Genomic DNA, 72,089 nt, shown 5'->3' on the forward strand with positions numbered 1-72,089 from the left:
AGGGGCAGAGAGAGACTGGGGACAGAGGATCTGAAGCAGGCTCTGTGCTGACAGCAGAGAGTCTGATGTGGGGCTTGAACTCATGAATCGTGAGATCATGACCTGAGCTGAAGTCAGATGATCAACCAACTGAGCCCCCAAGAGCCGTTAGCTTCACAGCAAAATTGAGTGCAAGATATCGAGACTTCACATACTCCTCGGTTCTGTATATGAATAGTCTCCCCCATTATCAGCATTGCCACACCAGGTGGAATAGTTGTTACAATTGCTTCCAAGGGTATAACAGTAAGTTCCTAGGGTTGTGAACCAGCCTGAAATATTGCAGTGGTCTGTGGCACTCCAAAGCTCAACATTGGGCCAGTCTAACAAAACATTATTCCTTAATATTTATTTTCTCTCATTGGATTTTCTTGGGTATCATACGAGAAGCACGGACATTGGATTTGTGGAATATACACAAAACATCTGCAAGATCAGTGTGACAAACCTGGGGCTAACCCGTCTCTGTGATTGGAGGAGTTTCTCTCCATTGTTTTTTGGATCTCAAAGTCATTCTGGGAGAGGTGGCCTTTGCTCACTTGTGAGCTGCTATTGGCTGTCTTGTGCATGTTGCTTTTGTCTGAACCTCGGTGTGATGTGGGCTTTGGGAATTAAATACAAATATATTATATTTTATGATTTAATTCTACAAAACTCATTCAACACATCAGCAATTATCTAGTGGGAAACAGAAAAATATTGTGACAATATCTTCAAGAGTATGTAGCAGCAGGTTAAGTTAAAAATTATTTTGTTAGGGCGCCTGGGTGGCTCAGTCGGTTAAGCGTCTGACTCTTCATCTCGGCTTAGGTCATGATCTCATGGTTTATGAGTTTGAGTCCCATGTCGGGCTCTGTGCTGATGGCATGGAGCCTGCTTTGGATTCTGCCTCTCTTTCTCTCTTCTCCTCTTCTGCTTGTGCTCTCTCCCAAATAAATAAATAAACTGAAAAAAATTATTTTTTCATGATCAACATTAAAATTCAGTACACTGAAAATAAATCAGTGAATAATTTAAGTGAATAATTAAAATTTTTGCTTGCTTTTAGCAATTTGGAATGATTTTAAATATTTAAGGACATTGAAATCTGTATGCCTTTATAGAAATTTTAATTTACTTATGTACTTTATATAAAATCTATATAAGTAAATAAGTTATAAGTCACAAATTAAATTTAGGTCTGGAATAGAATAGAGACTCCAGAATTGGACCCACAAATGTATGGCCAGCTAATCTTTGACAAAGCAGGAAAGAATATCCAATGGAAAAAAGACAGTCTCTTTAACAAATGGTGCTGGGAGAACTGGACAGCAACATGCAGAAGGTTGAAACTAGACCACTTTCTTATACCATTCACAAAAATAAACTCAAAATGGATGAACGACCTGACTGTGAGACAGGAAACTATCAAAACCCTAGAGGAGAAAGCAGGAAAAAACCTCTCTGACCTCAGCCGCAGCAACTTCTTACTTGACACATCTCCAAAGGCAAGGGAATTAAAAGCAAAAATGAACTATTGGGACCTCATCAAGATAAAAAGCTTCTGCACTGCAAAGGAAACAATCAACCAAACTAAAAGGCAACCAATGGAATGGGAAAAGATATTTGCAAATGACATATCGGACAAAGGGCTAGTATCCAAAATCTATAACGAACTCACCAAACTCCACACCCAAACTCCACACCAAACTCCACTCCAAAAACAAATAATTCAGCGAAGAAAGGGGCAGAAAACATGAATAGACACTTCTGTAAGTAAGACAACCAGATGGCCAACAGGCACATGAAAAGATGATCAACGTTGCTCCTCATCAGGGAAATACAAATCAAAACCACAGATATCACCTCACGCCGGTCAGAGTGGCCAAAATGAACAAACCAGGAGCCTATAGATGTTGGAGAGGATGTGGTGAAATGGGAACCTTCTTGCACTGTTGGTGGGAATGCAAACTGGTTCAGCCACTCTGGAAAACAGTGTGGAGGTTCCTCAAAAAATTAAAAATAGACCTACCCTATGACCCAGCAGTAGCAGTGCTAGGAATTTACCCAAGGGATACAGGAGTACTGATGCATAAGGGCACTTGTACCCCAATGTTTATAGCAGCACTTTCAATAATATCCAAATTATGGAAAGAGCTTAACTGCCATCCACTGATGAATGGATAAAGAAGTTTTGGTTTATATACACAATGGAATACTACTTGGTAATGAGAAAGAATGAAATATGGCCTTTTGTGGCAACGTGGATTTAACTGGAAAGTGTTATGCTAAGTGAAATAAGTCATACAGAGAAACACAGATATCATGTGTTTTCACTCTTATGGGATCATGAGAAACTTAACAGAAGACCATGGGGGAGGGGAAGGGGAAAAAAAAAGTTAGAGAGGGAGGGAGGCAAATCATAAGAGACTGTTAAAAACTGAGAATAAACTGTGGGTTGATGGGGGGTGGGAGGGAGGGAAGGGTGGGTGATGGGTATCGAGGAGGGCACCAATTGGGATGAGCACTGGGTGTTGTATGGAAACCAATTTGACAATAAATTTCATATTAAAAATGTAAATAGATAAATAAGGAAACATTAAAAAAAATCAAATTTAGGTCCATACTTAAGCATCAATGGCTTTAAATTTTAACTTTTAAAAATTTTTAGTAATTCTTAACCCTGCATTGGATAAATAGAGTAAACTTTATATTTCCTTTTTTATGATATTTTATGGATAAAGTACAGTTAAATATACAGTACATAATTACACATAATGTGTATCTGTGTTATTAAATTTTCTTAGAAGGTTCAGTTAGATAAATAGGTACAAAACTCTGGAGGCAAGAAAGAGGTAATGATGAAAAAAAAAAGGTTGTGGAACCCATGCTCTAAACCCAAGTAGAAGGTGCATAAAGGAAAGCAAAAACAGAAGTAGAAAGTAAGGACAACGTTCAGAAAGTGAAAACTGCTATGTTCCCTACTTAAGCCACACGCACAAGGGAAGATGTTCAGAGGACCTAGAGCCACGGGTCACAGAGTCGCCCACCCCAGCCAGGCCAACAGCATCTGCAAGATCCCCAATGGCGCTGCCCTCTTCCTTCTTGGTGGCCCTGGTGGCGCTGGGCTGCCACTCCGTCTGCTCTCTGGGCTGTGACCTGCCTCAGACCCACGGCCTGCTGAACAGGAGGGCCTTGGCGCTCCTGGGACAAATGAGGAGACTCTCTGCCAGCTCCTGCCAGAAGGACAGAAATGACTTCGCCTTCCCCCAGGACGTGTTTGGTGGAGACCGGTCCCACAAGGCCCAAGCCCTCTCTGTGGTGCACGTGACGAACCAGAAGATCTTCCACTTCTTCTGCACAGAGGCGTCCTCGTCTGCTGCTTGGAACACCACCCTCCTGGAGGAATTCTGCACGGGACTTGATCGGCAGCTGACCCGCCTGGAAGCCTGTGTCGTGCAGGAGGCGGGGGAGGGAGAGGCTCCCCTCACGAACGAGGACGTTCATCCCGAGGACTCCATCCTGAGGAACTACTTCCAAAGACTCTCCCTCTATCTGCAAGAGAAGAAATACAGCCCTTGTGCCTGGGAGATCGTCAGAGCAGAAATCATGAGATCCTTGTATTATTCATCAATAGCCTTGCAGAAAAGATTAAGGAGCGAGAAATGAGACCTGTTCAACATGGAAATGATTCTCACTGACTCATCACACCACACTTTCCACCTGTCCTGCCATGTCAAAGACTGTCATTTCTCCATTCTGCTGTGACATGAATGGAATCAATTTGTCCAATGTTTTCAGGAGTATTAAATGACATCATGTCAACTCTACAAGCACTAGCCACTTATCAATGACCATGCTGATGTCTATTTATCTATTTATCTATTTATCTATTTAACTATTTGTAAGATCAAATTTTTTCATATAATATGTGCACATTTACATTGTGATAATATAATAAAATGTATTGTTTATATTTTGTCAATTTAGTGTTTGTTTTTTGTTTATTCAATTTTACTATAGGAAGTGTGTTTAAAAAGAAATCCAGGCCTAATTTTGTAACTTGATTTAAAAATGGATGGCAAAGGGTGCCTGGGTGGCTCAGTCAGTTGAGCGTCCAACTTTGGCTCAGGTCATGATCTCGCGGTTTGTGAGTTTGAGTCCTGTGTCGGGCTCTGTGCTGATAGCTGGGAGCCTGGAGCCTGCTTCAGAATCTGTGTCTCTCTCTCTCTCTCCCCTCCTCCACTCACACGCTGTCTCTCTCTCCTTCAAAAAAATAAATAAATAAATAAACATTAAAAAAAACAGATGGCAAAATGCATTTACCTATTATATTATGTTAACATCAGAAGTAGCAACTGACTTCCTATAAGACAAGTTGTACTTTGCCCCGAGGATATAGGACCTAACAAATACAGTTTCTTTTTTTTGTTTTAATTTTTTTTAACATTTATTTATTTTGGAGAGTCAGAGACAGAGCACAAGTCTGGGAGGGGCAGAGAGAGGAGATACGGAATCCGTAGCAGGCTCCAGGCTCCGAGCTGTCAGCACAGAGCCCGACGTGGGGCTCAAATTCGCAAACTGTGAGATCATGACCTGAGCCAAAGTCGGACGCTTAAGGGACTGAGCCACCGAGGCGTCCCACAGATACAGTTTCTAATGTCTTTATCTTTCATTTTTCTAGGGATAGATCTAAAAACAATAACCAGGAGCACCTGGGTCGCTCAGTCAGTTAAACATCTGACTCTTGATTTGGGCTCAGGTCATGATCTCACGGTTTGTGAGATGAAACCCCGTGTCGGGCTCTGGGCCGGAAGCATGGAGCCTGCTTGGGATCCTTTGTCTCCCTCTCTCTGTGCCCCTCCCCTGCTCATGCTTTCTCTCTCTCTCTCAGAATAAATAAATAAACATTAAAAATAATAAAAACAATAATCATACTTAATGTTATAATGAAGAAGGCAAATAAGTGAATTCTCTCACCTGGTGCTAGAACGAAGTATGTCAAGAAATAAAAATAAAAGCTGCCCATCTCTACAGTTGACTGGGAGACATCGGAGTGCAAATTACCATTGTTAGAGGACAAGTGAGCTTGCATTTTACAAGTAACGCCATGCCTAGCGGTCCATATGTGACAATGGGAAGCCAGAAACAGAGGTGGACATGGGGGGAGACAGTGTAGTGTGAGAAAAAGACATAAACTGGATTCTAAGGATCCTCAAGCAGTCAAGGGAGGAGAGAGAAGAGACACAAAGGATACACAAGTATACTGACCATTCAGTAGAAGGATAACAAGAGAGGATGGTGAGGAGCGTATTTGAGGAAATACATTGTGCTTAGAAGAGTGTCAGTGGATTCATGGACGATGTGGATTTAATTGCCTGCTACATCAGAAAAATAGATACCATCGGTGACCTCCATGAGAGCTGGCTTGGTGGAATTAATAAGCAGAAACCACACCGGAGTGGATGGAAGCCTTAATAAGAGAAGTTAGTGCCTCTGAAGTGGAGAAGACAGCGTGGGATCTGGAAAATGTTGTGGGGTAGTTTTTCTGTGCGTCGTTCTGCCTTTTATGCCATATGGTTTCCTCTGGGTGATTTCATGAAATTGATGCACTGGCATGTTAATGTGTTTAATATTGCATTTATTTTGATTCATGATTTACTTAATTACTTTCAATGGTTTATCCTTAGTTATTACTACCTTGTATATCAGCAAGGCTCTTATGTTACTCACCGGTAATTTTCCCTAATTTTGTAACTACCACAATCATTGGTGGATCCCAAAATAGCAAAATTATTATGGACATAAAGACAGACAGATTTTCTTAAAATGAAAGTGGGAAGCTGGGTCAGGCATTCTCTTTGTTAATGCTTAAGGCAAAGAAAAATTTAGTTAAAATCAGCTGAAAATACAACACGAAGAAGGAAAATCCATAGAGCACAAGAGCGTCGTATATAATTCAGGAGTAGTTATAGTGGAATATTATGGGGGCGCCTGGGTGGCTCAGTTGGTTAAGAGTCTGACTTCAGCTCAGGTCATGATCTCGCGGTGTGTGAGTTCGAGCCTCACGTTGGGCTCTGTGCTGACAGCTCAGAGCCTGGAACCTGCTTCGGATTCTGTGTCTCCCTCCCTCTCTCTTCCCCTCCCCCGTTCACACTCTGTCTCTCTTTCTCTCTCAAAAACAAATAAACATTAAAAAAAACCTTATGATAGTAGAATATTATGCATGAAGTCATGCACATGAAAGGCACCGAGCATTGCATCTTCCTGAGAGTAATGACTAAAAACATGGCCTGTATTTTCCTAGTTTTCTTCAGACAGCTATATATGAGAATAGTGTTTGTCTCTTTCTACACAATTCTTAGCAAGCTTTCCTGTCCTTCCTTGCACTAACTGACCATCAAAGGAGGCAGCCTAAAAAACCAGAATTCTATCGTGAATTCTAGAGATGGCTGACTGATTCATTCCTCATTTCGAAAAAGTGTCGTATTTATATTCAGTGATGAAACGGTGGCTTGTGTTAATATCTGAGCGTCGAGAATAAACATCTAGGTGGAAGTTCAGAAGAACATGATGTTTCTTTAATATTCTGGCACCTGCCCCTCCCCCAGCATTCCAGGACACTTTCCCCTGCCCTATGGGTTTCCTCCCTGTCCCAGACGGAAGTTCCCACACACCGTGGTCGCTCACTCCCTTGACCTGTCAGCCTATTTCTGTTCCCGTTGCGGTCTCAGCTTAAAGTTTCCCTTAAGAGCAGCACATCACAAGTAGAAAGCAAAAACCAAATGAAACGTCTAGGTTTTGCAGAAACACCTGCAAGAGAGACTTTCTTTGAATTTCTATTGAATGTGATGTAATAGCAACTGAGGCTAAAAGGAAACAGAAAGCGGGATCCCTTTGAAGGGTGGGCGAATGAAGCTCCTTTCAGGGAAGACCGCCCCCTGGTGGCCATGTGCTACTGGGGCAGCGACCAAAACTGGGGGAAGGGTTTGGGATGCATGCAGAAATTCGACTTCTTCCTGAAATTGTCCCTTGAAGCTACGACTTAAAGGACTCAAATATTCAAAATATTAAATATTCAAAAGTTTTGGAGAACTTAGCTGCAGGGCCAGAGGCGCTGGCCAGGGGATTGAGCCCCACCCGCCAACTTTCCATCCCCAGGCACTTCTGGCCAACCTGACAGGGGACACGGAGGAGGCAGGGCCTGTTGCCAGGTGCCCACTGATGGGCTTGGCAAGATCACTTGCAGCAGCAGCGGAAGCAGCCAACGTTCTCCAGCTTCAGAAGTCAGAGTGTGCATCGGGCCATAGCTTCACCCTCTGCCGGCTGATTGCTGGGCTGCGGAGGTCAAGGCCCCCAGATGTCCAGTCCAGCACAGAAACACAAAACTCGGGGAACCCTGCCCACACATCTACACCCAGGTGCTCATCCGTGCCTGTGTTTGGGCATGACTACGTTCTGATTACAGGTGCAGGAGGCTCGTTTCTTCAAAAAACCACAGCTGCACATCTGAAAACGTAAAGGTGTCGAAAGTCCGCAGCCACTGGGGAACATGGAAGGAGAAGAGAAATGTAAAAGGGTCCGTGGGATCAGTGACATGTCCTCAGGGGGTGGAACAACACCAAAGGGCAGCATTGAGGCCAGGCTCTCCAGATTCTTCAGTTCCGGACCCTGAGAAGATTCAAGTGGACCTTGGGAGCACAGACTTCTCCTGTGTGGACGTGGCCAATAGCAGTGTCCCCAGCAGGGGTGGCGATGACATCACAGCAGCCTGCAGGGTATTGGAAGGGAGGGGGGGCTACTCCAGTGCCAGATGCAAACTTCTGTCTCAACTGGCAGAAAAATCTACTGCCTTATGACTATTTAAAAGGGATTTTGTCAACTTGTCCTTAGAATGTCAAGTCAGTCCATTTAGGTGTCTCATACCACAGCCCCTGTTGCCGTCCAAAACATAGACAACAACCCTTTGGCATCTGAAGTGGAATTTGGAATCCTTGATCACCTCACCCTCCCTGCCATACTGATTTCATGCCCTAGCCTTTCCTGGTTCTGAATTCCAGTGTCCATTTCTATCCTTCATTCCCTTAAGAGGTGCTTCCAGACAAGTCATTATCTCAATTCTCCTTACGGTTTTGACCTTGGATCTTTCGTCCCATCAGGATAATTTATTCCTCCAGATGTATATTCTCTCTAAACCGTTGTATAAACGACTGTGATCCCAATGGGTCCATTGAGAAGACTGAATTCATAATTTCAAAGATCTTAGAATAGTTAGCATCCAGTCAACCCCGGTGTTGTCATCATAAAACATCATCATCATTATTATGCAGATGAAGAGCAGAATCTTTTAGGACCATCCAATTCCCTTCCTCAGGGCAATACTGCCATTGAGTGAGTGGCTTTCTTAACGAGGTAGCGTGCTCGGGCAAGGCAAATATCTGCGATCCTGATCCTTCCACACGGGGTTAGCAGGTGGGGTCTGCTTGCCAGTCTCTTGCGAGCCGGTTGATGCGACCCCTGTCGTCTCTCCTCAGAGCTGATCATATGTGGATTAAGTGAAAGTAAAATCAGGTGGCTGGTCTTGCAGAGCTGAGGGCCGTCCATGGATCCAGGAGTTGGTCTTCTCTGAGCCTCTGGCTGACACAGCTCTTTTGCTGATTTGGGGGAACTCAGGGTGGCCTTCGTTCTCTCTGCCAGAACTCCCAGTCCCCGGTTCTGCTGCACCGAATCGTGCTCACTTACATTTTGTCAGCAGAAAGGTCACTTCTTTCACTTTCGTGACATTTGGACTTAACCTTTGTGAGGTTTTTGTTTGTTTGTTTGTTTTTTGCCCATGCAGAACTGTCATGTTTTGCTTTCTAGGAAAGTTGAAATGGGAAACAACACAACAGATGTTCTGAAAATGATAGAGAAAAATGGGGCAGCCCCTTGGCCTTTCTTTAACTTCCCTTTGTATTAACCTCAGGATGATGTAGAACACGACGCAGGAGGAGGAAGACAGACTATGTCACCACTGTGTAAAAACTAAGTTATTAGAATTCTTTTTGTTGTTATCTTCATTTATTTTAAAATGAAAGATCATGAATAAATAAAGGAAAAAAGACACTTCTCTCTGACATAACAGCCTCGGCCTCACCCCCTTCATTCTGAGCATGAGAGGGAGGAACAGACTAAGAAACTAAACAGAAATACCTAGACTGAATGAACACCCGAGAATCGCTAGTTTCTGTGCTGAAAGATTCCACTGAGAGACATCATCAGTGAGTCCCCTGAGCCCAGCTCAGAAGTTTTGAGTCTAACTAGTGTTCAATGATTGAAGTAAAAGATTGAACAATAAAAGCGATGGTGGCAAAATAAAAGTATTTGCTTACTAAAGGTGAAATGATTACAGTTGGGTCACTCCCCTCCTTAGAGGAAACAAACTTTTGCCCTTGGCATCTGAGAGCTGTTGACACTTTGATACCCGCTCTGGAGAGGAGGAGGTCAACACTGAGAGCTAGGGTCCCTCACACAAACACTCCAGGGGTGGAGGGAAGGAATAAGGGGCATTAACTCTTTTGCTAACAAAGAAACCAGTGCCTCCACAGCAGGGGAATTCTAATGTCCTCAGGACAAGGTGAGCCTGCCCTCAGGGAGTGAGTCCAGGAGAGGCTGGGTTGAGGACACTCAGTCACTCCAGTAGAGGTGATAACAACCTTGCGAGTGAGGGGTTTCTGAGAAAATAAAATGATCTGGGATTAGAATCTTCACAGCTACATGTCCCAGACCAGAACCGGGCTTCCTGCTGGGGACACTGGCACAGCCTGAGGAGCACTGTAGACGGGTTACAAAATGGCAGAAGGATAGTGTCTGTATTATTAGTCTTGACCCTGAGGCTCCAGTGAAGCATAACTGCATGGACCTGCATCAGTTATTTCTAGAATGAAGAGAAACATCCAAGAAACTCATTCACTTATCACCACAAGCCTCTAATGTGAATACAACAGTAATTAAAACCCAGTCCTGGTTCTAAAGAGCTTATTTACTGTACGTGGTCTGGTCAGAACCTAGCAAGATACAAAAACCCATAGGATTGAAGGATCCTGTCTCTGTATGAAGTAAAGAGGGTAAAAACCTAGTCCACGATCAAGGCCAAAGTTTCTTTCTAACACAAAGAGCAATGTTCATATATGAAAACATATATGTGAGCAGGTGTGTGTATGAGTACCTACATGCCTACATCACTCCAGTCTTTAGGACAAAGACGTTTCTCGTTTGGTTGATAAGTGTCCATTGGAATGGACATATCGGAAGTTTATCGGGAAATAAAGCTTCCATTGCCAACGTAGTATTTTAGATTGATGACATCTTCTTACACAATAAGGAGAATGCATAAATGAAAACAAAAAAAAGGAAGTAGAAGTGGAGAAGATGTTCAGAAAATGAAATTGTCCGCGTTGCCTATTTAAGAGCCATGCTTCGAGTTGGTCCTCAGAGAACCTCGGCCCGAGGTCCCCCAGCCGCCCAGCTCAGCCCGGCCAGCAGCCCCCTCGGCTTCCCCATGGCTCTCCTGCGCCCTCTGCTGACCGCCCTGGCGCTGCTCACCTGCCGCCCTGGAGGCTCTCTGGGCTGTGCCCTGCCTGGGAGCCACGCGCAGGTTAGCAGGGACAACTTGGTGCTCCTGGGCCAGATGCGGAGACTGTCCCCTTTCTTGTGCCTGCGGGCCAGAAAAGACTTCCGCTTCCCCCGGGAGATGCTGGAGGGCGGCCAGCTCCGGGAGGCCCAGGCCGCCGCCGCCGTCCTGCGGGAGCTGCTCCAGCAGACCTTCAACCTGTTGCACACGGAGCGCTCCTCGGCGGCCTGGAGCCCCGCGCCGCTGCACGGACTCCGCTCTGGCCTCCACCGGCAGCTGGAAGCCCTGGACGCCTGCTTGCTGCAGGCCACGGGCGAGGGAGAGCGCGCCCCGGAGATGCACGGCCCTGCCCTGGCCATCAAGAGGTACTTCCAGGACATCCGCGTCTACCTGGAGGACGAGGGATACAGTGACTGCGCCTGGGAAATTGTCAGACTGGAAATCATGAGAGCCTTGTCCTCCTCGGCGACCTTGCAAGACAGCTTGGCCATCAAGGATGGAGACCTGGGGTCACCTTGAAGTGATTCTCACTGCCTGACGTGCCACATCACCCCTGCACTATGCCTGCTCACTTCAAGAGACTCATTCCTGCTTTAGTAGAGAATTCATTGAATTTAACTCAACAAATACTTTGTGAATAGTATGAAGAAGATGTTTTAAAAAATTCAGCTTCAGGATTGTTAGTCTCTAAGAGATGACTTCTCTGATGCTTGGTTTCCCTTTTTTAAAAAAGTTATTTATTTATTTATTTATTTATTTGTATTCCTTCTTGCATCTATCGTATTTATAGAATTCAGAGGTTATATACAGTGAAATGTTCATCTTTAAATTGCATTAAAATTTACAAAACATATTTACCTTTCCGTGTTATTAAATTTGCATTTTGCTTTATATGTTACATACTTATCAAAGAGAACTTCTCGAATGTTTGTTTTAAAATCAAAATCCACATCATTGTAAATGATATTGAGGAACAGATGGTAAAATTTATTTACTCATTCATTCCATTCAGAGTATATGTCAAAACGGGAGTATCTAAATGACAAATGTGCAATTGTGGTCAAGGAACTAGAGGTCACCTGGGGTGCCTGGATGGCTCAGTCAGTAGAACTGCAACTCTTGATCTCAGGGTTGTGAGCTCAAGCTCCACGTTGGGCATGGACCTCACTTTTTAAAAAATGAAAGGGGCGCCTGGCTGGCTTAGTCTGTAAGGCGTGCAACTCTTGATTTCCGGTTTATAAATTGGAGGTGTAGATATTACTTAAAAAGCCAAATTATGGGAAAAGCCTAAATGTCCATCAGCAGATGAATGGATAAAGAAAATGCGGTATATATATATATATATATATATATATATGTATATGATGGAATACTACTTGACAATGAGAAAGAATGAAGTCATGCCATTTGCAGCAACATGGATGGAACTGGAAGGTATTATGCTGAGTGAAATAAGTCAGTCAGAGAAGGATAGATATCATGTTTTCACTCATATGTCGATCTTGAGAAACTTAACAGAAGACCATGGGGGAAGGAAAGGGGGAAAAATAGTTACAAACAGAAAGGGAGGCAGGCAAACCAAAAGGGACCCTAAATGCAGAGAACATTCTGAGGGTTGATGGGGGTGGGGGTGGGGAAGAGGGGGAAATGGGTGATGGGCATTGAGGAGGGCACTTGTTGGGATGAGCACTGGGTGTTGTATGTAAGTGATGAACCACGGGAATCTACCCCGGAGACCAAGAGCACACTTTACACGCTGTATGTTAGCCAATTTGACAATAAATTATATTTGAAAGAAGTAAAATCTTTTTAAAAAATGAAAAACAAAATCTAGAGGTCAATAAAGCACATACAGTTTCTGCTGTGTTGAAACTCAGCCTTATAGGGAAGGAGACATAAAAAACAGTACTAATGTTTATTTTATTTCAATTATGTTAAAAATTACAAAGGGAAGCAAAGGAAAATGATGTTCTTACACAAGAAGCTTTAGGTACAAAGGATGTTGGCAAGGAAGAGTGATATTAGATATCCTTTCTAAGGCGCCTGGGAGACACGTGAGTGCTGAAGTCTTACCTGCAGTTGGGAATGTGGGTCTGGAATTTACAAAAATGCCATGAGGGAGGTGTCGGTTTGGGATTCCTTACTGAGTATCTGGGAACGAGGCATGGGAATGAATGTGGTCACGTATAAGTAGAATGGACAATGAGATGTAGTCCTGCAGACCTTCAATGTTTAAAGGTCAGGCAGAGGAGAGTCTGGGAAGGGCATTGAGGCAGAGTGGCCAGTGCAGTTGGAAGGACACATGGGGACAAGACTTGACCATGAAGGGAATACGGGTCAGGGTGGTGCTTTGTAGGGCAGGTGTGGATGAACTGTCCCCATGGACCTGCAAACAGATGGGGCTGGTGGCCTTAGCATGGTTTTGGTTTAGTGGAATTAATGGGGCAGAGGCCAGATAGGAGTAGGTGGAAGAGAAAACACAAGAACGAGAATTAGGGATACCATGTATAGAAATTATCTTTATACGCTTGTTTGTGAAGTGGGGGGAGAGAAATAAGGTATTACTTCGAGGGAAACGTGGGTTACCATCTCTGTGTGTAAGAAATTGTCACAGTGGAAATCAGCAGGTGCTTCCTCTTCATTAACAAACTGGTAAAAAAAAAACAAACTAAGGGAAAAAGGAAGAGAAGTAAGCTCTCGTAAAACAACAACAAATGATTCGTACAAGTCCAGGTGGTCATGCATTTTAGAAGTTGCTCAAAAAACTGAAAACGGAAGCTTGGAATCAACAATAGTGGCCTTAATCAGAGAAATATGAATTCTGTTCAGCGATCAGTCTGACAGGTTTAAATTTATTTTTATGGATTTTAGCTTGCGCATGGTATTTATATTTTATAGAACAATATTCTCATTATAATGTATAACAACTTTGTTCTGTAAAAACACATGGAATTTCTCAAAAGTGATCAAAAGCGATGTGCTCAATTTCTATATCTAAGCCGATGCAAACACACACTGAAGAGAGGAGATGTTTTTTCTAGGAGAGATCTACACTAGAAACAGGAAATACCTGTATTTCCCAGACTGATTCTGGGGTCAAATCTCAGTGAGTCATTTTTGTTCAGGACCCATAGACACATTAAGTTCCTGGGAGGAGGGAGAGTCTCCGGGCACCTGACAGAAACTCTAGATCAAAATATTCTAGCTCTAAGAAAGCTTTAAGTCTATTATTGTCTCTATTTGAAGATGAGGATTGAACTCACTTAAAGGCAAAAATAGATTGGGGCTCTTGGGTGGCTCAGTCAGTTGAGCATCTGACTCTTGATTTCTGCTCAGGTCATAATCCCAGGGTCTTGGGATCAAGCCCTGTGTCGGGCTCCGTGCTGAGTGTGGAGCCAGCTTGAGGTTCTCTTTCTCTCTCTCTCTCTCACTCCCTCCCTCCCTCTCTCTCTCTCTTCCCCCCACCCCTCTCCCCTTCTCTCTCTCTCTCTCTAAAATAAATAAAATAAATAGATATTTTGACAACTCCAAGAATGTCATCACCACTTGAGAAGCTCCAAAGATGTAGCACCAAAGACATAGCACACAGACCGGCCTCCCTTCATGCTTTGAAAACTCAGAGAACATGTGCCGACTACTAGAAAAATCTCCCAGAGTATCTTCAGCATCTACAAGTAGTGGCCTTCAAAGGCATGTCAGTTCATCTACAGTGCCTAATCACCGCCACTCTTGCCAAGATCCGGATACTCTTGATTTGTTTGTAGTAAGTAATTAATTAGTTATAATAACATGCACAGGGGTGCCTGAGTGGCTCAGTTGGTTAAGTGTCCGACTTCTGCTCACGTAATGGTCTCATGGTTTGTGGCTTTGAGCCCCGTGTCGGGCTCGGGGCTGACAGCTCAGAGCCTGGAACCTGCTTCAGATTCTGTGTCTCCCTCTCTCTCTGCCCCTCCCCCACTTGCACTCTGTCTCTGTCTCTCTCTCTCTCTTTTTTTTTTTTAGAACACAATGAATCGCTTTTATTTCGGTATGCATCCACATCTCAGCATTTAGTGGTCCTGAACAGAAAAGTGGAAAAACGCAGCAATTTGCCAGGAAGCCAAGCCCGCCAATTTCGGGGATCCGCTGTGCACACCGAGTTCTTTTTCAGTCCCTGCTGAGGACCGTGAGAAACAGCAGCACCAAAACCAAAGTGTGCACCGAATTCAAGGTTCTTTTTGTTCCAGTTGCCACATTCCAAACTAGACCCAAATGGATTGCAAGATGACCACATGAGAACCCTGTGTAAAACTTTTTCAATTTTTAAAAGCAAAAGCGATTACAGGAAAAGAAAATTCATTCAGAGGGATTGTGTGTGCTTACAAGTGTCTTCTGTGGCCTTCTCCAAGTTTAACCACCAAGAACTTTGAGAGCTGGCAGGTGTGAGTACCCCCTGGTGACTGTTCTTTTCACTTTATCGAACCTGAGCTAAAAAACCGCATCAGCTGACGATGACAGCAGAGGGTGGCAGGGCTGGGGACCCAATATTCATTCCCAGGCTGGTGGAGAGTGAGTAAATGTGGTTCCAAAACTAAACGAGGGAAGTCAGAGACTCTTTCCAACCTTACCTGATGGCTTCTGGCCAAAGCAAGGAAGTACGGTGGAAAGTGTTGGGTGGTGATGGTACAAAGAGGGAGTTGAGGAGGAGGAAGGAAAAAAGCAGCAGCCCTCAATCAAGGTGGGGGAGAAGATACGGGGAGAGCCCTGAATTCCTCACCAAAGGCCAATTTCAGAGGGGAGCAGAGGGGGTTACAATCTATGCTTCGGCCAAGGGTGGTGGTGGAAAGTTAAGAAGGGACAATGGCCTGGGGGGGGTGTGGTGGGGGGCATCATTTAAGACTTAAAAAAAGCAGGGGTGCAGCTGGAGCACCCACACACACCCAGCAGTAGTCCCACAGGCTGTGACCTGAAACCCTCACACCTACTCTAGCAAGCCAACCCAAGCTGGAGGGCTGTTGCAGGGAGGGAAGGGGGGAGGGAGGGAGGCAGGGGGAGGAGAAAGGTAGAAGGCAGAGACCCCAGGCCATGTTATCAGCAGCGAGGTGATTGTGTGATGTGTCTTTTCACAGTTGAGTTAGATGTGCCCCACCAGTTATGATGGGAATCAATTTAAATATACCTTCTTGATCCCCGAAGTTCAACTATGTGGACAGTGGTTACACTTGACAGGATGATTTGTTATAGCACAACTTATGTATTTTAGATGGACAAAAAAATTAGTATCGTTTCCAGTATCTTAAGATAAATTGCCTTTGAATGGGAGCTTCCTTTCCAGTACTTTGAGGTCTACAAGACGTATCTAGAAAACTTACTACTGTGGAAAATGAAGAGTGCTTAAATCGAATGGGAGGGGGGTAGGGGGAGGGCCTGTGGTTTTTCTTTTTGATTAATTGCTGTAACACTGTCCTTCGGGCGGCTGAGGGAGTTTCTTTTCTTTTTTTTTTTTTTTTTTAATTTTTTTTTCAACGTTTTTATTTATTTTTGGGACAGAGAGAGACAGAGCATGAACGGGGGAGGGGCAGAGAGAGAAGGAGACACAGAACCGGAAACAGGCTCCAGGCTCCGAGCCATCAGCCCAGAGCCCGACGCGGGGCTCGAACTCACGGACCGCGAGATCGTGACCTGGCTGAAGTCGGACGCTTAACCGACTGCGCCACCCAGGCGCCCCCGGCTGAGGGAGTTTCATGTTTTCTTTAGACATCATTAGGTGCCGGAGCTCTTGCAGGACGACTTTGATGCTATATGAATTCTGCCATTTTGCTAGCACTGATATGGCTCTTGGGTCCACCACTCCATTAATATTAATTTTTGTTACAAATCTTACAAAGGGGGGTGCTTCTGGGTATTTAGGTCCACATTCTATTTTAAGGCTGTATATTTGGTTTTCATAAATTGTTCTCGGAGGCCCAATTATCATCCCTGTCCATCTTGTAAGTGTCATGTCTTCGTCATCTTCTAGACCCCAGCTAACTGTGCCATCTCCTACTCCTTTCTGGCCTTCTTCCAGTTCTTCCAACAGTCGAAAGTCACGAGGGACTTTTACTCCCGAGCCCGTGGTGGCTGCCATCTTGCGTCGCTGTCGCTCCTGTCTCTGTCTCTCTCAAAAAAAAAAAAACATTAAAAATTATAAAATGAAATGTGTCAACATTTGGATGGACGATATAATTCAGTGAACCAATAATTTCCAAATGACCAAAATCATGCAGAGGTAAGAGACTTATTGAAAGAGGGGGCACCTCGCTGGGTCTGTTGGTTAAGCATCTGACTTTGGCTCAGGTCATGATCTCACAGCTCATGAGTTCAAGCCCCGCGTCAGGTTCTATGCTGACAGCTCAGAGCCTGGAGCCTGCTTGGGATTCTGTGTCTTCCTCTCTCTTTGCCCCTTCCCCGCTTGTGCACGTGCGCTCTCTCTCTCTAAAAAAAAAACAAAAACAAAAACAAAAACAAAATACAAAAAACAAAACACATGCACATAAAAAAATACAAAGGGGAGAAAAGCTTATTAGACAGCAACAGAAACAAATTACTAACAGGGGGAAATTCATTCACTGTATTTCTTATCTCAGGGACTCTCTCTAAAGAAAATCCTGCATTTGTGTGATTGATTGTTTTTCCTGTGTGCTAAGGATGATATATTGTATAGAAAGGGAAGCAGAACTGGAACGGGGCTAAAGCAAACCACTGGGCTTTTATACTGGACAGGAGGGAACATTTTGGGCGAAGAGGTAGGAAGAATGGATCCAGGAGACCAAGGGCATGCTGGGCGTGCTCACCTGTGCCCTGGGCAGGAGATCCAGCACCCAAGGGTGAAGAACCCTATGTTTATCTTTTTCCTTGAACTAAAATAAGGTGACCTTCCAAGGTTGGTGTTGATACATACAGAATGTAAGATATTTCTTGAGGTACATTTGTAATTATTAGCTCAAAGAAGGTGTATGCATGTAGGCAGAGGGGATGACAGAAAAAAATGGGGTAAACTTTAAGCCTGGTGGAAGAAGTAAAATTTGCAAGGATTGTAAATTATGAGTTAATGCTGACTTATTTATTTATTTATTTATTTATTTATTTTTAATGTTTATTTATTTTGGGGACAGAGAGAGACAGAGCATGAATGGGGGAGGGGCAGAGAGAGAGGGAGACACAGAATCGGAAGCAGGCTCCAGGCTCTGAGCCCTCAGCCCAGAGCCTGACGCGGGGCTCGAACTCACGGACCGCGAGATCGTGACCTGAGCTGAAGTCGGACGCTTAACCGACTGAGCCACCCAGGCGCCCCAATACTGACTTTTTTAAATTAAAATTCACACAGAGCACATTTCTGGTTGATGACTGAATTTTGATTTAAAGAATATTTTGATTTCTGAGTCTTACACTTTCCCCATGTAATAAGATAAAGTAGATGAGTCAATAGTGATTATACTTTCCTTCTCCCCAGCCTCCTTGTCCATACTCCCCAAGCTGTTGACTGGATTTTGGCTGAAATAAGTCAAAGAATGATAAGACCCCATTTTTATTGTAACAGTTTTGGGAACATGGCCCAGTAAACAGTTGCATATGCTTTTAGAGACAAGAGCTAGAAAAGGAGACTATGCATAATAAAACAGCACAGCCTGAGTCACAGACCTGGGGAGCTCTCATCTGATGTACATCGATCTTATTCTGATATTGCTTCTTATTTAAACTATTCCTTTGGTCATATCCACAAAAGAAAGATGGGAATATGTTCAGACAAGCTGAGATTTTAGGAAGCACTACAAAATAGCACACGTGTTTATAGTCACATCCATCCTAAGTGGGAAAATGCTTCATATAGGAGAACAACCTGCAGAAAGAAGGTGCTGGAGAATAGGGGATGTAGTCATGGCCATCTGACTGTGCAGATGGTCAACAAATAACCTTGGCTGAAACGTGTGGAGCACTGGGAGAATCTGGGTTCACTGATCCAGAAGCTATTCTGTGTCATTCACACATGTGTGCTTGTGTGTGTGTGTGTGTGTGTGTGTGTGTGAACTAGATGAAACCTACTGAGCTAAAGTGGCAAAGATCCTAGAGTCTTCAAGGAAATAGTGTACAAAAAGTACTTAGAAAACTAAGACTTTGTCAGCTTTATTTGTGTTTGGGTATGTTACATGGTTCCTTTTTCCTGCCTTTGAAAAATGTTACTTTCTTAAGGCTTGAAGATATGGTACTCTTTAGAAAATGGCATGGAGAAGACTCTATTGAATTCCACCGTTGGTTGTGAATGCTTAAAATCGAGTTGAAATGTCGTAGTTCTGAAAACTTTTGAATGACGTAATGGGCAAAACAATGGAAATCTGAATTACAGTGAGATCAAGTTATTTCCGCTCTGATTATTTGATGATGTATATACATCAAGTTTTCCAGGCTGTTTTTCATTTTTGGTTTGTTTTCCTTTTAAGGGGAGAATTTCACAAAGTTTCCACCTGATAGCAATTTTCCCGGAATGTATGTAGGCAGGGATTTTCAATTCGAACCACTAGAGGACAGAATAGTATCAGTCACTAGAGAGGCTGCTCAGTGTGTCAATAAAAAACAAAGTAATTCTAGGTATTCATACGTCTTACTGCATCTGGTTAATTAACGTAGCACCAGGCTATGTTCATCCTTAACGACCACAGCTAGTGCTTTGTTGTTGTTGTCATTGTTGTTGTCTTTTGTTTTTACCAGCATTCAGCCATTCAAATATGCTTCTTACTTCTTAGCAAGTGATACCAGGTGATAAAGTTATTAAAATCAGGATGGGAAAAATTACCCCCAATTCCCTTAAAAGCCAATTATATTGGATGGTGTGATGCAGTCAGATTAGACAGTAAATAACAACACAGAACTGGTGTTAGGCTGACATCATCATTTTAAAGCCTGCCTTTCCCCTTTGTTTTGCATTATTTATTTATTCTAGATTCCCATAAATATATTTGCTATTTAAATAAAATGACAGTTGGAACATTTTTGTACACATTGTTTATAAGCTAGTTATCACAATCAATAATGTGATCAGTAACATGGGTTTTCAAACCAACTTGTGAAAATTAATAAAAAGAAACCTCAATAAAATGGAGTCAGGAGGTTGGGCAGGGGGAACACTCCTGCCTTGCCAGCCCTACCAATCAAAGTCAGTTGCGAATCCAACCGGAAGACATGGGCCTTGCGAGCCAATATTACTTTACTATTGGCAATAGTCCAGCCAGTGAGAGACAGTCACAATTCAGCCAATGGGAAGCCACTATACTTTGACCTCCTAGTTTACTCCAATGGACTTTTTGTTTACAACAGCTACCCTCCCCAGCAACCCCACTCTCCCACTTTTCTCTATAAAAGAACATTTCCTCTTTTTTTTCCCAAACTTGTCTACTGTTTTGCTATACCTTACTGTGCCTGATTGCAATTCTGTGCTATTCCCAAACAAACCCATCGATTGCTGGCAAAAATTTAGCAGTTTTATTTAAAAAAAAATTTTTTTTAACATTTTATTTATTTTTGAGACAGAGAGAGACAGAGCATGAACGGGGGAGGGGCAGAGAGAGAGGGAGACACAGAATCGGAAGCAGGCTCCAGGCTCCGAGCCATCAGCCCAGAGTCTGATGCGGGGCTCGAACTCATGAACCGCGAGATCGTGACCTGAGCTGAAGTGGGACGCCCAACCGACTGAGCCACCCAGGTGCCCCTAACAGTTTTATTTTTTAAGGCTAACAAACTACTGGCAAAAATTCAGAACAATCTATTCCTATTTAACATGAGTCTGGATGCAGGTGAATATTCTTTACCCAAGTGAATTTAATGGCTATTACAGTATTCTATAAAATGGAGGGCCCATTGTTTATTTATCTAATCCTTTATAATAGCACATTATTATGGCTATTCTTTCTGCAGGTTGTTCTCCTATACGAAGCATTTTCTCACTTAGGATGGATGTGGCTATAAACACATGTGCTATTTCGTAGTGTTTCCTAAAATCTCAGCTTGTCTGAACATATTCCCATCTTTCTTTTGTGGCTATGACCAAAGGAATAGTTTAAATAAGAAGCAATATCAGAATAAGATCGATGTACATCAGATGAGAGCAATCATCTTTTATATAAATAATGCTGCAATAAAAAATTGGGCACATATTTGGACAGGTGTAGTTCTGTAATATAAATATCTAGAACTGCATTTTCTGGGTTCAGTGGTTCAAAAATTTTGGTAGATTTTACCAAATTAATCGCCCATGTTTGAGAATTATACACCTCTACTGTGTATAGGTATGTGCTCTTACCCCAATCATCACCAAACCATCTTGTTTATCGGATTTTTTATTTATATAAATGATCGCCAGGGAGGCTGGTTTTTTGATATATGTATATTATCTACTTGTAGCTCTATCTGTTTTTGTAATTGGCACTGAGTTGTTAAACTTTTCTGAGTCCTTTTTATATTGAAAATGTTAGCATCAATCATATGTTTCAAGATTTTTTTTCGTACATCTTTAAATTTCTTGATAGTTCTTTATCGGGCCGACTTAAAAAAAAATCACATATTAAAATGTGTTGTTCTTTTCTTTTCTGGCCTTGGGTTTTCATATCACTCAGAAGAACTTTCCCATCTGAAAATTAAAAAATATTTTCAAATTTTATTTTGATTTCATTATTTTTTTAATTTGAGCCAAGGAGGGGCAGAGGGAGAGAGAGAATCTTAAGGGGGCTCCACACCCAGCACGGACCCCAATGTGGGGCTTGATCTCACAACTGTGAGATCATGACGTGAGCCGAAATCAAGAGTCAGACGCCTAACTGACTGAGCCACCAGGGCACCCCTAACGCTTTTTACATACATGGTTTTTTCCCTCGTATTTAACAGGGTTTTTTTCCTTTCATATATTTATACCCATAACCGTTCAGTGACTTAGCAACTTTTATTGTACTCACGTAACAGCTGGGTGGTCTTATAGAGGCAGTGACATGCTCCTGGCCACAGAGCCCTGTATGTCAAAGCTGCCATCGAAACCCAGATGATTTCCCTTTACAGCCAACCTGCTCATTTCCTTTTATCCCTTAAACATCAAATTTCATTTTGCGTATTATGGGAGATTTGAAATCTCATTTTTTTTTTGTCCCAAAGAGACTATTTTCCCAACAACGTTAATTGAATCAGTCAACCTTTCCTTATTTATTTCGAAAACAACCATTATTCTATTATCAGTCCTCATTTATACGTATCTGCCAGGGATCCTAAAGCAATTGTATTTGTTTTTGTTCCAGTATCAACTTTAAAAATTCCAATTTCTAAAATTGTTTTTAAGTAGAGGTTACATATGTGTCAACAAAAAAAAATACCCTTTTTTGCCAAGATATATGAAAATCCAATTCAAATTATTATCGGAAAGCGTAACTCCTTCCCAGGCTTTTCCATCTGGATTCTGCTCACCCATCCTGCACCCTATTCCCCCAGCCTCTGCACCGTGGAACCTCTTAGGATTCTCCTTTTACCTCTCTTTCTAAATCTAAATTTGAAGAGGGGATCTCTCCTCAAATCATCTCTAACTACATGGAATGTTTGCCTTTTTTCTGATCCCTGCCCCTGCTCTGCTGGATCCATTCTTCTATCCATCTCACAATTATTTTCTTCCTATATATTATAAAAATTGCTTTCTATTGTTTTCTGGAGATCATTCCACTTCTGCATCACTTTCTACACTTTTATATATGCATATAATGGACCATGACAAAAGACCCCCAGACCAAGCAGACAGAGGCACAATCTTCCTTACAGGGTACCTGAGAGGAAGAAGCTGTGAATACACATGCATTTGCTTTTTGTTTTGCTCCTATGAATATTTCAATGCGTGTGACGATCGCTTGTATAATATATTTAAATACAAAACCAAATCAGGACTTAAGAGTTGATGAGGGAGGAGGGTGTAGGGGGTCTCCTGATGATTCTGACCCACAGGCACCATGGAATGGCACTGCTCAGGATGCTTGAGGAAAGATAGCAACATCTTGGTTCCCTTGTGTTCAGAGGACGTGGCATGGGCCCCAGTTTCTGTGGCTCGATCTCTGCTCTTGAGAACAGATCCTCTGAGTGTTAGATCCTCTGAGTTAGCATTAATAAGTATCACTTTTCAACCCAGGGGCTACCAAACCATATCGCTTGTGTGGGCACCGGATATGTTCAACACTTCCACATGGAGAGACGCTGCATCGCCTTCTTCCTTTCCTCAATTTTCCTTATTCTCTTAACTTTTCAGCAGGTTTTTTCATGGAAAGATAGCACCTGCTGATTTCACCCTGACATCCTCCCAGGCCAGGGGCTGTATTCTTTTGCTTTCAACAGAGAGGCTTATTCCTTGGGAAATTCTCTTAATTCCCACTGTTAGTGCCTCACTGCTCAGGAGGGGAACTTCTTTTTTCTCCTCCCTCGCCCCTACTACGGCCACCTGCTGATGAAGGGTCACCTGCTGATGAACCCCGGGGAGGAGTTGCTCCATCCGGGTCTCGTCCCAAATAACAGGAGATCCTCTGTGCCGCGAGGCTGAAAACCTGCTGGCACCTCACGTGAAGGATACGATGGCTTGGTCTTTTGTCAGTGCCTGGCTCTCTTCCATCAGCTACTGAGGGACTCGGAAGGTCCCTCCTATTCTCTGGGAGTGACAGAAGCAAAATTCTCATTTGGTACAGAAGTGTTAAGACCCCCTTCCTGTTCAAATTCTACCCTCAAGTCTGAACCCCGCCCAGGAAGCAAGTGGGGCTGGAGCAGAGTTAGGACCCAGGTAGGGGTGTATCTATCTCTCGAAAAACATGTTTTTATTGGGTCTGAGTTTCACAGTTTATTGGATGTATATCCAGCATTTGTTTCATCATCTGAATTGCCTCAACATATGTACATACTGTATTATATTTTACATTTTTTCTTAAGTAGGGAAGATACCTAATTTGAGCCTAAAATAGCACTGCCTTTGGATTCACACCAGCAGGCATTTACATCAGGGGTCTTAGAGTGGGCTCACATTTACATTAGATGACAAGGAACATCCTAAGAAGAACCCATTCTGAGGAAGAAGAAAGTTAATTCACAACCTGGTCCAATTCTCATTACCCAGCTTGGGAATAGAAAGTCAATTCTGATAAAGCCATGATGATGACACCAGGATCACCCTTGGCCTCTCCCGAAAATGCTGTATCTAAATGATGTGAAAGAGAAGGACAGTTGGTGTTTTATTGTTCTTGTTGTATTCGTTTACTTTTAATATGTCAGGCATTTGTTGCACACAGCAACCTGAGAGAGATGCTTTAGGGAAAGAAATCTTTCCTCCAGAACTGAGCCCTCTACCCATGTGTGTATAACGCGCATGTAGTTTTTGATGTCTAAGGCCTCAGATATGGGCCCAAGTGGTCCAAGGAACTTTGCGTCTAGAACTTAGAGATGAATCTGCTGGGGAGATCTCTAACATCCTTTCTGCACAGGACCCTTGATTGTGTATCTTCTGAGACAATCTCCCTGTAGAAGGCTACGGCTGAAACCCTAAAATATCCGAACACCTCTCTTTGCCCTTCTAATTTCAACTCATGGTAGAAATCTGCCCAGCCAGGGGCGCCTGGATGGCTCGGTCGGTGAGCGTCCGACTTGGGCTCAGGTCATGATCTCACGGTCGGTGAGTTCGAGCCCCATGTCGAGCTCTGTGCTGACAGCTCAGAGCCTGGAGCCTGTTTCGGATTCTGTGTCTCCCTCTCTCTGCCCCCTCCCCTGTTCATGCCCTGTCTCTCTCTGTCTCAAAAATAAATAGACGTTAAAAAAAAAAAAAAAAAAAAAAAGAAATCCACCCAGCCAGAGGGATTTTGAGGACAATTTTGTTGGTTTATTTATTTCAGTTCCTGAAACCCACCCACCCACAGAGAATGCATCCTCTTTCTCCCCCAACCCTCAGTAGGCACAAATGGGTCCTTCAAGGTATTTCTCGTGTAATCCCATAATTTGCTCTGGAAGTATGCTTATTTTCGTCCCAGTTCCATTGAGCATCTTTCCTTCCTCCCAAGGAATGAGAATAAATGAGGAGCTGTTACTACACAAATTCCACTATACTGAATAATATACCAGCTAAGAATCCAATTTTTAGCGCTCTCAAACTAACTCCCTTTTGATCATAAATATTTTTATCCACATTGATAACCGCTTTGTTCATCTGGCGTGAGCCCAAATGAATTTCTGTTATTTGGAATAATTAAAGTCTCTCCCAGGGAAATATTTTATTTATTACAAGGCGAATACGGAAACTTGGAATAAATTTCACTACAACAAGGCACACTTAGATCTCTTATGTAGAAAAAGTCACATGATTTATGGGTCAAGGGTAACCTTGTTCTTTGTTCTCCTCAAACCTTGCTCCACCCTTCCCAACAGGTACACATCTCCACCTTCAGTGACTAAAACGTGTCTGACCAGGTTTCAATACTTCCAAGAAGATGGATTCTTCTCGCATTGAAGGTAAAACCATGGAACCATTTTTGTGTTATGATCATTTCCCTGCATCACTGTAATGTGACTCTGGCTACTTGTCTCTAGATACTACATGCTGGCTATCTTCTGCTTACCCATAATATTTCAAGTGTACAAGCCAAAGAAATAAGGACATTTTCCATCAAATCTCTACTAATAGTGGGTGGAAAACTAATTCACCCACTTTGGACAGTAACAAGACAAGTGCTTTTTTTTTTTTTTTTTTAAATTTTTTTTTTCAACGTTTGTTTATTTTTGGGACAGAGAGAGACAGAGCATGAATGGGGGAGGGGCAGAGAGAGAGGGAGACACAGAATCGGAAACAGGCTCCAGGCTCTGAGCCATCAGCCCAGAGCCCGACACGGGGCTCGAACTCACGGACCGCGAGATTGTGACCTGGCTGAAGTCGGACGCTTAACCGACTGCGCCACCCAGGCGCCCCGACAAGTGCTTTTTGAATACAACAATGGGAGGAGTGCTACACTCCATACAACTATAAAAGTGAGCCATTTACACTATTCTCATGTATTGTTTTATGTATATCTGCTATATTCAGTGTTTCTTAAACTGCACCAAAAATAGGAAACACTCAAGTTGGTGTCAGTGGTTTCTATATTACTCGGCGGTTGAAAGTGTGACTAATGGTCACCGGCAGACAGCGACTGAAGGGCCATGAAGAGCGGGTTCAGGAAAGGATTTTTCTCAGGTGAGCAGAACAATTAGTTGGGAGAGGGGCTCCCACCGGCACTTCTGTCCTACATGTCATGTCTTATTGTGCTCTTACCATACAAAGATGAAAACCACCCTGTCATTAGAGAAAGAAAGATACTTCATTTTTTAGTGCACGAAGTCGCTTACCCAAGTTGTCCATCCCGGAAGAGTAGAGAAACTGAAAAACAAAAGTAAGAATATGACCTCTTAGCAGACACATAAACAAGACTTCCTCATCTGTAGGTAGAGTGTCTCCTTACGTGTATAACTGGCCATGACGATATGGTACTTATCTCTCTGTTTCTCTCTCTTTGTTAATGCTGCATTTAAAAAAATTTATTTATTTATTTTTATTTGAGAGAGAGAGAGCACACACAAGCAGGGGAGAGGGGCAGAGGGAGAGACAGAGATAATCCCAAGCAGGCCCTGCACTGAGCGCAGAGCCTGATGAAGGGCTCCATCCCGTGACCCTGGGGTCATGACCTGAGCCAAAATCAAGAGTCAGACGCTCAACCAACTGAGACATCCTGGTGCCCCCCCCCCCCCCCCCCCCCGTTAATGCTGCACTTTAAATTGCCTTACTCATTCAGTATTTACATTGTCCTTTATGTGTTCAGGAGTGTGCTAGGCAAAGAGTTCAGAAGCCATTTCCCCACCATGAAGTAGGTCATACCTTAGTTGAGAGAGTACTAACCCATCATTGTACAGTGTGGTCTGGGACGTGATAAAAGTTGTGCTCTGGAGGGGCAGATAGATTTAGACAGATTGGACTCTGAGGGCTTTCTGTGAAAAATTTTAAGGAGTCATAAAGAGCAAGAATGAGATATTAGCACATATTAGGAAGCGAATCTGTACACGGCCAAGGCAATAGAATGTGAGTTTGGGTTTTCTGTGGCCCCAGATAGAAGGTCTGTGTGTTATGCTTTTGGAGGTCAGGTGCTGAGAAAGCAGACTCTGAGACAAAAAGTGCCATGTGAGGAGTTTAGTAGGGAGTGCTATGGGCTCCACGCATGTGAGAAGAGCAGGCAGGACGAGGAACGGAGGAAAACCCGAGCTACTGTGCAGTCACAGTGTGGCTTTGGTCAAAACCCGGTGGACGAAGGGGCTCTGAGACTGCAATGACCCTTCAGGGGTGGAGTGAGGGGTCTGAGCCTTTATCCCTCCACATCCAGTCCTTGCATAGAGGGGAGAAAACTGGGGCTAAATGACTCATTTCAGCCAAAGGCAATTCCAAGAATGACTCCCAAGTCTCTGTATTTACCAAACATCTACATTTCCCAACAGAAGAGATTACTGAACCATCTGCCATCTTCCACCTTGGAATCCTCTGTCTTTCACAAGTTTGATTTCCCTGTGTTCACACCATAATCTTCATCCAATCGGATATTGTTATGGTTGCAGTTTTGATGTCACACGATCATAGGCATGAGGAACACACACGGTTACAGAAACAAAACTTGGGTTGGATCATCTTCCTGAAGAGACAGTTACTGTCACCTGGCGTATTAGAGTCTTTACATCCAGCTTCTTTAAGAAGGAGAAAGACCATTGAATCTGTTGCTGTGAAAAGGCAGTGATAGAAAAAAGAAAAAAAAAACTATCCTTACCAACTATCTCCCACCTGAGAGGCTCACTTCTCTCTAGGTATTATGGGAAAATATGAGATCAGTAACCTCAAAGAGACCATGTCTTCAGCTGTTAACAGTCTACCAAGGCTATCAAGAAACAGAGGCATGGGCTGTAATGTGGAGTCCGAGGACCAAAAGCATCAAAATCATCTAGAAATTGTTAGAAATGCAAATACTCAGTCCCCACTGTAAGACTTAGTGGATCAGAAACACTGGGGTGAAGCCATGCCCCCTGTATTTTAACAAGCCCTCCAGATGACTCTGATACACACTGGAGATGGGGCTTCATTTAGTGCAGGTGATAAGTATCTTGAGCCAAATCTCTACAAGAAGCCATATTTAGGGGAGCCTGGGTGGTGCAGTCAGTGGGGCATCCGACCTCAGCTCAGGTCATGATCTCACGGTTTGTGAGTTCAAGTCCCACGTTGGGCTCTGGGCTGACTGTGTGGAGCCTGCTTGGGATTCTCTCTCTCCCCCTCCCTCTGCCCCTCTCCTGCTCATATGTGCTCCCTCTCTCAAAATAAATAAAGTTTAATAAAAGAAAATAATATTCAAAAATATGAGAATGGAAATTCTATTACCCAGATAGTACTGCTGTGAACATTTTAGCGCAATTCTTTTCAGACATTTTACAAGCATTTTTATTTATAGAAATTATGATGGTACTAGTTATTTTGTAACCTGCTTTTTGATTTAATAATCTATTTAGCTCATACATGTATATGTGACAAGGATAACTCAGATGACCCAGCCTATGAGTACAAATGAGCTTATCTTTACTCTGAGCCCCCAACCTTGTCTCTTCAAAATTAATGTATAGAAATCAGTTGCATTCTTATACACTAATAATGAAGCAACAGAAAGACAAATAAAGAAACGGATCCCATTCACAATTGCACCAAGAAGCATAAAATACCTAGGAATAAACCTAACCAAAGATGTAAAAGATCTGTATGCTGAAAACTATAGAAAGCTTATGAAGGAAATTGAAGAAGATATAAAGAAATGGAAAAACATTCCATGCTCATGGATTGGAAGAATAAATACTGTTAAAATGTCAATACTACCCAAAGCTATCTACACATTCAATCCCAATCAAAATTGCACCAGCATTCTTCTCGAAGCTAGAACAAGCAATCCTAAAATTTGTATGGAACCACAAAAGGCCCCAAATAGCCAAAGTAATTTTGAAGAAGAAGACCAAAGCAGGAGGCATCACAATCCCAGACTTTAGCCTCTACTACAAAGCTGTCATCATCAAGACAGCATGGTATTGGCACAAAAACAGACACATAAACCAATGGAATAGAATAGAAACCCCAGAACTAGACCCACAAACGTATGGCCAACTCATCTTTGACAAAGCAGGAAAGAGCATCCAATGGAAAAAAGACAGTCTCTTTAACAAATGGTGCTGGGAGAACTGGACAGCAACATGCAGAAGGTTGAAACTAGACCACTTTCTCACACCATTCACAAAAACAAACTCAAAATGGATAAAGGACCTGAATGTGAGACAGGAAACCATCAAAACCCTAGAGGAGAAAGCAGGAAAAGACCTCTCTGACCTCAGCCGCAGAAATTTCTTACTTGACACGTCCCCAAAGGCAAGGGAATTAAGAGCAAAAATGAACTATTGGGACCTCATGAAGAGAAAAAGCTTCTGCACTGCAAAGGAAACAATCAACCAAACTAAAAGGCAACTGACGGAATGGGAAAAGATATTTGCAAATGACATATCAGACAAAGGGCTAGTATCCAAAATCTATAAAGAGCTCACCAAACTCCACACCCGAAAAACAAATAATCCAGTGAAGAAATGGGCAGAAAACATGAATAGACACTTCTCTAAAGACGACATCCAGATGGCCAACAGGCACATGAAAAGATGCTCAACGTCGCTCCTCATCAGGGAAATACAAATCAAAACCACACTGAGATACCACCTTGTGCCAGAAAGAGTGGCTAAAATGAACAAACCAGAAGCCTATAGATGCTGGCGAGGATGTGGAGAAACGGGAACCCTCTTGCACTGTTGGTGGGAATGCAAACTGGTGCAGCCGCTCTGGAAAACAGTGCGGAGGTTCCTCAAAAAATTAAAAATAGATCTACCCTATGACCCAGCAATAGCACTGCTAAGAATTTACCCAAGGGATACACGAGTGCTGATGCATAGGGGCACTTGTACCCCAATGTTTATAGCAGCACTCTCAACAATAGCCAGATTATGGAAAGAGCCTAAAGGTCCATCAACTGATGAATGGATAAAGAAATTGTGGTTTATATACACAATGGAGTACTACGTGGCAATGAGAAAGAATGAAATATGGCCCTTTGTAGCAACATGGATGGAACTGGAGAGTGTGATGCTAAGTGAAATAAGCCATAAAGAGAAAGACAGATACCATATGGTTTCACTCTTATGTGGATCTTGAGAAACTTAACAGAAACCCATGGGGGAGGGGAAGGAAAAAAAAAAAAAAAGAGGTTAGAGTGGAAGAGATCCAAAGCATAAGAGACTCCTAAAAACTGAGAACAAGCTGAGGGTTGATGGAGGGTGGGAGGGAAGGGAGGGTGGATGATGGGTATTGAGGAGGGCACCTTTTGGTGCACTGGGTGTCGTATGGAAACCAATTTGACAATAAATTTCATATATTGAAAAAAAAGAAAAAAAACTGAGAACAAACTGAGGGTTGATGGGGGGGTGGGAGAGAGGGGAGGGTGGGTGATGGGTATTGAGGAGGGCACCTTTTGGGATGAGCACTGGGTGTTGTATGGGAACCAATTTGACAATAAATTTCATATTTAAAAAATAAAAATAAAAAATAAATAAAAGCTCACACAGAAAAATAAAATATGTATCTTCCTCAATATCTCCAAGTTTAGAACTCTGGTTTTAAAATTTTAAGAGAGCACACATATTTAAAAGCAAGCAATTTTTATTTCGTATGAAGCAGTTAAGACAGTAATACAAGTAGGATGTCAACCTAATAAAGCTGAATGTTTGGGGAAACATTAGCATGTACAGTATTGCTTTTAGCTTCTAGATAGGAGTACATATTAACTGCTGTAAATTTCTACTTGGCCTCTTCTCCATTCTGTTCTCTTCAGTTCTTAGGAAAGAAATATCCAGGGGGAGAAAATGTTCTTTCTCTAATTCAAGACTGCGGACAGTATGTGAACTTGAATAAGGAAAGCCAGGAGCAAATTGTTGTCATGCTTGTTATCATTATTATTTCGCAGAGATCTTGCACAATGCCATTTGGGTTTGTGGGGTCTAGAACAGAGTGCACTCTTTTGAGTCAGACAGATCTGGTGGAGAATCTCTGCTCTGGCATATACTGGCTCCGTGACTTGCTACATTACTTTGAGCAAGTTACTTCACCTTTAAAGTCTTGTTATTCTCATTTCAGAAAAGAATATAATATAGAAACTATCTTGCTAGGTTAACTTGAGGATCGAATAATGTGTTAAATGAAGGATTTGCTTCTGAAAACTTCCTGGTTTAAAGAAAACAAAAATTCTACTGATCATGTGAAGCAAATGACCTGTATTTGCAGTCAAGTGTGGTAAATGCCTCTCCTCTCTCCACCTCCCTACCTCTAGGTGAACTTGAAGGTACACAGGGGTTGAAAGGTGACGTTGACCAAGACTGCCTCTGCTTCTCTGCCCTTTTCCTCTCTGGCAGTTGGCCCTGCCTCAGACTCAGGAGCCTATTCAGCTCATCCTCCTTCCTCTGAAGCCAAATCCGAAAGCACAGGCCAACAACGAATACACTTACTAACACTAATTAAACCGAAATGAAATGTGTTTTGTTCTTCAGCAAGTTTTCACATTAAGTGATAGATTTCATCTCGAATTGTACAATGAGTCAAAAACAGAGCATGACGTAAAGTGGCAGAATTAGCCCCAGAATTTTGGACCATGGCTCTGCTTCTTACATTGGGTGAAGGTCACTGTGGCCGTGGGAAAGCCACCAAGTCTCAACTGAACTTCAGTTTCTCTGGCCCCGCATTTGTTCCATCATGGTTTCGGGAAGCTTCCGGCTGGAAGAGCTGGAATCCCTTCATCCCTAGCAGCTCTCATGAGTGGAAACCCCCTCCCTTGGTTGGCACGAGTGCCCTTCTGTGCAACCCTCCTCCTCCTCCTGGCCACTCCCCTCCCCTCCAGGGGAAGGCTGGAGCAGTCCTGTTTCTTCTACCCTTCAACTAACACTTCCTTTTGCCAGCAAGACTCCTTCATGCATATTTCTAAGAACTCTGACTTGTTAGGTACACTTTCATTTATTGTTTTAATTTGTAATGTTCACATGATTAAAAATACAAAAATATGCTGGAAAACCTCCCTCCCCCTGCTTCTTCCCCTAGTCTTGTTTCCCCAAAACACAAGTTATCATCGTAATTTATTCTTATATATTCTTTATTTGTTCATGCACAAGTTAGGTCAGATAGAAAATTTGTTTTACATTTTATTAAAAAAATTTTTTTTAATGTTTATTTATTTCTGAGAGACAGACAGAGACAGAGTGCGAGCAGGGGAGGGGCAGACAGAGAGGGAGACACAGAATCCGAAGCAGGCTCCAGGCTCTGAGCTGTCAGCACAGAGCCCGACGTGGGGCTCGAACTCACGAACCGCAAGATCATGACCTGAGCCAAAGTCGGCCTAACCGAGTGAGCCACCCAGGCACCCCTTGTTTTACATTTTAATGTCAAATACAGCATTTTATACACACTGTTCTGCATCTTGCCTAGTTTTTTACTTTTTTCTTTCAGTATAGGAAGAGCATCCTCACTCTGTTCTCCAGCTGGGTGGTGTTCCTTTGTGTGACTATACTTCAACTGTCTCAAACTAAAAGAATTTGAGTGGTTTCCTGTCTTTTGATATTATAAATAATGCTGCAGTGAACAGTATTGTATGCACGCCATCAGACACATATGCAAGCATTTTTATAAGATCAATTTCAAATTTATGGCTCAAAGACGGTAATTGTAACAGATATCGATATATTGCCTCTACAGCGATTCAACCAATTTCCAGTGCTCTGGCAAATTATAGGAGCATCCCTCTCCAAAATCTCCACAAAAGTGTGGGCCTTCAGCTGTTATGAATGGCATGCTGTTCACTTTTAATTTGTATTTTTTATCATTATAAGTGAGGTTGAACCTGTTTTCATGCATTTGTTTTCCCTCTGCAATCTGCTGTTCATGACCTTTGGCCATATTTCTATTGTGTCACCTGTAACAGATATTCAGTGTGTATTGACATTTTCAAGTCTGGCAATGCACATTATTCCTTGTACTTCTTAATGTTTCTACCAATTTCTGGCAAAGAAATCATTGGAATGGATGTGGTAAGTTAAGAAATTAGTTCGGTGGAGACATACCTCATTTACTTTGAGGAAAATAAACCCATTTGAAGAACCAAGTATGAAATACTGATGAATCTATTTTATCTCATGAAAATTTAAGATGAATGGAAAATACAAAGTGACATTACAAAACAAAGACCATTGTAGTCACTCTGCATAATCTTAAAGGACAGGTAAATATACATATATCTACACACACGAAACCAAAGCAATTAATGACAAGAAGAAATAATAGTCTCTGGAACAGTCCTCCCGCCCCTCCACCTACCCTATGCTTCTAAAGTCTGCCCTTGGCTCATGCTCCACAGTCTTCAAGGAATGCATTCCTCGTTTGCTTATCTTTCTTATCAGCTGGAGTGCAAAGAAGAGACACCGGTTGATTTCTACTCGAACAATGGTCCAGGCACAGCTGCTGTACTCTTGGCTTTCCAGGTAATCATGGATCCTTTGGAAGTACATTTTAATCTGTAACCTAACGTTCTCACTCCCCAAGGTGCAGCTGTCCTGCTCTGCTTCCGGGCCTGTGAGTTCTTCTAGGTATTCCAGCTGTTGATGAAGCTCAGTGAGGAACTTCTCCACGTGGCTTTCCTCCCAACCATCTGAAGAAGTATTTGCCCTGAAGAGGTTGAAGATCTGCTGAAGCATCTCGTGAAGAATGGCCAGTGTTTGTCCTTTCTGGTACTGGCGAAGATTCACAGACCGCTGGGGAAGCAGGAAGTTTTTCCTGTGTGGCAGACACTGCTGAATTGATGAGCTTTGCAATGTACTCAAGAGTTTTAAACTCTCTCTGTTTACTCTTTGTTGGAAGAGAGCCAGTTTCAACTCTAGGGAGAAGATAGTAGAAGAGGCCAACAGCACCGACACAATTTCAAAGAAATGCTTGTTAATCATGGTGAAGGTCAAATATGCCACTTATCTCTGGGCAGACTTAGGAAAGCTCCAACTTTAGTGAATGTTTGCCTTTCATGCAGCTCAGATTGTTCTGGAAGGTGTTCTCTTTTGTTGGTTTTGTTTTCTGATGCTGTCATTACTCCGAGATTACATACTGGGTTTTCTGGTTCCCTTTTCATAGTGTTTATGGGACATTTCCTCCACTTTCCCCATTGTGTTGGCTGTTTAATGAAGTAACCAAAAGAACTTGTTTCATTGTATGTGTTCCTTGGATAATTACAGACTAGTCACCCAATATGATTTTCTATTACTCTTATTATGTATTAGATACAAAGTTTCACTCAACACAATATGCTTTCTAAATATTTGGTCAAGCTTATTAAAGTTCTTTTATTGAGAGTATTTTTTTAAAGGAGTACTCTTTCATGGAGTAATATTTATCAGAGGCTTAGCAGCACCTATAGCGTGCTTGGACGGGGCGGGGGCAGGGAATTAAAATCTATACAGACTACTAAATTTAAAAACTCAAGTAGAACTGTAAATTTGTGCAAATGCTTGAGCAAATTAACCTTAAAATATGTATGAGCAATCTAAAATTGTTTTTTAATGTTTATTCATTATTTATTTTTGACAGAGAGCGAGAGAGAGAGCAGGTGACGAGCAGAGAGAGAATCCCAAGCAGGCTCCTCACTGTCAGCACAGAGCCTGACATGGGGCTCCAACTCCCAAACCATGAAATCATGACCTGAGCAGAAACCAAGAGTTGGACGCTCAACAGACTGAGGCACCCAGGCATCCCAAATTGTTTTATATCTTACTAAAGTAGTTCAATATCTAAGTTTCTAACCTATGAAAGTAATGTGAATGAGAAAAAAATTAGCAAAAGAAGGTCATTATAAAGTTATTACAACTGCAGAATATTAGAAATGGCTTATAGGTCCAATAATAGGGAAATGGTTAAATAAATGTTGGTATATCCATATAATTAAATGCCATGTAATCATTATAAATGATAAAGTTATATGTGAAAAGGTTGGGCAGTTGGCTGATGTACATTCCCTAGGGTACCACTAACTATGGTAAACCAAAGCTACTCTCTTTACATTAATAATGCCTCTTGAATTACAAATACCCAGTTCCACATTTTAAGTCCTCCCAAATATGCCCTCAATCTACCTTACCAATCTTATCTCCCACTGTTGCTCCAAATATAAGGTAAGGGAAACTGAATTCCAGATAAAGTTAATGACTCACTATTTCCTTAATACACCTAGCAGAGGTATGTGTGTGTGTGTCTTCTCTCTCAGAAATATCACCCATGGTGTTACCTCCTTCACCTCTAATATGTGTCTGTGTAAGGACTAAAGGTTACTTCTTTAGGATGTAGATTTCTTTTACGAAGCTATAATCTGTCTTCTGGATCCTCACAGCATTGTATACCTTTTTAAAAACACTTTTCTTGTTCTGTCTTATGCATGGCTATATATTTTTGTCACGTTTACATTTATGTGAGTATGTAAGTATGATTAATGTCATATAGCAGGGTTATATCTAACCATGTTGCTATTTGTTTTCTAATTGTTCATATGGTTTTTTTCCTTCTTTTGGATTGATTACAAAACATGATTCCATTTTATCTCCACTATTGGTTTATTAGCTATACCACTTTATTTTTATAGTAGTTTCTCTAGGGTGTAAAATATATGTCTTTGGGGTGCCTGGGTGGCTCAGTTGGTTAAGCATCTGACTCTTGATTTCAGCTCAGGTCATGGTCAGTTTGTGGGATCGAGCACCATGTGGGACTTTGTGCTGATAGCGTGGAGCCTGCTTGGGATTCTCTCTCCCTCTCTCTCTGCCCCTCCCATGCTCGTGTGCTTTCTCTCTTTCTCAAAATAGATTTAAAAACTTAAAAAATATTAAAATATATATCTTTATTTAGCATATTACCATTTACTTTCAAATAATATTACACATGACTTAAAGGATATCACAATATACTCTTCTCCATCCACTCATCCTTTGTGCTCTAGTTGTTATACATTTTCATGTGTTTTAAACCCCACAAACATTGATACTATATTTATTTTAAATAGTCAATTATACATTTTAAAGAGATTTTTTAAATGAGGAAACCTTTCTTCTATATTTACTCATTATCATACATTTACCAACATACCATTTCTGGTGCTGTTCATTTCCTTTCAGTAGATCTAAATTTCTATTTGCTATCATTTTTCTTGAATAACTATTATTATTCTTAAATCCTTTAATAATTCTTGTATCTCAGTTCTGCTGGTGACAAATTCTCTTGGCTTTTTGTTTGTCTGAAAAAGCATTTTGCCTTCAGTTTGAACATACGTTTTTGCTGAGTATAGAATTCTAAGTTGAGATAGTTTTTCCCTCAGTACTGTAAAGATGTTGTTCCATTGTCTTTTGGCTTGCACGATTTCTGAAGAGAAGACTGCTGTCATCTTAATTTTATTTCTTTTGCATAATATGTCTTCTCTTTCCCCAACTGCTTTTAAGGTTTTCTCTGTACCATGATATTTCAGCAATTTGATGATAATGCGCCTTGATGCAATTTTCTTCTTGTATCTTCTATTACGAGTTTCCTAAGCTTTTTGAATCTGTGAGTTTATAATTTTTTTTAATTTACTTATTTTTGAGAGGGAGACACAGAGCATGAGCAGGGAGGAGGCAGAGACAGAGAGACACAGATCCAAAGCAGGCTCTAGGCTCTGAGCTGTCAGCACAGAGCCCAATGCAGGGCTCAAACTCACGAACCGCGAGATCATGACCTGAGCTGAAGTTGGGCGCTTAACCAACTGAGCCACCCAGGCGCCCCGATAATTTTAATTAAATTGGGAAAAGTTTCAGGCCTTATTTTTTTCAACATTTTTTATCTCCTTCTGGGACTTTAAGTACAGATATATCAGACCATCCAGTATGATCATACAGGCCACTGATGTTTTGTTCGTTTAGCTTTTTCTCTTTTATTTTTGATCATTTCTATGGCGATGTCTTCAGGTTCAGTGATAATTTCTTCTGCTTTATCTTATCTGAATGTTAATCCCATCTAGTATATTTATCACTTTAGGTAGTACATTTCTCATCTCTAGAAGTTTACTTTGTTCCTTTTTGATATCTTTCATTTCTTTCCTCATCACGTTCATCTTTTCTCCTATCTTCCTGAGCTTATGTGGTTTGTTTATGATAGGTGTTTAAGCTTCCTTCTCTGCTAATTCTGTCATTTGTGTCATTTCTGGGCCTTGTTTCATGATTACCTTTTCTACTGCTTATGGGTCCTATTTTCCTGTTTCTTTGTATGCCTGATGGCTTTTGGCTGGATTCAGAACATTCTAAGTTCTACATCATGGGTACTGGATTTGTTAAGCCCTACATATACGCCGGGCTTTGTTTTAGGACATAGTTGAATTACTTGGAATCTGTTTGTTTGGGGCTTGTTTTTAAACTTTGGTAGCATGGATGGAGCAGACTTTGTAGTCTAGGGTAATGTCATCTCACTACCAAGGGACCATCCTTATAAGGACTCTACTCACTGTTCCCTGTACTAGGAAGTCTTTGCACTCTGGCTGATGGAAGCAGGAGATGTTCCCAGCCCTGTGTCCACCCTGGGGATAGTTGGCCCATTCCTTTTAAAAAAATATTTATTTATTTTGGGGAGAGCACAAGCAGGGGAGGGTCAGTGAGAGGGGGACAGAGGATCCAAAGTGGGTTCTACGCTGAAAGGTTGACGGCAGTGAGCCTGACGTGGAGCTCGAATTCCGGAACAGTGAGATCATGACCTGAGCCAAAGTCTGACGCTCAGCCCACTGAGCCACCCAAGCACCGAGGCTGATTCCTTCCTGAGTATTCTTTCCCCAGTCTTGAGATTCTAAGTGACATGGACACTAGGTATTCTTAACAAAAAGTTGTGTGTGCAGGGCACGTGGGTCGCTCAGTTGGTTAAGCGTCTGACTTCCGCTCAGGTTGTGATCTCGCGGTTCGTGAGTTGGAGCCCCGCATCGGGCTCTGTGCTGACAGCTCAGAGCCTGGAGCCTGCTTCAGATTCTGTGTCTCCCTCTCTCTCTGCCCCTCCCCCACTCACGTTCTGTCTCTTTCTCTCTCAAAAATAAGTAAAAAACATTAAAAAAAAAAAAGAGTCGTGTGTGTGCATGTGTACATGCACTTGAGTGTGTGCCTATACACATGCATGTGCATGTAGAGGGTCACGAACGACATATGAAGCCCATGAAATGGCAAAGCCTAGTGTGTGGGTCCCTTTCGTCTAAATCTAAGGATGGTATTAAGGGAATCTACTGCCAGCTTATAATACTTGAGAGAAAAACAGTGGAAAAGTATGACAATGAAAAAAAGTGCTAAGTCTTAAGTATCACTGATTAAGACAAAGTCTTTGAAAAAAAATAGAATAGGGGTGCCTGGGTGGCTCAGTGGGTTAAGCATCCAACTTTGGCTCAGGTCATGATCTCACAGTCCATGAGTTTGAGCCCCACGTCAGGCTCTGTGCTGACAGCTTGGAGCCTGGAGCCTGCTTCAGATTCTGTGTCTTCCTCTCTCTGACCCCCCCCCCCCGTTCATGCTCTGTCTCTCTCTGTCTCAAAAATAAATAAACATAAAGAAAATTTTAAAAAAGAAAGAAAAAATAGAATAAACTAACAGTGGCAATCTATCTTTCACTAGAATGGACTTTGTAAGTGGTTTTTAAATTTGCTCAAATATACATTTTTATCTATTCACCTTTTTTCCCACGAATTTATTTAACATTATTGTCAATCTAAAAAACATTGATGCTGCAAAAAAAAAAAAAACCTCGTGATTACCTCTCTGTGTTCAAAACATACCACAATAGCTCATTAGTAAGAAAGGCATTAAATTTTTTTTTAATGTTTATTTATTTTTGAGGGATAGAGACAGAGCAGAAGCAGGGGAGGGGCAGAGAGAGAAGGAGACACAGAATCTGAAGCAGGCTCCAGGCTCCAAGCTGTCAGCATAGAACCCGGTGCAGGGCTCGAGCCCACTAACCGTGAGATCATGACCTGAGCTTAAGTCCAGAACACTTAACCAACTGAGCCACCCAGGCGCCCCTGTAAGAAAAGCATTTTACATTTAACCAAAAGATGGCAGCATAACATCAATTACTTAGAGCCTGGTATCATCTTGCACTGTTGGCAAGAGAAATCCAAAAGTTCATGGCACCTAGTGGTCTAATAATGTGTGGTCAGCAACACATTATTACTTTGACAAAATGAATAGTTCCCATAATGCATAAGATCATTAATTACTCTAAGTCATATGAAGATACCTGCTGGTTAGTATTATGAAGTCTTTCCCTTTTCTTGCCTTGATCGCTTTAATGGACACGTTGCTTCCTGACTATTCACAGACATCACTTCTCCCTTTTGTAAGGGCTGTTGGTCAGCACAACCTGACTTCTCTGCATGCTCTTGGGTCTTGTGCTTCTGGCCAGAGTCCCCATCTGATACATCTAGCCCTCATCCAGGCTACCCACTACCTCACTTTCCCTGGACTCAGTGATTATTTTGGGCATGGTCATTTGTCACAATGATCTCAACACACCTCTGCCCCCTTTTTTCTGAGCATCTATTTACAAAAATTTAACCATATTAATTTACCTGTCATCGGATGCTGTTAGTTAGAAGTGATCTTAAATGACATATAATCTCTGCTTCGTATACCTCTTCTGAAAAATCCAGTCCTAAAACCGCTATTTGGGCAGAAAAAAAGGTAAGAATTGTGCCAGAAGAGGTGGGGATGCGTGGTAGTTCAGAGGGATGCCAGGGCTCAAAGAGGATGAGGCGAGCCTCCATATGGACAGCTGACCTAGCATGGGGTGTTGGAGCCTGAGAAGAGTAGAGTATCTGTGGGGGTACAGTTTCTGGAAAGAGCCATAGCCTAAGGCGAGTGACTTATGGAGGAAGGCAAAGCTCTTACGGAGAAAGTTTCAAAGTACAGCCATAGAAATTACTCAACAACTTTATTCTCCGTTTATTTATAAAAGTTGTATATATTTAAGGTAAATAATGTGATATTTTGGTATACATGTACATTGTGAAATGATCACTATAATCGAGCTAATTAATGTATCTATTACCTCAACGGGGGCGCCTGGATGACTCAGTAGGTTAAACAACTAATTTCTGCTCATGTCGTGATTTCACGGTTTGTGAGTTCGAGCCTTGCATTGGGCTCTCTGCTGTCATTACAGAGGCCACTTTGGATCCTCTGTCCCTCCCTTTCTCTGCTCCTCCCCACTCACATGTGTGCTCTCCCTCTCTCTCTCACAAAAATAAACAAACGTTAAATATATATACCTCATATAGTTCATATAGCTTACGTAAATACTTACTAGTGTTAATGAGTTAAATAGAGGAATAGCCAGGCAGCCACATCAAAATGCCTAGATGCCATACCTACTCAGAGGATCAAAGTGAGCCCCATCAGTAATGGGACAAATTGAAATCATGCACCATCTCACAAGATGCAAATCAAAATAACAACATCCCTTCTGCGCTATTCCCACCAATGTAAATAACTTGGATTTAATCATGAGGAAATATCACTTACCAAAATTGAGGAACATTCTACAAAATAATTGCCCTGTAACAGTTCAAGGCTGTGAAAGTCAAAGAAAGACCAAGGAAACATTTCAGATTAAAGGAGACTAAAGGGACCTCCGGTTTCCAGTTCTGTAAATGAGGAGCTTACAAGGCATCACTCTGTCCTATTAAGTAAAAAGCTAAACACACTGAAAAATCAATCACTCTTTTTGGATCCATAAGACAGAGGAAGACACAGGGCAAACCAACGCCCCCCAAATTGGAGAGAGAGAGGCCGGAGAATCCAGGGACTAACAGTTTACTGAAGCAGAGGCTCATGAGCAGAAACCATTGTGGGAAACAGGGTGGGAGCAGGAAACCTGAACTGTAATTGGCAGATTGCTAGAGGTTCCGTGAGACTAAAGAATATGCCAACTGAACACACTGTGATTCTCAACAGTGTCCATTTGCTATTAAGGATATTACTGGTACAACTGGACAAATCTAAACATGAAGGCTGAGTATTACATTCTTCTAATGTAATGATGTTAATTTCGTAGTTTTGATGATGACATTATGGTTATGCAGGAGAAATGTTCCTGCTTATAGGAAATACACGTTAAAGTTCGTGAGAATATTGGGGCATCAGACAGGCAGTTACTCTGAAATGTTTCAAAACCAAGATTCTCTCTCTTATATTGGCAAAGGGGAGAAAAGTGTGTGTTTGCATGTGCATGTATTTTTTTAGTGAAATTATTCATTTTTGAGATGTGATCACTGAGGCCTCATAGGGCAGAGTACCCTTCTTTCTCCATACTATCATCTCCTATGCTTTTTTTTGTCCCCTCTTCACAGTTTAATTGAGGCCAAGAATGGCAAAAATACAGGGAAAGAAAAGGCCACCACTCTGCATTATGAGTATAGCATGATGCTTAAGCTCATGGGCTCTAAAGTGTGACAGCCCAGCTTTACTATCTGTTTGCTGTGTGCTCTTAACCAAGCGATTAACATCTCTGCGTCTCCATTACATCAATGTAAAGACAAGGGTAACAACAGTATCTCATGCAGCTGTTGTGACTTCTGGTTGAAACAATGTGCTTATCACAGTGTTTGGCAGTTGCTCCACACTCAATAAATGATATTAGTATGTTATTTGTATGAGGTATGACAGTATCAATAGATTGAAACACTCTCTTCCATTGATCCCCAGACAAGTACATTCAACATAGCTCTCCCAAGCTCAGTCCCTGCTCAGTCCCCTATTAATCAGTCACAGCTGAAAATAAGATGAAGCCTATCTTCCATCAGTGTTTTTTTTTTTCCAGTAAATGTCAATTAATCCAAAGAAAGAAGGATCAAGAGGGTGCATGCTCTAAAAGCACTTAGACAACATGTAGTGGTCCTCATGACATTAATTCAGTCAACAAATTTTTATTAATTGCTTATTATCTTCTTATCACCGTTTAGGCCTGTTCAGTGGGCCAGTGATAAAGATCCCAGGAATGAAGCTTAACTGGATTAGGTAGGGTGAGAAGGGAAAAACAGTGAAGTATAATCAAATTGTATAGCATGACATAAAAGTAGATCAGAATAAGATCAGTTGGGAGCATCTTCTCTTTCTACTTATAGACTGCCTGGCTGTAGAACTTCCATATACAGAACAAGAAAGCCAGGTAGCCTAAGATCACCCCCTGAGGCACACCAGGATCTAAGGAATGAGTGGACGAGGATACCACAAAGGGAAATAGAGTGTCTGGATCAGTAGAAGGGAAAGCGGCTTTCAAGAAAGAAGGGTAGTCTAACAGTGTCCCATGCTGCTGAGTGGATAAGCAAAGAAAGTACTTGAAAGCATACATTGGTGTTAATGACATGGAAGTCATTAGTGACTTTCGTAAACAGAATTTTCAACAGAGCAGTCTGGGTGGGAGCCAGATTTCACTGCTTTTAAGATGAAATGGAAAAAACAATGTAGGTGATGCCAACAAAAGTTTGATCACTACATGGAAGAGAAAAACCAAAAGAAAGCAATAATGGAATATTCAATCTTGGAGGGCTTTGATATTTTATTTTGGTTTTTGAGGTGGTAATGGCAACCTGTTGACTAGATGAGGCCAGTGGAGAGAGGAGAAAGAGATGGAACTCATGGCAGGCTTGGTCTTTAGCAGGAAGGATGGAAGAAAGACTAGGTGTCAATATAAAATTATATTCACATATATATTTCATATTTAATGTATATGCATGTATTACTTGACTAATATACCTGGTTAGTCACCAGGTATATAGTGCATAGCTGCTTAGTCACCCCTAAGGTAATAATGACATCAATTTACCTTGCTTTGAACAGAAGCAGAGAAGGTCCACAGTCCATCCAGGATTGGGACTTCGCCAGGTGGTATTCAACTGAATGACAATGAAACAAGGGACTCTAAGATACGAGAAAGAGAGCGGTGGAAGTGTTGAATTCTGGAACTGATTACAGGCGAGTCTGGATTATACCTAAATGATCATACCTAAATGATCAAGTTCAGGGGCAATATAGTCCACCTACACCCCTCTGATCATACTTCACAATTGACTTCCTATTTTCTCTAGTCTTCATATTTATACTTGGTTAGATAACAATGCTACTTGTGTATCCACTCACATGGCAATATCCACTTACTTAATATATACTACATATGAAATACTTCTTGTAAAGCTTTATGTATTTGTAATTTATCACCTCCTCTTTTCTTCCCCTCACCCCCAACCCTCAGCAGGATTCTTCGGTAAAATATTGTAAAGCAACAGAGACTCTTAGCACATCAAAATATCAAAGTCATAAGAAGTGGTCCAGATAACAAGAGAAAGATTTTTGCTACACAGGATCCTTTCTGACAAAATTAAAAGACCTAAGCTTTTCGGAGATCAACAGGAAAAGATACACCAAAGCTCTTCAAAGATGCAGGCAAATATGGGCATCATGATTTTGAGAATATTTCATCACGCAGCCAGGAGTGAACTGGGTAATTGGGCAGGGAGGGGACAAGAAGTTTAAGACAGAGGGAAAATGAAGGGCAGAAGAGAGAGATGGAACCCTGTACAACCATGAAAGATGGTCTGTATAAACTGAAAAGCATCTCAGTGGGAAAAGTTAAGAAATTGTTTGCATGTCCTCCGAACTCCAAGTATGTTTACTGTTGGTTAGTGGTAGAATTTTCTTTCTAGTAGCAGACAACACCCCCATGATTGTCTAAAATTTTTATTTAACTACCATTATTGCACTACATGCTAACTAACTTGGATGAAAATTAAATAAAATTTTTATTTAACTAACACCTACAACTCTATGTGTAAGGCATTACTTTTGGCAAACTCTAAATATGAATTCATTTCATTGTTCTATGATTTAAGTGCTCTTACAGCTCCCATCGCACAAATAAGGAAACCAAGACACGGACATATTAAATCCAAATGTTGTGCAGTACTAACAGTACATATTGATATTATTTATAATCTTTATAATAGGCTTGAGAGGTAGGTCTTATTATCTCCACTTTAAAATGAAAAGAAAAAAAAAACCCACCTGTGATTTAGAGAAGTTAAATAACATTTCCAACCACAGGGACTTTCACTTCTGATCATGAGGGACTTACAGGTCAAGAATTAACCTCCCAGAGTAAACAGCTAGAAAACTAGACAAAATATAGGCAACAGCTATTTGTAGTCACTGGATGAAAGGCAGCGGAAGACTGTCGTTCCTGAGAGATGGGAAGCAAATGAGGCTTTCTAATTGGAGGCAATTTCTAGACTGGGCTCCAGGAAGGAGGATCCTCCCTAGACAATCTCTCTGAGTTGAAGAAACAGAGATTAGAGTTTGGGGAGGCCAAAAACAACCAGAACTTGCAGAGCACAGCACCCAAAAGGAGGGAGCTAGTTATGGAGAGAGAGTTCCAGAAATTTTCAGAGGGGTACTCTTGAGTCCTTGGTGAATACTGACCTGTGCACACATCAGGTGAAGCCCAGTAAGGCTCAACAAGTATAACGTTCAGAGGAAGAAAACAAACATCATGGGGCTTGAAGCCAAAGAATACATTCAGGGTTGGAAATCATTCCAAGTCCCACCAGCTACCTAGGAGAGACGTTCTTGAATCCATAGGGCATTCAATGAAGAACCCCCAAAAAGTCACTCTTAAATATAAGGCTAAATTAGTCCTAAAGTAAAGCCTAATCAAGACCTGTCTTGAAAGAGCTTAAGAACAAGATCGGAAAAAAACCAACTAATCTACAACCAATGACTGCCTATAGAACAAAACCCAAAATTCTTTAAAGAAATAAAACAAAATCCAGCACTCTAAAACATAAAACTGCAATGTCTGACATTCAATATAAACTATTAAACCTATAAGGATATAGGAAAATGTGTTTCCCGTATTCAGGGAAAAAAATGAGTCAACAGAAATGGACTGAGAGATGATGGAATTAGCAGAGATATTAAAGCAGCTACTCTAAATAAGATCCACAGGGAAAATGAACATAAATACAATGAGAAGGGAAATGGAAAACAGAACAAAAAACTGAACCAAAGAGACACTCAAGACCTGAAAAACACAATATCTGAAAATGTCACTAGATGGGATTAACAACCCAAAACAAAGACACAGCAAAGATGGTTAGGTCATAAGTAGAATTAAAACCAAGCTCCACGTGACTCTAAGGTATTATCATGTTCCCTTGGTGCTTCTCATTTTACAGTGTCTTCAAAAAAAAACCCCCACAGCTAACAACAAAAGTAGAAATATCATCCAAGGAGAGGTTTTGTGGGTAGAAGGGCAAATGTAAACATGTCACAAGGAAGAGAACAATTTGAGGATCCAGACAGACACAGGCTCATATTCTAGCTCTGTCATTTAGCTAGGTGAACTTGTACAAACCTCTACAGCTTTGAATTCATTGCCTCATCTGTAAAATCGGGATAGAAAGATAGCCTGATATATAACAATATATACCAATTATTGAGATAACATGTGAGAAGTTATTTATCATCCACTTGGCACACAGAGACATAACTGTTTTTCAATCACTAGCAGGGGAGAACCCTGAAATTCTTACCTGGGCTTAAGAATGTACATAAAAATCAATGATTGAAAGGTCTGAACAAGGCTCAGGAAAAGCTCTGTTCTCTCTCTCTCTCTCTCTCTCTCTCTCTCTCTCTCTCTCTCTGTGTGTGTGTGTGTGTGTGTGTGTGTGTGTGTGTGTGTTTAGGGGAGTGGTCCTGGGTGCCAAGAGGTCCTGGATCCTTTTGCACCAAACTTTTGCCGCATCTAAATCTAATGCACCAGATAATGTGAGCAAACATATTTCTTCCAGAATAGTATACAATGTCTTAATGGATGCTGCTCTTTTGACCTGAAAAAGTTAACAGGGATTCTACATGGAAATCATTACAGAAAAAGATCTGCCAAAATATATATTTTAGGAAACGTGCCAGTCAACTTCACATTGTTGTAATGAATGCTGTCTTGTTTCCTTGGAACAAAATGTATTTGAAAGAGTCCGTGTCTTACGCTGAGATAGTCCTGGCTCTGAAATAGCACACGATCTGCACAGTACTTGGAGAGCCAGTCAACTGCAGTAAGCCGCCATTTTGGTAAATTAGGTATGTAACAGTAACACCATAGACTAGTTACAAAGATTAAATAAAGTAACATATATAAATTGCCTAGTATTAGTAATTTAAAATTATTTTGCTGTCCTTCTGGAGTCCTTTTTGTCCCCCTCCAATTCCTATTTATTTTATTTGACAGGAAATCTTCCTGATACAGGAACTGAGCTAAGGTTCCAAACCACTGGTCCCTGGTGTCAACTCTCTCAGGTTAGATTTGTCACTTCTTCCTTTCCTGAAGAAACATTTGATAGACCAAAAGAGACAAACACCAGAGAAGCCACTGTAACCACATGGGGCTCTGTCACATTTGGAATTCGTTATTCTCTGAGTTTTGAGAAGAACTCAACCGGCTTCAGTCCTTGGCAGAGCAAAGAGAAAAATAAATCAAAAGTCTATAAAATAGTAAAGAGCTATAAACTTTGCCCTTTGCCTTCTTACTCTAGCAGACATTTTTCAAGGCTCTAAGCAATTATCAAGTGACACGGTTGTCTAAAATCAATACTGCTACCTGTGTAACGACCAGAAAGCAGATATGTACAAGGATATGAACCAGCCTGAGCTGGTCCAGGGATTGATGAGTTTGCTGAGTAACTTAGTCTGACTACCTGGTCACATATTTCTCTTGACACAGTGAACAACTAGGACCAGAGGGATCCCTAGCGGGAAGGCTATGGCCTAAAAGCCTTCCCACTAGTGGGAAGTTTCCAGGAAACTCTTAGACTGAAGTATTATCAAAAGATCAGTGAGATGGGAGAATATCATGTGATCTATGGACTGCCATGCCAGGAATCCAAGTTCACCTCAGTTCCAGATAAAGATACTCTTGTGGCCTGAGATAAGAATTATTGCCTCAAATAAATAAGATGTTCTTCTAAATAAATAAATAAACTAAAAACTAAGACAAGGTATCGCTGCTTAAAAAAGATCTTATTAAAGGTGCAGTAGATTTGTAAAGTTCTTTTTCTTTTCTTTTTTTTAACGTTTATTATTTCCGAGACACAGAGAGATAGAGCATGAGAGGGGGAGGGGCAGAGAGAGAAGGAGACACAGAATGTGAAGCAGGCTCCAGGCTCTGAGCTGTCAGCACAGAGCCTGACGCGGGGCTCGAACTCACAAACCATGAGATCATGACCTGAGCCGAAGTCGGTCGCTCAACCGACTGAGCCACCCAGGCGCCCCTGTAAAGTTCTTTATAACGAGTAAACACCTATGCCTGGAGCTCAAAAAGGGAGGAGTATTTAACAGACTTAAATTCAATTTCAATTTTTTTGAACATAATTACACTTATTAACAGTGAGTCAATTTATCTGCATGCTCAACTTCCTGAGGGCACCTTAGTTTGACCCCATCTATCAGTGTCAAACTTCACTCCGACTAACCTGGGAAGCCAGGAAACCCAATCTGTGTGTTATATTCCTTGGGTCATGTGTGAATGCAAGATGAAGAGAGTCATTCTAAAGATAGAAAACTGGGAGACAGCTGCCCAGAGTGGCCCCTATGGAAATTCAAGAGAAGACGGCTTGGAAATGGACACACACTCAACAACAGGCAGCAACTGGGGCACGGGTGGAGCACGCTGGAAGGATGGCGGTGTCTCTGATAAGCGTCCTGTGTGGTGACAGTTCTCCTTTTTGGGGGTAGGAATAAAGGTTTTTTAAAAGAAGTCTTTAGACACAGGAACAAATGTTCTCTTTGTCACTATGACTTTGCAGCAGATACAGTCAGGTCACATAATGAAGCCATTCATTAGCGTTGGGAATATAAACTGAGCCTCTTCCTATTCATCTCACCCTTCCTGAAGGTCAGAACAAGATTAAGATCACCCTGAAATGAACGGCCTGCCTGGCCGGTGGTGTAATGACACTTTCAAGACGGTTTCATTAAATCAGTTTCTGAGGCCCTCAGAATGGTTTTTCTTTTTGAAACATCAGCAGGCATGATCTTTATGTACAGAGAAGAAAAGAACATTGAAACAATTTTTTAATGTTATTATTTATTTTTGAGAGAGAGAGAACAGGGGAGGGGCAGAGAGCGAGGGAGAGACAGAATCTGAAGCAGACTCCAGGCTCCAAGCTGTCAGCACAGAGCCCGACATGGGGCGCTAACTCACGAGCCGTGAGATCATGATCTGAGCTGAAGTTGGACACTTAACCAACTGAGCCACCCAGGAGCCCCAGAAAAGAACATTTTAAAAGAAAACACTTTATATCAGAGGAGGGGGAAAATGGACACTATGAAACGTTGCCAGTCAGCTGTTGTTTGGGATTGCGTGATGAATACAAAGCATTGTAGTACTGTAAGTCTTTGAGATTTTTTGTTGGCCTTTCAGAGACCAAGGAGATCATTTTATATTCATCAGGTGGGCTTTAAAAAAAATGTGCGATTTTGAATAGTAGCTCCTGGCCATATCCTCTGTATGTTCACATTACCATCCCAGAAATTTAAGGACAGTGATTTCTTATTAAAGTATGAACTACAATGCTTAATTTTAGACTTCAGCAAAATTGAACTTTTCCATCTGTAGTTCATGTCTATTTAGCCATAATTAGAAGATCACATACTGGGGGTGCCTGGGTGAGTCAATCAGTTGAGTGTCCGACTTTGGCTCAGGTCATGGTCTCATGGTTCATGGGTTCAAGCCCTGCATAGGGCTCTGTGCTGACAGCTCAGAGCATGGAGCCTGCTTCACATTCTGTGTCTCCCTCTCTCTCTGCCCCTCCCCTGCTTGTGCTTGGTCTCTCTCTCTCTCAAAAATAAATAAACATTAAAAAAAAAAAGATCACACACTGATGTGAACGGAAAAAGTGCATAGATATAAGGTGGGGAAGGAGAATGGTAGAAAGCGGAGGGCATTAAAAGACAGGCAATAGAAACAAAACATTTTGTAATTTATTGAGATATAAGTACAGGCACAACTACGTTTTTTAAATAAGAAAAGCAGTGATAAATTTTCTGACTCTCAAAATTTTACATCAGATTTTATATTAGACTGACATGTTATTTTTCATTTTATTAAGAGTTTAATAGTGAAGACCATTGGTTCTCACACTCAGTGGAACAAAGGTTTTGCAGGTTGAAGCTAGATGATCTGCTGTTAAAATCAAATACTAGCAAGCATTTCCCAATTTATATACAAATAAGTTAATGGAAGCACTTTCTAAATTGTAAGCATTTTCCTCATAAATTGGTCTTAAACCACTCATGTGGCAATGATTTACCTTGACTTCTCAAAATGGCATCTGATTTGCTCATAGCATGCAATTAAAATAGTCATAGCAGTAATTCATGGTGTTCTTTTAATAACACCATGACTCCTAGATGTTTTGTCCTTTAAAGATGTTAGAAAACGATAGACTAAGACCATTGATCTATTGGTAGATAAGCAAATTTAAGCTTAAAGAAATAAAGAGAAAGGAATCCAGGTGTGTTTATGGGCCCCAAACAAAAATGGGAACTTTGCATATGGTCTGTGGAAAAGTGGGTCACTGCATGTAAGGCAATGTGGATATCTTTGTCAGTCTTTACAAAGGATAAAGTTTCAGCAAGTGCGACACAGTTAATTTTGAGACTTTTCTGGAAGGCAGTGCCTTCATGAATTACTCTTTATGTTCCTCCAAAAGGAAACTTGATCTTTAAGGACGTGTTACTCCTTTAAAGTCTAGACTACGAGGGTTTGAAAAGATCAGAAACTTCATTTATTTAATAATGGAAATCGTTAGTCATTTTTACAAGTATTTACTGAGTACCTATCAAAACTAGCAGTGAAACCTAGAGATTCCTCATGTGATTCCTAAAGATAGGTTTTGAATGTTACATCTTTTTCCAAATGATCACTCCTCTTGTCCTTTCAGAGAGAAAGAACATGTTGTTAGCTTTTAGATTCTCTTGTAATTTTCCTGTAAGAAGAGGTGGAGAACAAACCTACATACCAAAACACATTAACAGGGAATTACAAAGGTTAGCTAAAACTCAACACCCCAAAAAACAAATAATCCAGTGAAGAAATGGGCAAAAGGCATGAATAGACACTTCTCCAAAGAAGACATCCAGATGGCCAACCAACACAGGAAAAGATGCTCAACATCACTCATCATCAGGGAAATACAAATCAAAACCACACCGAGATACCACCTCACACCTGTCAGAATGGCTAACATTAACAACTCAGGCAACGACAAATGTTGGCGAGGATGTGGAGAAAGAGGATGTCTTTTGTACTGCTGGTGGGAATGCAAACTGGTTCAGGCACTCTGGAAAACAGTATGGAGGTTCCTCAAAAAATTAAAAATAGAACCACCCTACAACCCAGCAATTGCACCAGTAGGTATTTATCCAAGGGATACATGCTGTTTTGAGGGGGCACACGCACCCCCATGTTTATAGCAGGGCTATCAACAATAGCCAAAGTATGGAAAGAGCCCAAATGTCCATCGATGGATGAATGGATAAAGAAAATGTGGTATATATATACAATGGATTATTACTGGGCAATCAAAAAGCATGAAATCTTGCCATTTGTAACTACGTGGATGGAACTAGAGGATATTTTGCTAAGCAAAATTAGTCAGTCAGAGAAAGACAAATATCATCACTTCACTCATATGAAGACTTTAAAATGAAACAGATGAACACAAGGAAAGGGAAGCAAAAATAATACAAAAACAAGGGGACAAAACATAAGAGACTCTTAAATATGGAGAACAAACAGGGTTACTGGAGGGGTGGTGGGAGGGAGGATGGGCTAAAAGGCTAAGGAGCATTAAGGAATATACTCCTGAAATCATTGTTGCACTATATGCTAAATAACTTGGATGTAAATTTAAAAATAAAAAACAACAACAACAAAGATTAGCTAAAGGCAAGAGAAATGCCAGGGAAGACTGCAAATCAGCACACTGCCTTATTACTATTTTTAAAAACTCGTCCATTCATGTTTAAAAAAATTAAAGAAGGCCAAAATAAAGAAATGCTTTACTCTGATTCTGGCTACCACCAAAAAGGATGTTTTCAAGAGCACCCAAGGAAAACCCTAAGATTAAATTGGAAATGTGGGCTATTTATGCTATGGTCATAATGTCTTTCACGGAGATATTCTGGATTACATAACTTCAGAATTAAAGGTGAAAGATCTGGGAAATTAAACAAGATATCAGACTTGATTCCTTGAATCTAGAAAGTCCTTCTTTTTTCTCATGATTTCTCTAACTCAGCAAATCACTGGACATCAAATTCATTTGTGGGGTAAATGTCAAAAGAACCAGGCCTGAAGTAGAACATGAAATGAGGAGACCCAGCCTCACGTATTCTCCAGAGTTTATCCAAAATTCTTGGAAGCAGTAAGATAAGGGATGGAAAAAGAGAGGGCAAACACCAAAAACTGGGAACTTACGTGGGCTCTATTATGAAATGATGAGGAAGAGGAGAGACAAGGAATGTCTAAGGTTTAATCCTTTCTGGGAACATCAGCATACTTTAAATCTTATGTGTGTGTGAGAAAGTCCTATAAATGAATGCTTTGAAGAACAAAGCACATCATGGAAAAGAGGAGAAACAGAAGCGACAAATAAGAATTGGGGTTATGGTTTTTAACCAATACAATTACTTTAGTGTTTGATCAGGATATATGAGAGTAGGAAAATAATTCTGAATTTGTAAGTGTATGTAGATATTCAGTGATGACATTTGGTGAGCTTAGGTAAACCCTGCTCACACTCTTTACAAAGAGGGACCCTTGTCCTATGACCTAGGCAACCATGTTTTGTAGCAGGCTAGAAGGTGACTGGACCAGAAGTGGCACAAGACCTAGGGACTGCCCGTGGTAGAACCCTACGACATGGTTTGGCACAGGACAGCTGGGCCATCAGCTTCTCAATGTTGGTAATTTGAGCTGGAATACATGGAGAAGTTAAATGTGAGGGTGAAGATGAGACAGAGACTGAGTCCACAGAAATGGGTGGTGGTACTTTGAAGAGCCCCTTCTAAGCCAAGGCTCTGAGAAAGAGAAAAATGAGTAAAAATACAAAGTTGACCCGATGAAGAAAATGGAGTTGCCTCTCAGAAGGGAGTAGGGAACCAACGAGCAATAGATACACAGGGAGTGACAGGTGGAGAGAAGAGGCTTTCCTCAGAGCTGTTTTAGTTCTTGACATCTTTTAGTTCCAGCCATGAATTCTTACACCAGACCCTTCTTCCAGAGGTAAGTGGGGCAAGACTCTGATCCTTGAAATCAGAGTTTAATCATAGCAGCTTTTATAGTAAGGTGCTTCTGAAGAGTTTATGCTGGGAAAGGAGTCCTCACTAAGGAAAAGGAACCACAGCATTTCATACGTGCGTGCGTGTGTGTGTGTGTGCGCGTGCGTGTGTGTGAATTCAAGTTAATAAAAGCCAATCCCTTTGAAGTACTTTGTATATCAAACAACACTTGATAATTATCATGACCGATATCATCAGATGTATGTGCAAGGTGTTGTCCTGGGTATCATGACGATATACAAAGAAGTAAGACAGGTACTCTCCCTCCGACAAAACACTCTTAGGAGGACCTAAGTAAACTTAAAACACATCTTCCTCGGAATGGTTTTCCTTCACCATTTCCTGCCTAAATTAGATTGCCTTGTTATGTTTCCACACACACAAAAGTACTTCCCAGTCATAATCACACTTACAATGGCTTATCTCTTTTCTTAGACTGCAAGCCACAGGAAGGTACTGTTCCTGGAACATGGCACGCACCTAATAAATACTGTATGATGAATAAATAACTGAAAAAAAACTAAGCCATGACAGAGAAAGTTGGGTAAAGGACTTCGGTAATTCTCAAAAAACTGACAAAGCTTTTATGCTGTAACAATGCAAGTAAGAGTCATGTGATTCAAAATAATCGTAAGCACTGTACAATTATTTTGAATGTATTAAATTTAGAAAAAGTATTCATTGAAAGACTCTATAAGCATTTGTATTTTACAAGGTGGGGTTTCTCTCCTTTTTCACTTTGTGGCCTTGTCACTAGTTACATTTGTTTCCTTTGTAAAAACAGGAAAGGTAAAAACCTTTTCTTCATTCTCAAGTGCTGGTCTTTCTTTCCGTATTAGATCTTGATCTGCCCAAGATGATCTTTCTCCTTCTCTTTTCCTCCTTCGCCACTCCCTCCCCACCTCCACAATCCAGCAATACACAACCTAATTTTTTTTTTTTTTTTGACGAGTCTTCAAAGTCCAGTACAGTTTCAGAAATCAGGAAAGATTTGCAAGTGAAAAGGCAGATCAGGAAACACGAGCAGTTATTTTTGGTCACCCAATTTCCAGGAGTGCTCTCCTGGAAATTACCTTAATGATGAGGTAATGAATTTGGAATCAGCAAGTCAAATCACTCATTTTTTCTGGAAAGTTAAGCACTTAGATATGTATGCAAACTACGAGGGTGGCCTGCTTCCCAGTAACTAACTACATCATCTTCCTGTAATATCATCCCAGTTTTGTTTCCCCATGCACGCTTGATGACTCCCCTCTGCACAGATCTTTCGGGACTTTCAGATTTTGAATTTCAAATTTAGCAAATTGTCTTTGCTGACATGTTTCTAATTTGCATTTCTCATGGCATTGTAGAGGCGCTATAAGGCAAATCTCCCACTGTTATTCTCTGCTATGAGACTTTGAAGGTTCTCTAGACTATTTAAGAAAAGGTGTCTGCTTTTGTTGCCATATACAGATTACGTTCCTGCTCTGTCAATGGAAAGTGCCACAGTTCGGCACTGAGGGCCCTCTTACCGCCACAAAAGGCCACACATCTATCCTCAAATACTTGCTCAGATTGGCTTATCAACTTATGAATGAATACACTTTCTCATTTGCCAACTGGGCTTTGCTTTCAAAGACATAATGGCAAGGTCTTTATATTAGGGAAATACTAGTAATTCTCCACAGCAACTAAATATATGATCATATATGCAATGCACAGGTAAAGCCCACTCATTGTCACTTTATGAAAACAAAAATGTTCTGCATCCAAGAATAATACATGAACTTCTCAATTTGAACTGTACATTGGAAAAACTTTAGGAAACATCTATCCCATTCCACAGAGCTCTCCTTCCTTCTCCCACAACAAGATCTTGCTCACCCAAACTCCTGTTTCCCAAAGTTTGACTATCTTAAATTCCTTAACATTTTATTTAGGTTGATTAACTTCTAAAATATTACAACAAATTTATTCTTTTAAACGTATATGTATTTTTGAGAGACAGAGACAGAGCACAAGCCAGGGAGGGCAGAGAGAGTGGGAGACACAGAATCTGAAGCAGGCTCCAGGCTCTGAGCTGTGAGCACAGAGCCTGACCTGGGGCTCGACCCACAAAGCACAAGGTCATGACCTTAGCCAAAGTCTGACACTTAACCGACTGAGCCACCCAGGCGCCCCATAACAAATTTCCTTTCAAAAGTAAACTATAATGTATATTTTTCTAGCACACATTAAATAAGTACACAAAATATTTATATGGGAATAAACACATTATGTTAGTTTCAGCGAAACCACAAATAATAGTCCTCTGGTTTGAATATGGGTTCGAACTGCATGCTGATGGAGTAAGTACTCCCCTTCAGTGGAAGCTCCAGGCCCCCACTTTTTTGCTTCTGTGTTCCCAGATGACAGAACTAAAAGACGATGGGCCCCAACATACAAGCTCCTGTCCATTTAGCTGCTATAAATATAAGGGTAAATGACTACAATCCTATGAATTGAAACTTTATAGCCAGTTTAGAATAAAATACTTTCAATCACTTCAAAAGTAAACTTTTGTAGGGGTGAAGGGAGCCAGGGAGGGTTGGAAGGACTTAATAAACAGTATCCAAGGACTTTGTATAACTTCTAACCGCTTTCAAAGCAGTGTCATGTACCTTACCTAATTTGAATCTCATAAGCCAAATGAGATAGAAAAAAGGTGTAGGAGTTACAGAATCATTATCATTATTTGAAGGCCTAGAAGCTATTTCTGGACTTTAAACAGCGTAAGAGAAGCCGGACCTTTCCTCCAGATAACACTAAAATATCACATTTCTTCTCTTTTGACCGGGATTAGCTAGCAAATGAATGGTTCACGCTGGATGAGAACAAAGTTCTGCCTTTTAACCAGAACTCAGTATTTTTTACTCATATCTAAATTATACAATAACAACACAAAGCAATAAAAGACTATAAACATTTTAAAATAAAATTAATGACTAGTCAAGATCTCCCAACTATTTTCTTCTTGTAGAGTCCCTTCCAGTTTGCCTGCATGATGTTTTCACAGCTATATTTTTGCTTTCCCCTTTTTTCTTTCTAATTTATCATATAGTCTCTCTTGCTATTACTTCCAAATAGGATGACAGATTAAATGCTCTGCCCAAATTCATGTACGGTGTTAGAAAATGACAGGTCTGGGAGTAGAGCCTAGATGGTTTTGTTTTTGCATTTCATTCTGAAGCTGTTTTTACTACACTGTCTCACAAAGGAAGAGAAGTCCCAATTTTTAAAAATCCACAAAAATCTAAACTTCAGAAACAGATCAATTAAGATGTGACCCTTTAGTTTATGGAAAGATTTGCCACCGTAGCAGTCCTATAAGTGTTGAAAATTCCCCTTCTGCATAATTAGACTTGGTCTCTAGCCTCGAGGAGTTCATAGATCACTTACAATTTGACATAAATTCTAAACAAGTATGTATATTGAGAGGGAAAGGATTTGGGTCAATATCAAGTCAATCAGAAAAGAAAAGACAACATCTTAGAAATTGTAACGTGAGCCAGCGGAGAAAAGATGATTGAATTAAAAACAACTCCCACAGAAGCACATGGGCAGCCTATTATGCTCCAGTGTGCATTGATATGGGCTGTTTATGTAAGAAACCCCAGAGTAAAAAGAAAACACAATTACAAAATGCTGTTCCAGTTTTCCGTTAAGCACAGCTACAGTAGAAAGCAGGCTGCTTCCAAGACCATGCCCGAATTCCATCTTGAGAACTGTATGAGATGTTAAAAAATTTGCCCTGTGATGTGAGATTGAAGACAGGTGTTCTCAAAGTGTAGTACGTTGTCAAACTATCAAGATGCTTGTTAGTGAAGATCCTTAAGTCTCAGTCAAGACCCATTAAATCAGAATGTCTAAGGGGTTAGTTTGGGATCTGCATTTCTTCACAAGCTCTCTAGGCAGCTGATAATGAACGCTGAAGTTGAAAACCCCAGAAATTACTGGATATAACAGTAAAACCTTGGATTGCGAGTAACTTGTTCTGCAAGTGTTCTGCAAGTCAAGCAAACATTTCTAATAAATTTTAACTTGATAAATGAGCGATGTCTTGCAGTAGGAACAGTACGTGATGCTGAACATCACATGATCACAACCGAGCCAATGGTTCTCTCTCTGTGGGATTGTGGGTGACCGTCTCCCATGCGTGGTTGCCCGGTCTCGGGTCATGGTGTTTGGCAGAAATCAGTGATTTTTCAGAAGCTTGGAAGGTGCCCACAACTGACACTGGTGTATTTTTTGTCACTTCAGAGCACCTATGGACAGTCCTTTGCTTTTCCATAGAAAAGTTAGCTTAGGAATGCTTTGCTTCATTTTAGGTCAGGCTGCCTGCAGATATAAGCCCTTTTCTCTGCTGCCTTATTGCCAGTTACACTAAATATGACAAGAGTTTATTAATACTGTACTGTAGTCAACATCCGTGCGAGCATATACAACTGCCCCCATGCAGCAAAAAGGTTGAAAGTTAAGGCGGTAAGAAGGAGATGATTATGGTGGAAGTTAAGAAGGAAACCATCAAGAAGTATGAACGAGGTATGCGAGTAGCTAAAATCACAAGATTTTATAAGTCTACATCAGCAACTCGTCTGCAGAGGAGGAGAAAAAGGGTGGAGGAATCCCTCACTTCAAATGAGATTAGGGAGATGTGTAAAATGCAGGAAACATTGCAGAATTTTGTAGAAAAGCACCACAGGAATAAGGCTATAACGGTACGAGCGATGAATCTGTTTGACGACAATGCAATGTCACATTTCTGCGAAATCCTCAGAAGGAGGCAAAAGCAAGTGTCATTGGATAGGTTCCTTGTTAAAGTTCCACGAAAAGAAGAAGACTCCATTGAGTCAATAGATAGCAGGGATTCCATTAGTGATAGTGAAAGTCGTCCCAGACAGTAACCTTCCTCTCTCTGGTCCCTCTCACACCAGCCATGAAGATTTTCAAGGGTAAATGCAGGTTAGTTTATTTTTCTTTATTTTTTGTACTTTTAGAAAATTATTTTGTATTATATTACAGTAGTGTAAGCATTTTTACATGAATATTTTAGGGTTGGGGAATGAATCATCTGAGTTTCCATTATTTCTTATGGGGAAATTCACTTTGATGTACAAGGGCTTTGGATTACAAGCATGTTTCTGGGACGGTTTATGCTCACAAGCCAAGGTTTTACTGTATTCGAATAGTAATTTCTTAGTCTGCTGCTCTGCTCTTCCTATGTCCTAAGTACTCTCCACCCCCAGGACCACTTGAAATCAAAAGAGCAGGTTCAGGTATTTAGCAAATGACAGTAAAACATGAGGAGGATTGACTGACGTGAGCTCTGTGTTCATTTCCACACTTGGGTCGAGCTCACCTTGAACTGAGGTCAAGGGGCTGTGGATATCTCTGTTAATTGATGTAGATGAGGGTAAATGGAACTCTGAAAAAAGCGGAAAGAAGTCCAAACAAGCTCATGAAACCAGTTTAGAACAAAATTGCAGGTAAAAACAACAACAACAAAAAACTATTAAATAACAACAGTTATGTTTTTAATGAAAATTTTAAAAGTTTATTTATTTTGAGGGAGGGGGGAACAGGCAGAGAGAGAGGGACAGAGAGAATCCCAAGCAGGCTCCACACTCAGCGCAGAGCCCGATGCAGGGCTCGATCCCACGAACGGTGAATCATGATCTGAGCCGAAATCAAGAGTCGGATGCCTAACTGACTGAACCACCCAGGTGCCCCAAAATAACAATAGTTCTTAAAATAAGCAGCATGTCCTAGTCCCTTCATTCTGCACCATTGCTTTTACTAGGAAGACAAAGAATGAATAAGACACTGCGGATATCAAATTTCAGCGACAGCTATTGTGCAGGCAGTGACCCTCAGGGCTGGTGCTCTGTGTTTATTTCTTCAAGAATTGAAAGAACAAAGCAAGGTAGTGAATACACAAACCATCAAGATGGAAACAATAAATCTGTAGATACTTCAGACCAGAAAAGAACTGTAATATTGCTCAAGGTACATAATTATCACATTGAGTTTTAAATGATGTCTTTAAACAGAATGCTTATAAAACTTATGGACTAAAATTGCCATACTTTCATGCTACATGCTTTTGTTAAATTCATAGCTCAGATTAATATACTCTCAGAGGCTTGACCTAAAGGCATAGTGAACACTTTCTGAGTGTCAGACTTATAATTCCATGAGTAGCAATAAATGATGAGAGCCAAGGGTACTAATAGTTATTTTATTTCTTGAAAAGGCACAAAAATTAAAATAAAAATTCAATTATGAAAAATAAAACATTTTGCTAAAACTTCAATGCTTAAAAATAAGAATAAATAGTATTTATTAAATATTCTCACTCTATCAATTGAATCTATAAAAGTTGCTTTTAAAAGAGATCCAAAGGGGGGGAAGGAGGGGGGAGAAAAACAATAAAAAAAAAAAATAGATCCAAAGACCAGGAACTCTAGGAATAAAGGAAGGTAGAGGAGTGAGAACTAACCAGGAGAGGAGAAGAATTTGAGATACTTGGACAATTAACTCCTTAGTCTCTCAAGAGCTCTTGTGTCTTAACATGGAATTCCACATATGCTATAGTTCCGGCATAGCACTCCACAGACTTCTGCCAGATTACCTGTGTCTAACTAAAGAAAAATTAACTTTTTTTTCCTTGGTAGTAAACTAATTAAAACTTGTTGGGTGCCTACTCCTAAGCGCGTATCAGGAATTTTACAGGCACTAACTTTTCAGACGTGAAGTAAGAATCATCTGGCTAAAAGATCTTAGCTCTTAGTCTCAAGAAGCCTTTGGGATTAGTGTTATTATCCTCATTTTACAATTGAGAGAAACATGGCTCAAAGGTCAAATGATTTGTCCAAGAACACACAGACAGGCAACTCCAGTGTGAGAGTCTCACAGAGGTTTTATTTTGAAGCCCAGGCTTTTCTCATTATGATATACCGACTTCCATGAAACTGTGGACCCAATGATACCATATACATATATAGACTATTTAAGGAGTGAGGTTTGCAGGTCCAGAACTAAATAATAGTTTACTTCTTCATATTGGTACTTGTTACTTGTAGTATTGTAACAATACTACATGCTGTTAGTCACAGTTTCACCCGTCATTTGTAAAGGGGAAAATATTATGATGTGACCTCTCTCTTGCACCATAAAAATCGGGGTGGAGTTTCAACAGCATGTCCTGAGGGTCTACTGTGTGTCAGGCTCCAGGGGTACAGTGGTTGAACAAGACAAAGAAGGTCCCTACCCCTCGAGGAGCTCACATTCTCATGCAAGGGATAAAGGTACTTAAATCAATGAGTATGTTCCAGGGAGTGAACCAATATTTTGCAAAAATAAAGCAGAGTACAGGGGTGCAGGGCACGTGGGATATGTGACAGCTATTTTAGATGGTGCGGTCAAGGAAGGTTTCTCTGAGGAGTTCATGCCCTCTGTGAGACCCAAATGATGAGAAAGAGGCAGGCATGCTAAGAGGCAGGAACACCCGGAAAGGCCAGTGTGGCTAAAAGGGAGCGACATGGAGCACTGGCAGAAGAGAGGTCAGAGAGGTGAGCAGGGCCAGGTCATGGAAACCCACATCTCCAAGGAAAGGTACACATCCGTAGCAATACGTGAGGAGTGGCACACGGTGGCCATGGCTGCGGTCAGACAAGAGAGATGGCAATATGTTGGCATAGCAGGTTCTCAGGTCAACAGCTATGCCAGCATCTTGCCTCCTCTCCAGTTCTAAGTTACAGGAACAATACCATGCTTCTTCGGTGGTTTACTTTTCCAAAATCTTCCCTTCCACCTGAGGGAAGGAAAACATACTCATTAATTAAAAATGCAAGTTTATTTCTGAACATCACAACAGTCTTCTTAGAGTGGTCAATTTTGAAGAAGTAGTTAAGCACAGGAAGGTTGTGGCTAGTTTCTTTGTTCGTGGCCTTTGATCTAAAATGAACCCTGAGAATGTTAACTCACCCCTCGTGAAACGACGAGGGAAAATTTCTGACATAAATTTCAAGCCCGTAAAGTCGAAAGTTGATGGGAGATAATTATAGGCTATTACCACCATATTTAGAGGGCACTGTACATCCCAGTGATTCTTAGTACAGTTTAATTTTTACTCTAATCACTCTATTGGTCAGTTTCTGTCACTCAGATGTACTTAAAAGAATAACAAACTGCCATCCTGCAGGGTGTGGTTCACTGCTCCGTGTGCCCTTAAAAATCGTGCTCTTTTGAGCCAACGATTTGCAGCTAGGAACTTATTCCTAGTACATTTGCAAAAGCACCACGAAGTTATATTTGCCAAGGAAGTCATATTTGCCAAGGATGTTCGCTGCAACACTGTTTTTAAATAGCCAAAGAACTGGAAATAACCTGAATGCCTATCAGTATGATTGATACTGGCTAAATTATGACTCTCAGTGGTGATATGATCTCACACAGGCTATTTTATCATCCTTACCAAAGCTTAAGGCATAAGAATAATGACACTGCGTAGGAGCAGTTCTGTGTACAGGTGACTGCTCAACAATATGGGCTTGACTTGCAAGGGTCCACTTATATGCAATTTTTTTTCAGTATATACATTATAGTACTGTGAATGTATGTTCTCTGCCTTATGACTTTCTTTAAACAAATTTTAAGTTGAAGCACAATTAAGATACAATTTTATATTTGTCTCAGGCATACAACATATTGATCTGACGATTCTATACGTTACTCAATGCTTACCACGGTAAGTGTAGTCACTATTTGTCACTATACAACACTATTTCTGTATCGCTGACTATATATATTCCCTATGCTGTACTTTTCATCTCTGTGCCTTATATATTTTACAGCTGGAAGTTTATACCTCTTAAACCCTTAGATCCATCTATCTATCTGCTTTGGCAACCACAAGTTTGTTCTCTGTATTGAAGAGTCTGGTTTGTGTTTTCTTGTTTGTTCATTTGTTGTTTAGATTTCAGATATAAGTAGAATCATATGGTATTCATTTTTCTCTGATTTATTTCACTTGGCCTAATACCCTCTAGGTCCATCCATGTTGTCACAAATGTCAAGATCTCGTTTTTTTTTTTTATGGCTGAGTAATATTCCATCATAAGTATATAAAACAACTTCTTTACTCATCTACTGATGTACACTTGGGTTGCTTTCATATCTTGGCTATTGTAAACAATTCTGCAATAAACACAGGGGTGCTTATTTCTTTTTGAATTCCTGTTTTCATTTTCTTCGGGTAAATACCCAGTGGTGGAATTACTGAATCATACAGAATTTCTATTTTTAACTTTTTGAGGAACTTCCATCCAGTCTTCCACAGTGGCTTCACCAATTTACATTCCCAGCAACAGTGCACAAGGGTTCCCTTTTGTCCACATACTTGCCAACATTCATTATTTCTTATTATTTTGATACTAGTCAATCTGGTTGGTATGAAGTGATATCTCATTGCAGTTTTGATTTGCATTTCCCTGATTAGTGATGTTGAACATCTTTTCACGTGTTGATTGGCCATCTGTATGTCTTCTCTGGAAAAATGTCTATTTAGGTCCTCTGCCCATTTTTTAATCAGATTTTTTGACTGCTTTCTGTTTTTTTGGTGTTGAGTTGTAGAAGTTCTTCATATATTTCAGATATTAACTCCTTGCTGGATAGATCATTTGTAAATATCTTCTCCCATCCTCTAAGTTGCCTTTGTTTTGTTGATTGTTTCCTTTGATGTGCAAAAGCTTTTTATTTTGGTGTAGTTCTAATAGTTTATTTTTTTGCTTTTGTCTCCCTTGCCTGAAGAGACATATCCATAATTATATTACTAGGATCAAAGTCCATTCCTTATAATTTTCTTAATAACATTTCCTCTTCTCTAGCATACTTTATTGTAAGAAGAAAGTACGCAAAATTATGTCTTTTTTTTTAAAGATTTTATTTTTAAGCCATCTCTACACCCAACATGGAGCTCAAACATATAATCTTGAGATCAAGAGTTGCATGTCCATCAGCTGAGCCACCCAGGCACCCCTACATATACAAAGTATGTCTTGACTTTTTATGTTATTGGTAATGCTTCCAGTCATCAGTAGGCTATTAGCAGTTAAGTTCTGGGGGAATCAAAAGTTATATGCATAGTCGACTACATGGGTGGTGGGGGGGATGGTCGGCACCTGCAAACCCCACATTGTTTAAGGGTCAACTGTAAGTATGAAAGTATGTATACACACACACACACACACACGTTCTGAAGTATACACATTTTTCTTGAAGGATACAAGAATGATTTATTATTTTAAATAGTAAAAATAAACAGATGACAGTATTATAAATTCTACTCGTTTTCTTCTTTAAATGTCTCCAATAAGAATACTGATAAATGGTATTTACCCCAAAAATGAGTCTAAGATCTACCTATGAAGTATAAAACATTTAGTCATGTAGCATTATCAAGGTACAGATTAGAAGGAAGCACAAACATGGCTAATTATCAATTGTATTTACCAGAAGCAAAAGTTCAGTGTTTCTCCTAAGTCTGGAACTAGGTTTATACACACACAGTCATTCACTTAACACGCATGCCAAGGTGGTGTATATTTCTTGTGGGAGGAGAGGAGGAAATAAGGATTCTATTGCACAAGACACTGTAAAAACTTGTGCTGGGGCAAGGTGACTGGTGGAAGAGGCACTAATTGACTTCCCAGAATACAGTTCAACTTGATAACATGATTTATTAATGTAAAGGTATTTAGGAATTTTTGGCTCATCAGGTATGGAACACTGGATCAAAATTAAAGGCAAACACAATATAGATTACAAATACAGGTTTAAAAAATCACTGAATCAAGAAGATTGAATTGAATCAAATTTCTCCCCAAAATTCATGTTCTTGTATTTCTAATATTCATAATTGAGAGGGAGATCTGGTTATATCATTTTAGAAGGTATATACTACATATTTGAAAACAATAATTTCCTGTGATTTTTTTAAGGCTCATTCTGCAAAAGGAAACTATATGCTAGCAATGATCTCATTTACCAGTCAGATCCAGCAGATCCAACAGATCCCTGAGAGGTTATATGGGCTATTTCATTATGCGGATCACTGAAGGGATCAAAGATAGGATGCACTACATTCCTCTTCTTATTTACTTGCACATTTTTAAAAAGGAAGAAACCTACTTTGTAAGTTATCAAATAATTTCTCAATGTATAATTGGAAAGTCTAGAAGACCATACCATTCCTCTATTAAAGATGTTGTTGAAACTTGGGTTCTTTCCATCGATTTCTTTGATGTATCTAGTGGCTTCTCACAGGTCACTGGTAAAATGCACCTCCTCACTACATACACCTCAGACAAATCTGCAAAAATACAACCCATCTATGAATTATGTTACAGCTGGAAACCAGAAAAATATTATGGGTACCTAATTACAGCCTTTAACAGTTAAATTTTGAAAAACACTCAGTAAAATGTCCTGGAGATCACAGGGCCTATTTATAATTAAAAAAAATTTTTTTTAATGTTTACTTATTTTTGAAAGAGAGAGAGACAGAGTGTGAGCAAGGGAGAGACAGAGAGAGAGTGGGAGGCACAGAATCCGAAGCAGGCTTCAGGCTCTGAGCTGTCAGCACAGAGCCCGACGCGGGGCTTGAACCCACAAACCATGAGGTCATGACCTGAGCTGAAGTCGGACACTTAACTGGTTGAGCCACTCAGGTGGCCCTATAATTTTTTCCTAAAAGAAAAATTTTAAATTTTTAAAAAGCATCTCAAACCTTTTTAATTTTTTTTTTAACGTTTATTTATTTTTGAGACAGAGAGAGACAGAGCATGAACGGGGGAGGGGCAGAGAGAGAGGGAGACACAGAATCGGAAGCAGGCTCCAGGCTCTGAGCCATCAGCCCAGAGCCCGATGCAGGGCTCGAACTCACGGACCGTGAGATTGTGACCTGAGCTGAAGTCAGATGCTCAACCGACGGAGCCACCCAGGCTCCCCACATCTCAAACCTTTAAGGGTACAATTAACAAAATAAAGTTCAAGTCCAGAATTTTTCAAAGTATTTTAACTAACTTTAAATTCATTAAAAATCAATAATCTGATTTCATTTTGTGAATAACTGGCTTAAAACCATCCTGACAGAAAATCCAGTATGTCCTAGACATGTGGGGGACAGGAAGTAGTTGACTATATCAGCCCCAATTACTACACAGATACAAAGAATGAGAACAACTCAATCACGGCAACTAAAATAATAATGTAACTAATACTCAATGTGTTTTTTCCAGAGCTGGAATTCAATTTAGTTAATGCCTTATTAAAAAAAAAGTTTTTTTAAAACACGCTGGAGGTAGGAGGCTGATTACGTACAAAGAGCTAGAATGTCCTATTTTTCAACTACAGTATTATGGAAAAATTTGTGGTCCAATCAAGAACATAACTGTGGGGAAAAAATAACATCCACTGAATGTGTTGGTATTGCTTTTGGGAACAGACAATTTGACAGGATGTGCTTAAAAGCTACTCACTAACTGATAGAAGCCAGATGTGCATTTGCCTTACATCTGGGGGGTTATAAGAGAAAGGAGTCAAGTTATAGATGTTAATTTATTTTCATTTGTATATAACTTACATATGTTAATTTACACATAGCAACATATAATTAAATATATAACTATATGTAAAAACTAAATATAAAAATATAAATAAAATAAATATATATAAGTAAATATAAAGTGAAATTATGTATTTTTTAATTTAGGAATTTTAATGAAGCACAATTGAATATCTAGATCAGGCATCAGAAACAACCCCTAAACTACAACCACTAAAGCAAAGAGGCACTGGCAACAAGGGTTAGTTTTTTATTCCTTGTTCTCTCCAGTGACCCCATCACTCCTGCTGGAAGGCCTCATACTCCCCTTTGTCTGTCTGGTGCACCGCAACCCCCCCCTTTTGCCCCCTGCCCCTGACATATACTGTGGTACCTACCAGACTTGTTCTCCCTCAAATAGCCCCACTACCCAAAATTACACTCCTCTCCCCATTCTAAGCTCCTTTTTCCTCTTTGCATATGTTCCCTATGGGAATGAGAAAGAAGACACCTGCCTCTTTATTACAGGAACTTAAGACAAAGAGCAAATGGGTTCATAGCTTTAAGCCTTCATGGGGACCTAAATTTTTTAGGGCATGGGCATTATACAAAAGTATTTGTTAGTTAGAAGATATGGAAGATATATATATATTTTTTTTATTTCAACGTTTTTTTTTTTTTTTTAATTTATTTTTGGGACAGAGAGAGACAGAGCATGAACGGGGGAGGGGCAGAGAGAGAGGGAGACACAGAATCGGAAACAGGCTCCAGGCTCCGAGCCATCAGCCCAGAGCCTGACGCGGGGCTCGAACTCCCGGACCGCGAGATCGTGACCTGGCTGAAGTCGGACGCTTAACCGACTGCGCCACCCAGGCGCCCCATATATATTTTTTTTAATGTTTATTTCTTTTTGAGACAGAGACAGTGCGCGAGTGGGGGAGGGGCAGAGAGAGAGGGAAACAGAGAGTCTGAAACAGGCTCCAGGCTCTGAGCTGTCAGCACAGAACCCAATGTGGGGCTCGAACCCATGAACCGTGAGATCATGACCTGAGCCAAAGTCAGGCGCTTAACCGACTGAGCCACCCAGGTGCCCCTGAAAGATATTTTCAATAGGTGAATCTCTATCCTATAAACTCTTGGCCTAAAACAGGCTAAGATTAAGTCCTCTACTCTTTTCCTAATGAGAAAGGAAGGTGGGAAGAGGGGAGAGTAGCACCTTTCTCTTTTGAGCAAACAGAATGTACTTTTACATTTCCCTCCCTATTTAATCCTCAGAAGAGTGGTTGCAGTTGGTATTATTATCCCTTATTTACAAATGATCAAGCTGAGGCTGAGTACGCTTAATTACCTCAAATAAACAGTCCAAAGTCACCAGCCTGCTAATAATTCTGCTAGTTTGACGTCTGTTGGGCATCTATTTGATGCCAAGCATTGTGCTGAAGACTGGATCTCTGTCCATGGTGGGTTTCCCAAGTCGGGCATTGAAGAAATTCTGTATTTCCACTTAATTTGGTAAGTCCTATGATCAAGTTACAAAGTATAAGCGAAAGCATGGCATTGTGATGGATTACAATTACGACCTCACTTCTCCCTGAATCCGCTCCTGGCCACATAGCTTTGACGTACCCATTCTGGCTCTGGAGTTAGCGGCGTCATTCACTTTAGTCAACTTGTGATGTTAGCAAGATATGATGCAAGCAGAACTTCAAAAGCACTTGTGAGACCAGGCTTATCTGCTCTCTCTTGAACCTTAGCCGTCACTATGAGAACATATCCAGGCTACTCTACTGAAAAATAAGACACATATAGCACAGCAAAGTCTCCCTGGGCATCCCAGCCAAGGCCAGTGTTGGTCAGCTGACAGCCAGCCGACCCTGACGTGTGAGTAAGCCCAACCTAGATGAACAGAGCTGCTTAGCTGACCACTCCAATGTGTAAGCAGATAAACAGTGATGAACTCCTTTGGGTGTTCCGGTTGTTTGCTATGCAGCATTACTGTAGAAAGATGACTGGCATAAGTGTAATCATTAAGACTATGTGCCCCGGATTTAGGCTGACTGGGTCAAAAGTATCCTTAGAGCAGCGTAGGCTATGTTTGTTCAAGCCATCCATTTCACTAAGAGGCATAACACAGTCAACTGTTACCTAAGTTCATTCTGCAACTATGCTGGTAAATTACAGGATTTCTGTGAATATTTGTGAACACACAAGTAAACTTTGATCAAGTACTGTTTTGCTCAATTGTGAGCTCCCTGAGGGTTGGAGACAAGACTGATTTATCGCTCATCCCCAGGACACAGTGTGATGAAAAAGGCTTTTAGCAGAAAGGCCCATCAGTATCCGTTGAATGAAAAAAGAATAAGATTTGGTTTATTTTACCAAGAATGGGAAGCCACCAGAGGGCTATAAGGCAGCAACATAAGACGTGTGTGCGTGTGTGTGTGTGTGCGTGTGTGTGAGATGTGAGTGTGTGTGTTTTAAGTTTCAACAATTGGTATCGCTTTGTGTTTAGACGGGACTGTTCTCTAGTGGTGAACAGATGGAAGGGGCTGGAGCAGATGCACAGAGACCAACTAGGAGCCACCAAGGCTGTCCAGGCAGAGAGGGTGTCAGTTTGGTTGAGAAGAAAAAGCACACAGATTCAAGATATATTTGAGAGGCAGAACAGAAAAATCTTGCTCGAGGACTTGAGGGCCTAAGGAAATGGAGGAACCAAGAAAAAAAAAAAAAGTTTGCTGATCTGTGCTCCTGGATGGGCAGAGACTTTCACTGATACAGGGAAGTTGGGAAGAGACAAATATTTCAAAAATGTAGACTCCTGATTAGAGAGATCTTGAGTTAATCCTCATCTAAAGCCACCACCTGGAACTTCAATTTAAAGAATCTGTGGCATCAATTTACTTGCAGATTGATGTTCCTTGAACACTGAATTGTACCCTGTGACACCGGAAAAGTTCATTTGCCTTATGGGGCCGAAGCGGTCTGAATGAGGGCTGTGCTGAATCTTTGTAAGAGGGCAAAATACAGCTCCACCACGAAGACTTCTTGAGCTGTGTTAAACCTTGAAAGGAAATTAAGCTTAAGACGGAAAAGAGTGCAAAATCAGTTTTAGAGACTAAGGATGAATCCTTTCCTCCTTAACAAATTATCTATGGACGTGAAGATTAAACTAGACTTTAGAACATTTCACTCACGTGAAATATGAACTCTCATTTTGCTCCCTTATGCTCATCAAACTCCATATTCCTAGATTTTCACGTAATGCCATTACTTTTTAAAAATCCAATTGTTTAAGGTTATGATTCAATTATCTTTTTGAAGACTGCTTACAGCTGCCACATTATGGTCTATGTCAGTGTAAAAGCATTGGCTTGGATGGATGACTGGCATCTTTTCCTACAGATTTTAGCCCTTAATCAAGCCCTTAAAATATATGCTTTATTAAACTGAAATGTTTATTCTGCAATAGGGTCATGATTTGATTTACGAGTCCTTCTTCTTTCTCTGGACTTCCTGGCCATGGACTGTCACTCCAATCATAGCTAGTCACCTAAAAAATGTGTGCTGTTGGCCTTACAGGGGCCAGGGTTGTGAGAGACTGGGGACAGATGTGTGCAAACTTGTCAACACTTCTGCAAAGAGACCGAAGCACTCTGATGGTGGGTGAGCGATACTTTCGTGTGTGAAATGTGGAGAATGTGGTGCTACTGTGAATCACAGGAGGAGTTGAGTGACTTGTCAGCAATCTATGGTGGCTCCAAAGCCCAGCCAAGCACACGGGTACCCCTTTCACCACTGGAGAGCCACCACCCTTAAAGATCTGGTTCAGTGCATGTCTTAAAAAGTGTTGGTAATGATGGAGTTTTCCACCGAATTCGTATTCTAGATCCTCCAAAGCCTAAACCAAAGGGAGGATGAATTTAGAATATATTAAGTGTCAAACACTTTACATCTATTTTGTTATTAAATCCTAACTCCACACTGAAGAGCTGTTGAGGAAAATTATCTCCATTTTATACACGAGGAAACTAAACCTCAGAAAGGTTAAGTGGTGAATTTATAATTACACTGCCAGTAAATGTCAGAGTCAAAATTCAGCATATTGTCCCTGAGCTCTGCACCATCTGTGCCCCCATACTAACTTCCAGTCTCACCAGCCTTATTTTCTACTTATCAACATGGCTCTCCCTCTGGGGCTAGATTTACCTCCTCACCATATCCATCCCATGCCAGACGCAGGCCCAGCTGTAGTTTGTTCATACCTTTTCTCCTGCCCCTCAAATATTCCTCTACATGATCATTCTGCTTCATGATTCCAAAAGGATCCATCCCAAAGGAAGCATTCTGAACTCAAAGGAATGATCCACCATGTTGATTCACAGCAAAACTATAAATGACTCCATTTTCTTATTTGTCAATAATCTTCGGAGTACTGTCTAAACATACAATTAAAACATAAAACATTTTGGAGTGTTTGGGTGGATCAGTCAGTTAAGCATCCAACTCTTGGTTTCGGCTTAGGTCATGATCTTACCATTCGTGAGTTCGAGCCTCAGGTCAGGCTTCCATGCTGCCGGTGCGAAGCCTGCTTGGGATTCTCTCTCTCTCTCTCTCTCTCTCTCTCTCTCTCTGTCCCTCCCCTGCTCTCTCTCTCTCTCTCTCTCTCTCAAAATAAATAAACTTAAAAGTTTTTTAAACCAAACATTTTTATTGTCAGACTAGACGGTTACCTGTGAGTCAAATACCACTTTTCAGACATAAAGCACACATGGTAGGGGAAATCTCCCAAGTACTCCAAAAACCAAGGGCTCCCAAGTATTTCCGTCACCTGAAGTGGCATTCTCTTAGGAGGCAAAGTCCCCAGCCCTTTGCAAGTGTTGTTTCCTGTCTATAACGCCCTCCTAACATAACCCTTGCTCTACCTGGGAAAGCAGAATTCATCTTCAAAGCTCTGCTCAGGCAGTGCCATGATGACGATGGTGATAATGATGACCAATGACGATGATGACAAATGCCCAATTCCAACCAAGGAACAGACTGAGGCATGCTAAGTTGTATTTACTGGAGGCTGTGTGTTTGGTTTTTGCTTTTCAAATTCTCCCTTGCAGGTAATTTTGGTGCTGCTGATGAAGGCACATTGGCCAATTGGGCTCGATGTCTGTAGGCTTTTGCCAAGGCTTTTGTCCTAATTAAAATCTAATGCCTTGAGCAACTAATGATGACAGGGCAGTTTTCTGATCCAGAGACTATAAGGCTCCGAGAAGATCTAGAATCCAGAAGGAGGCTTTAGGAAGGAATATGGCCTGACCACTTCAAGGAGACTGGAGTCAAGGTCATCGTGCACAAGCTACCTGGGGTTAAGGGTGGAGAGGTAGACAGTCTGCCGGAGAGAACAGTGGCTGTCACTTGCTTCTACTTTAGGCTTTTATTTATTTATTTATTTTTAATTTTTTTTTTCAACGTTTTTATTTATTTTTGGGACAGAGAGAGACAGAGCATGAACAGGGGAGGGGCAGAGAGAGAGGGAGACACAGAATCGGAAACAGGCTCCAGGCTCTGAGCCATCAGCCCAGAGCCTGACGCGGGGCTCGAACTCACGGACTGCGAGATCGTGACCTGGTTGAAGTCGGACGCTTAACCGACTGCGCCACCCAGGCGCCCCTACTTTAGGCTTTTATATATGTTATCGGATTATTTCCAATCTTCCCCACAGCCCTGCAAGGTAAGCATCATCATTCCCATTTTATTCTCTTTATAGAGAATGTGCAGAATTGATACTTTATAAATCAAATCTGATTCAGGAGTTCTGCATTGTTTAAAAACAAAACACTTACCATGTGTTTCCTTTGTACTTTTATCAGTTGGGCTACCCTTTCACTAAATGTATCACCGAAGTCCTGTCTAGAGCTCAAATTCTTGAATTTTAATACCCACCAAGAAAAGATAAATATTAATATATGTTAAACAAGAAAGGGAGTAAATGTGTGCATTTTAAGATACTTCTGCTAAACAATTCAAAGCACTCTGGAAATACTTCTTAAAGCATATAAATCATTTCCCCAGTAAATGCCTGTAAGAATCCCAAATAAAACCAAGAAGCAGAAGAGCAGAAACAAGGAGACTGAAAGAAAACCTGGAGGTGAAAAGACACAAGTCCAACTTAGGTGAAGAGGAGGCAAGTCTAATCAGTAATGAATTTGGCAGTGCACTGAATGCCCCCTGGGCCACTGAATGCCTCACCTCATGGTGAGGAAGCCCCTGCCCTGGGGACTTTTGTTTTTCATAGGACTAGGTGACTACAAATATGTTTATTTTTTCTTACAGTGAAGATCCATTTACATATCCTTTTTAAAAAATTTTTTAATGTTTATTTTTGAGAGAGAGAGAGAGAGAGACAAAGAGACAGAGAGACAGAGTGTGAGCAGGGGAGGGGCAGAGAGAGAGGGAGACAGAGAATCCAAAGCAGGCTCCAGGCTCTGAGCCATCAGTACAGAGCCCAATACGGAGCTCGAATTCCCGAACCATGAGATCATAACCTGAGCTGAAGTTGGCTCCTAACCAACTGAGCCACCCAGGCGCCCCTCCATTTACATATTTTTAATTATATTTCTACTTGTATTGACAGGAATTATCTTTTACTAAAAGCCCCATGTGTTGATTACTAATGTCAGCCTGAGAACATTCGCTCTGAAATGCAAGAAGCACACAATCAAAATAATTTCAATTCTTGATGACAGCCATTAATGGATTTAATTAGGACATGGCATTTTAAGACAAACACAAGCTACACTTTTAAGACAGAGATATAAGAAAAATCCTTTCCTTATTAATTTGCAGTTAGTTTTCTAGAGTCATAACTTGTGTTGGACTTTTAGCAAGAAACAATACGTAAAAAGGAATGGAGAATATTTTAACTAGGTTCAACTTTGTATCTATCATGTTGATATCCAGAAGAAAGTGCAAACTGTCCCACTTACTATATTGCAAAGTATCTGCTACTGCAAGGATGATGACTTTTTATAGACCTGGAACGAAAAACTGGCCCAGGTTATACTTGGAAAAAGCAAATAGGCGACAAGGCGCTTTCCAAACACAATGGAATGGTTAGGATAGAACCGAGGGTGTTTGGATTTTTTAAGAATGTTGGCAAAAAGAAAATGCAAACCAAAAAAATACAACTCACTGCTCTTCATTTAAAACAGTAGGTAACAGATAATGTAAATATCTTCA

General features: G+C 41.0%; 3 protein-coding genes and 1 pseudogene across 3 annotated transcripts; 2 read left to right on the forward strand and 2 right to left on the reverse strand.

The window, feature by feature from the left end:
- The first annotated feature begins 3,087 nt into the window (after window positions 1–3,087).
- Window positions 3,088–3,795, forward strand: LOC147574852 (interferon alpha-like). The gene has a single exon (XM_086684692.1). It carries the CDS (start codon window positions 3,103–3,105, stop codon window positions 3,685–3,687), a length of 585 nt encoding a protein of 194 aa, XP_086540818.1. The 5' UTR covers window positions 3,088–3,102; the 3' UTR covers window positions 3,688–3,795.
- A 6,733-nt stretch (window positions 3,796–10,528) lies between these two features.
- LOC147574853 (interferon omega-1-like) lies at window positions 10,529–11,149 on the forward strand. The gene has a single exon (XM_086684693.1). It carries the CDS (start codon window positions 10,559–10,561, stop codon window positions 11,147–11,149), a length of 591 nt encoding a protein of 196 aa, XP_086540819.1. The 5' UTR covers window positions 10,529–10,558.
- Window positions 11,150–15,110: 3,961 nt separating this feature from the next.
- Window positions 15,111–16,788, reverse strand: LOC147574854 (ubiquitin-conjugating enzyme E2 variant 1 pseudogene; annotated as a pseudogene).
- Window positions 16,789–33,130: 16,342 nt separating this feature from the next.
- IFNE (interferon epsilon) lies at window positions 33,131–35,863 on the reverse strand. The gene has a single exon (XM_025927675.2). It carries the CDS (start codon window positions 33,755–33,757, stop codon window positions 33,131–33,133), a length of 627 nt encoding a protein of 208 aa, XP_025783460.1. The 5' UTR covers window positions 33,758–35,863.
- Between the last annotated feature and the right edge of the window lie 36,226 nt (window positions 35,864–72,089).

The sequence above is a fragment of the Puma concolor genome, chromosome D4 (assembly GCF_028749965.1).
Source record: "Puma concolor isolate L17-30 chromosome D4, mPumCon1.1.hap2, whole genome shotgun sequence".
Classification (NCBI taxonomy): Eukaryota; Metazoa; Chordata; class Mammalia; order Carnivora; family Felidae; genus Puma; species Puma concolor.

What these genes read in the sequence shown, in the direction of transcription:
- LOC147574852 (XM_086684692.1), top strand. Translation starts at nt 3,103, where the DNA reads ATGGCGCTGCCCTCTTCCTTCTTGGTGGCCCTGGTGGCGCTGGGCTGC.
- IFNE (XM_025927675.2), bottom strand. Translation starts at nt 33,757, where the DNA reads ATGATTAACAAGCATTTCTTTGAAATTGTGTCGGTGCTGTTGGCCTCT.
- LOC147574853 (XM_086684693.1), top strand. Translation starts at nt 10,559, where the DNA reads ATGGCTCTCCTGCGCCCTCTGCTGACCGCCCTGGCGCTGCTCACCTGC.